At 41.7% G+C, this 64,174-nt stretch overlaps 2 protein-coding genes across 4 annotated transcripts; one reads left to right on the forward strand and one right to left on the reverse strand.

Moving 5' to 3' along the window:
- Positions 1-208: 208 nt before the first annotated feature.
- On the reverse strand, positions 209-18,747 carry LOC115173568 (major histocompatibility complex class I-related gene protein-like). The gene is made up of 8 exons (XM_029731795.1): positions 18,477-18,747; positions 3,025-3,297; positions 2,602-2,895; positions 2,216-2,500; positions 1,899-2,018; positions 1,719-1,742; positions 1,295-1,341; positions 209-602 (listed from the first exon to the last, which is right to left on the reverse strand). Exons 1-7 carry the CDS (start codon positions 18,538-18,540, stop codon positions 1,310-1,312), a joined length of 1,092 nt encoding a protein of 363 aa, XP_029587655.1. The 5' UTR covers positions 18,541-18,747; the 3' UTR covers positions 209-602; positions 1,295-1,309.
- A 12,780-nt stretch (positions 18,748-31,527) lies between these two features.
- Positions 31,528-46,229, forward strand: atf6b (activating transcription factor 6 beta). Of its 3 annotated transcripts, none has more exons than XM_029731782.1 (17): positions 31,529-31,854; positions 33,249-33,328; positions 38,542-38,623; positions 38,862-38,921; positions 39,022-39,104; positions 39,291-39,471; positions 39,639-39,803; positions 40,079-40,269; positions 40,393-40,572; positions 41,173-41,255; positions 41,399-41,593; positions 42,489-42,596; positions 42,846-42,945; positions 43,110-43,177; positions 43,370-43,472; positions 43,596-43,680; positions 44,068-46,229. In XM_029731782.1, exons 1-17 carry the CDS (start codon positions 31,782-31,784, stop codon positions 44,340-44,342), a joined length of 2,112 nt encoding a protein of 703 aa, XP_029587642.1. In that variant the 5' UTR covers positions 31,529-31,781; the 3' UTR covers positions 44,343-46,229. The 3 variants fall into 3 exon arrangements, with proteins under 3 accessions (XP_029587641.1, XP_029587642.1, XP_029587643.1); XM_029731783.1 differs by having other exon boundaries at positions 40,079-40,236; XM_029731781.1 differs by lacking the exon at positions 38,862-38,921 and having other exon boundaries at positions 31,528-31,854; positions 40,079-40,572.
- Positions 46,230-64,174: the final 17,945 nt, after the last annotated feature.

Here is a 64,174-nt window from a genome sequence, read left to right on the forward strand (position 1 = left end):
TTATTTTTTGGTTACTACATGATTCCATATGTGTAATTTCATAGTTTTTTACAATGTAGAAAATTGTAAAAATAAAGAAAAAACCTTGAACGAGTCTGTGTGTCCAAACTTTGGACTGGTACTGTACCACTCTAGGCTTATATAACCCTGATCTAGTACAGGCCTAGTTATAATCCCTGAAGAACGATATAAATACCTTAAAGATGCCTCTCCATACAGTAACATCCACTGTAACAGTAAAACAATTAAATATACGACAGAATACTTTCATTGAAGAGAATGAGCTACATCAACCCCAATGGTACCTAACTCCCCCACCCCTTAAAAAAAAACGGACCCAGTACAGGTCTAGTTTAAACCCTCCCCCCCACACACACACACTTGGAAGTTCCAAACCTTACACAAGAACAGCAAACACTATGAAATGCAGAAGTTTTTAGCATATTGCAACAAAGTAACTATCATTTCCATCACTAGCTTATGAGAATGAATCTGTGTAACTGAATAGTGTTATCAATAGCCATCCTATAAAATTATGAAATTAATTGAGGTTCCTTTGTGGTCCGGTCAGGAAGTTTGGCCACCAATGGTCATCTATCCACCTGCACATAATTAGATAACATGGAAAATATGGGAATTATTAGATTGAACACGAGTTACAGTCCAAAATGTAGTTACACTGATTACTTATTATTACTGAGAAGGAAAAACAACTCAATCAACAATTTCAGACAAAGCAGTCATCTAAAGTACTGCAAAATCTATTTCATCTAAATGAATTATGGGTTACCTGTACCACATAGCTTTTCATTTTAATTACCCATAAAATAATACATTTGAATAATAATTGTCCTTAAGGATTATATAATAATTCTATATAGCCCTGTCTAGCCCCCCAAAAGGATTGAAATATCATAAAACCCTTTTGTTAATGAAACATATACTGATTGTGTGGTAAGCAAACAATATGCTATTTTCTTCTCATTGCTTTTTTAGTGTATATGTGATTGATAATAGTGCCTTGTTCTGTTCTCTGGCATATTGTGACTCAGATTTCCCTGCATGTTTATTATCATACTAACATTGCTTGTCTTATAGAGTAACCAAGGAAACCTTTGGACTATGGTGAAGACCACACACAAAATCTCTCATATTAGGGTCAGCCATTTTCTCAGTCTTTTGAAAACGGCAAAACCAAAATCATTAGGCTAGTATTTACACATACTTGTATTCTGAAGCAACACCTAACCTAACTGATTTAGTTTATTTGTGTGATTGAAGACTGTTGTCTTACCTTGCTATTTCCTTTTCACACCATTACAGCCGCTCCATTGCCATTAGCTGAAGAAAAACACAGGAAGATGTCAGTAGATGTTTGAATGTATGGCTACAATACAATTCTACAGTGTCCCGCGTGGATCAGTTGGTAAAGCGTGGCACTTGCAACGCCAGGGATGTGGGTTAGATTCACACAGGGGACCAGTACTAGAAATGGTATACCCTTACTACTGAAAGTCGCTCTGGATAAGAGCGCTTGCTAAATTACTAAAATGTTAAATTATAAAACTCAGCCTTTGCTTAGTTTTGTAAATATTGTATGTCCATCACAGAAAAGCAACTCACCTTGAGGCAACACTTAACTTCATGTATTGTATTTTGTTTAGTTGTGGCATTACAGACTTTGACATGTATACAGAGGGAGCGGCTGTGATACTAACCTCTAGTTCTCAAGCCAGGAATCCCTTTAATGTGTAAAGAGAAAAATAAATAGAAATGTTACAATTCATATAGATTTTGGCCGTAGTGCCCACCTTTCATAGTAGTACCTTAGATAAAACTTTTCTTAACATTTAACAACAAAAATATGTAATTGTTAATTGATATAAATCAAGACCTACCAATTGTCCCTCTTCTGTGCAGAACAAAGAGGACCACCAAGATCAGAACTACAATAAAGGCGATGACTACAGCCCCAATGACTACAGCACCGACACTACTGCAATCACAACATTTTCCATCTGCAAAACAAAAGGCATAGTATATATAAAAAGCAACAATATGTAACCAGAAGCTAACATCAGTTTTGTTCCTGCTTCACTTGCAAAGCTGTTGCTAGTATGCTGTTCTGTTCAAATTAAAATTGTTTCCTGTGTTAATAACACAAAACCATATTAACCATCAATAACAACACTAAACCGAATTAACCATACTTTACCCCATTTTACCACAATTGGCTCCTTCAAAGCTCTATGGTGGACATAACATTCATACGTTTCCTTGTCTGCCTCTGGGATCTGCACACTCATCCTGATCTGGAAGGTCTCATCATCATTGGGTAGAACTCCTGCAGACTGCACTCCATCATGTTTGGTCAATAGAACCTCATTCTTCTTAATATGCATAACCACATCTTTGGGATAGAAACCTGTGGCCATGCAGGTCAGTTGGACATGTCCTGCAGTTTTGGCTTTTTTAGCAAATGCATAGACCTTTGGAGGGGCTAAAGAGGGAATAAACAGAGAACATTATTATTTCTGATCTCACATGTACAAATGGTCGTTTTGTTAACCATTCGTTAGGCTATACTATTTAAGTACTCACAATCAGCCCAACTGAATTCCTTGTCCTCATATTCCATGAATTTGGACAGCCAGTCTACACACTCCTTCTCCAGGTAGCCCTTGGTGTACTGGTTGAGGATCTGCACCCCGTCCCACTTCCTCTTAGTCGGCAGAGCTTGATCAACTGGGGCCACCCACTGCATAGTGACATCATCAAAGGCCAGGAAGTCGTCACCATCATAGCTGTATTGGTCGATGCCCTTTATGAATTTCAATGTGCCGTCACTCTGTTGGTCAATCTCACAACCAACCTTCCACTGAAGGACATGGACATCTGAGAGGAAAACCAATATTGAAAAAGAAGGTGAATGATGCCTCTATGACAATATACACGGATAACTAATGACCTACAATTTTAAAAGATTACCGGTGAGCATAGGACAAATTCCAGGTGTTCCCTCACCAGTGTTGTTGTGCCTCATGCGCTTCATCAAGATATCGACATTAACTTTGAACCACTGCTCCTTGCTCTTGCGTGACTGAGTGCCTTTTTCCCAGTAGTCTGCTGGCAGCTTCTCCCTAATCCAGTCCTGTTTGGGAATCTTCTTCTTTGACACACTGTCATAGTAGTCAATCTGTTTGTTGTTCATCAGACCCATGGCAGTGAACTCATGGATACCAGGCAAGTCTACTGGCTTTGACAGGGCAGTGTAGATGTAGCTCAGGGAGTAGGTGTCTGTAGGGAAAAACATTTAAACATTGACATCATTTGTCTGAATTTGCCTTCTCTCCATGTTACTCAGACAATGCTGTAAAACATGAATAGGAAATTACTTTAGGTCAAATATTTATCTATATCATAGGTCTGTAACGACCAACAAAATTATGTATTCAATTAATAGTGTCAGGGAGGCCTTGCATGATGTTGTCTAAATGGTAAGTGACATATCAATAATGAATAAGCCCACACTAGTGCATTAGTGAGAAGTGGGGCACATTTAGCAACTTAAAAATCAACCTATTTCATATTAATATATTAAAGGGATAATTCAAGATTTTGAGTCAGTTGAACTCATGGATACCATTTTTATCTCTGTGTCCAGTATGAAGGAAGTTAGAGGTAGTTTCACAAGCCAATGATAACTAGCGTTAATCCTAACGTATCCCTTTAACTAACACTATTGAAGTCAAAGATAACTATTTTAGCACATGTTGATTAGGCCAGTTGTAAACATATTCTAGCAACATTACAGGGATAGTCTGGGATTTTGGCAATGAAGCCCTGGATAACATTTTTATGTTTCTGCGTGCATTTTGAAGTTGCGACCCGTTTCGAGCTCCACATTTTTTGCCCAAATAAATAAATACATACAAAAGATTGGGGGGCTTGCCTGTTTTGCATGTAATTTTGGCATTAATATGAATCACATATCAGTTTGCAAATCATGATTTTATATAAATATATATATAATTGAGTTAATAAAGCTCAAATGCAGGTGTTTCAGTCTAGCTCAGTGCTCTCTGTGGTGGTGGTGGGCCAAGACAGCAGAAAATACGGAGCATTGCGCTGTGATTGGCTCAGTGTTCTGTCACTCATGGGGACACTACATCACCGCCAAGTCTAAGGTTAGACATTGGGTGCTACCATAGTTACATTAGAAGTGCCCATCCAAGAAGGCTCAAGGTTATTGGCCACAGATAAAATGATGTCAAATCATGTTATATCTTCAGTAACTTTGATTGGACTGAACATGTCAACATCATACTTTCAAAATCTTAGCTAGCAGTCATCATCATGAATCAAGTCGACAATCTACTAGCAAATCCTTTTTAATCCTTGTCATATGAAGAGAAATATGAAGATAAATTATAGATAAAACGTATCGGTGCTCATCGGCCATTGGACATAAACATTACACAACAAGTTGGAAATCGCAAATTCAACAATGAGTGGTTTGGTAGGAATCAGTGCCTAAATGCAAGCATTGCAAAGCAATCATTAGTCTGTGTCACGTCCTGACCAGCAGAGGGAGCAATTGTATTAGTTTTGGTCAGGACGTGGCAGGTTTTTGTGTGTTAAGTGTTGTGTTGGTGATTAGGACTCCCAATTGAAGGCAGGTGTGTTGAGTTGCCTTTGATTGGGAGTCCTATATAGTAGTGTGTGTTTTTCTTTGGGGTTGTGGGTAGTTGTTTTTGCACTGCGTGTTGTGTGCCTGCAAAACTGTTCCTGTCGTCGTGAGTAGAGTTTATTGTTTTCCCTGTGGATGCTTTACTTGTGTTTATTAAAAAAACTATGAGTATCCACATTGCCGCTGCGCCTTGGTCCTCCCTTCAACAAAACGACAACAGTTGTTACAGAACTACCCACCACAAAAGGACCAAGCAGCGCAAGAGGAAGGAGCATCGGGTGGATGAATGGACATGGGAGGACATCCTGGATGGCAAGGGATCCTACACCTGGGAAGAGATCCTGTCTGGAAGGGATCGCCTTCCATGGGAACAGGTGGAGGCACTGAGAAGAGCGGAGGCAGCAGGAGAAGGGTGCGAACGTTATGCTGGAACACGGCTGGCGAGGAAGCCGGAGAGGCACCCCCAATAATTTTTTTTGGGGGGGGCACACGGGTAGTTTGGCCAGGCCAAGGAAGAGCCGTAAGCCAGCTACCCGTGACTACAGGGAGGTGCGTATGAGGTGGAGGGCGCCATGTTTCGCTGAGGTACGCACCATCTCATCTATACGTACGCACAGCCCAGTCCGCCCTGTACCGGCGCCCCGCATGTGCCAGGGCGAGGTGAGCATCGAGCCGGAAGGGGTGATGCCAACCCTGCGCTCAAGACCGCCAGTGCGCCTCTACGGTCCGGTGTTGCCCGCTATACGCACTAGCATGGAGGTGCGTGTCTCCAGGCTGGCACGTCCTGTACCAGCCCCACGCATCAGGCGTCTAGTGCGTCAGCCCAGCCTCACCAGTCAGGAGTCGCCAGAGCTGCCCGCCAGTCAAGAGTCGCCAGAGCTGCCCGCCAGTCAAGAGTCGCCAGAGCTGCCCGCCAGTTGGGAGCCGCCAGAGCTGCCCGGAGCCGCCAGAGCGGCCCGACTGCCCGGATCAGTTAAAACGGCCTGACTGCCCGGATCAGTTAGAGCGGCTCGACTGCCCGGAGCTGCCAGAGTGGCCCGCCTGTCCTCCGGCCCAGCCCGAGTGGCCCGCCTGTCCTCCGGCCCAGCCCGAGTGGCCCGCCTGTCCTCCGGCCCGAGTGGCCCGCCTGTCCTCCGGCCCAGCCCGAGTGGCCCGCCTGTCCTCCGGCCCAGCCCGAGTGGCCCGCCTGTCCTCCGGGCCAGCCCGAGTGGCCCGCCTGTCCTCCGGTCCAGCCCGAGTGGCCCGCCTGTCCTCCGGTCCAGCCAGAGTGGTCCGTCTGCCAGGTTCAGCCCGAGTGGCCCGTCTGCCCGGCGCAGCTATCGGCGCCACCGAATTGGGCGACGCCGAAGGTGGAGCGAGGTCCACGTCCCGCACCTGAGCCACCTCCAGGATAGGTGGGTTGGGGAGGGAGGGTGTAGCACAGTGCCGTCGTTGACGGCAGCCACCCTCCCTTCCCTCCCTTATTGTGTAGGGGTTATTGTTTATGGGTTTTGTTGGGGTATTGGGGATCTTTTTGTGTTTTTTTTTGTAAGGTGCATTCCGGGGTCTGTACCTTGAGGGGGGGGGGGGGGTACTGTCACGTCCTGACCAGCAGAGGGAGCAATTGTATTAGTTTTGGTCAGGACGTGGCAGGTTTTTGTGTGTTAAGTGTTGTGTTGGTGATTAGGACTCCCAATTGAAGGCAGGTGTGTTGAGTTGCCTTTGATTGGGAGTCCTATATAGTAGTGTGTGTTTTTCTTTGGGGTTGTGGGTAGTTGTTTTTGCACTGCGTGTTGTGTGCCTGCAAAACTGTTCCTGTCGTCGTGAGTAGAGTTTATTGTTTTTCCCTGTGGATGCTTTACTTGTGTTTATTAAAAAACTATGAGTATCCACATTCCCGCTGCACCTTGGTCCTCCCTTCAACAAAACGACAACAGTTGTTACAGTCTGCTATTCAATGGAGTGGATGTGGGGTCCCAAGTCTAAGATTAAGGGTCTCTTTTCCTAATTTAAAATGAGAAACATTCAATATTGGCCATGCTGTCAATGAAGCATGATTTGTGCCTCGCTCAAAACAACTTTCAACTCGGAACTAAATCTGACTTTAGTGAGTTCAAGACAACTGGGAACTCGGGGGAAAAAAATACTTTTGAACTTTCATCCAACTCGGAATTGTAAATCGGGAACTCCAGCCTCTTTCTTGAGCTACGACCTGAAGATCAATGACGTCGCCATGATTCAACCTTTTTTCCTGAGTTCCCAGTTGTCTTTAAAGCACAATAAATCCAGAGAATGCCAGAATTTGATGACAAAGTTTGATGCCACCTTCCTGTTCCAAGTGAGCACAGCACAAGGGGAGTCCAAAAATGTATTGTATGCTGCTGCATAAAGGATATAATACTAACTGTATGTTGTGTAGTAAGCTTTTAGTAGCCCATGTGCCTCACCCTAATAATTTGGTCTATTTTCACCTTTTAATTTCGACTACTGTTCTGACATGGCGGTGTACATGTAGTCTATAACCTGTTTTTGAGAAATGTAATCATCGAATATTGTAAGAGCTTTCATTGTCTGCTTATATACCCCCTTTATTTATCCTACGGTTCTGACTTGGTGTACAGGGTGAATACCGTAAGGATGGCCCATGTTCTGAATTCTGTCACTGTACATTTCAAAAGTGCTGAACAAATAGTAATATTGACTATGTCCATCCTAGCTCACTCATTAACGTCTTAATCGAAATTATGGATGGCCTCTTATCCACTTCTTGTCTTCTTATGCCATAGTTTGTACATCTCAATTGTCAGTAGAAACCACATTTGTTTAAGCAAGTCAGCCAAATCAGGCAGTAAATGAGGCTGAATTAACTGTTTCGCTGCCAGACTAGGCTCCGCTGATAGCCAGCTGTAGCAGTGGTATAGTGCAATTAATGTATTGTTTAGTCTTGTGTAGTGGCCTTGCTGGCATGCATCCCACTTGTATGTATTTTTTGACATACCAAGATTTACATGTTAAAATTACCACTGACTAGTGTTAGCGCAATGACTAAAAGTCTATGTGTCCAGCTAGTTAGCATTGGCTCTCAAAAGTACCACTAACTGCCTTCATACTGGACGCAGATACCTAAAGAATGGTATCCACGAGTTCATCTGACTCTGGGGAAGTAGATAATGGGGCTTTATTGACAAAATCCTGAACTATCCCTTTAACCCAACACCTAGCGAACTCATCAAGAGCTTCGGACCGGTGAGTGCCGAAAAGGTGACACTTTCTTTTGCACCGAAACATGCACAAAATTCTGATTTTTAACTAATTAAACAACAAAGAATATGATCTACATGATCAGTCTCTGTGTAAAATAAAAAGTTGTTAATGTGAACCTAACTCACAGCAAAAAAATTTAAAGAAAGCAATCGAATGTTATTTGGTGCTTAGACTTTACTGCAAATGACACTCAAGTCTTGAGAAAAAACAATACACTAATATTGCAGTTAGCCATGACAGCCTTTATAATAGAACGCTTGCGACCACACACATCTAAATATTGCACTTGGGGAAAAAACATCTTAAAGTAGAAATAGAATGAAACAGGCATTCTATTTTTGTGCTATTATAGTGGCCACTATAGTAGACATCGATCAAGTGCACAAGGCTACATGTGTGCAAAAATAACATTCACTGAGTAAAACATGTAATAATCCCCCTCACTCGCACATAAGTGTTACTGTCAAGATCAACACAACAAACATCTTTGGGCTACACTGCACATTATTACATTGTACACTTTCTGCCTGTGGACACCTGTTCTACAATGTGCCAGCAGAGCATGAGGCCCTTTGTTGGCATGATTGATCTCTTTCAGGCAGAGAGTACACCTGGCATACCCCTTTTAATCCACGGTATTGAAAAGGTGAGTGGTGTTCATTTCACCTCTATAGTGGCATCCAGCTTAAGCTAGGCCCGGCTCCAGCTACACTTGATCCCTGAATCCACTTGTTTAACAAGCAACGCCTCATTTTCCACCTAATTCTCTCATTCTGAAAACGAACCACATACTAGAGGGAAAATATGAGTTTACAGATAACTAGCTACTAACTAGTTAACATTTCACACAGATTGTCATGGTCCAGTAAGCAACTAACGCGTTATAACTTGACGAATGGCAAGGAAAAGTATACCAGTAATTAGGGATGCACGATATATCGGTGAACATATCAAAATCGGCCGATATTAGCTAAAAAATGGTAACATCGGTATCGGCCGATGCCCGATGTGCAAAACCAATGTCGAAGCTGACGTGCATAGCTATATAACGTAGGTATGTGACATAATGACGCCATGTAAAATTTTGCGCTATACATGCAACACACCATTCCTAAACTAGCCCAATGTCTGCTGTGTGGATCTAGCAGTCATTTGAAAGAGTAACAAAATTTCAGCTAGACAACTCAAAGGCGAAATCCATTAAAGCCAAGATACAGGAATTCATTGCCCTTGACAATCAACTGTTCTCTGTCGTGGGTGATGTTGGCTTTCGCCAACTGGTCGAGCACTGGTACACACAACCAAGTGCACTATTTTTCAGCTGTTACCCTACCAAAGTTATACAGTTATAGCGTCACTGCTATTAGCATCACGATATACATACTATAGAACGCTGTTTGGGTCTTTGCGTGTCAAAAAATATATAGTAGCACTGTCAAAGCTGTACAAAAAAGTCTGCAAACACTGGCCACGAACGATGTGTTTACATTACTGCGTTGGTAATAAAGCATAATTTGTTCGGCCGCAACTTCTGGGGTAGCTAGCTTTAGCTTGGAACCTCGTTAGCACCTGTGGTGGATGAATCAGAATTAGTTCAGTAACACAGATAATTAAGGTGTCTTATCTGCATAATATGCTTATGTGATATACTTGTTATTAGAATGTATCCCTTCGGACTCTGGTGTTGGCAATTGCACTTCTTCCCTCAGCTGGGGCTCAATCACTTGGGGCCCAGAGAGGGGAGAGGTCAGGCTTGTCTTTTACATGTCTCTGGTGCTATGCAGAATATCAGAAAGGGAAGAGGACAGGATGGAACATTGTCTTCATATGTGAATGTGTCTTTACCTATTCTTAAACCATGTGAAGGGATGGCGGGATTAATGGGGAACCAATTACTTGTCTCCACAATGTCTGTGCGCAAGTTACTCCCTCCTTTGGTATTGGGGAGGTGTATGGCAGTGTCTGGAACCATTGTATGTCCTCTCTGACGTTACACTTATCCTGGGATAGTGTATGACCTAGAGGCTCACTCCCCTCAGTGAGCTTGTCCAGGAGTGGGGTCAAGAAGGGGTTTTACTTAAGATGGGAGTATCTACAGTTGACAATTGAGTGATGCCATTGGATGAGTTGGTGTTTTTGTGCTATGAAGTACCAGGAATGAGATTAGAACCTCGTCTTAGGGACCAAACTGAACAATAATTTATAGCGAATGCTATCTGGCTACGGGATACTCCTTTCTCATTATAAAGTCTTCCTTTGTGAACTGTTCCTAATATCTGTGGTTTGCTATGTCAACTAGGGGGTGGATCTTTGCTATAAACGATCTCAAGGGAATCGTTGAAAGTCATTGCTATTGCAAAAAGCTCTTATTATTAAAGATGTAGTTTAAGTATAACTCTGACTGGTGTGTGAAGTTTGCCTCTCCTCATTTGGTAAAACAGAAATTAACCACCTCACACCAATACAACCAGCCTGAAAACTGACCAGTAGAACCTGCAGTCATTTTCATTATTCTTAGCAATGATTTAGAAATCCTTGTGAGTAAGTATTAGCTAGGTTGCCACTTGTTGTTCACCTATTGAAATTGAACTTCAGTTCATGAAAATAAATAGCTAGTCAGCAACTTAACCCTGTTCCCCAAAGCTAAGGTTATAAGCAGCCAGCTAGCTTCATCTGGCTAGTGAGGCTCGACCACACCGGGTTATGTGTTGTGAAGCTAGCCACAATAAGGATTAGGCACAATAGTGGAATTTGCGGTTTGCCTTCAAAATAAAAGTATGTAACTGACAGTAATGCAAATTAATACAAATAGTAGAAATATGTCATACTTTTATTTTGAAGGCTAACCGCAAAGTCCACTATTGTGGCTAGCTTCACATAGATGGGTCCGACCACCATTAATCAAATAAGAACTGTCTTATAAATTAGGGCTATTTTAGATGACACCTGTTAGCTAGCTAACTATATAGCTACTGAAACAGATGTTGTGTTATTTCACACATCAAATAGTGTTATTTGACATGTATCTTTTTTGACACGCAAAGACCCAAACGGCGTTCCATAGAAAACCTGGTTGAGAATGAAACGACTGAACAAATGAACAACGAAACAGCACAGCAAGTAAGTGAAAGAAATGTTGATTATGTTTTACTGGTAATGGGGACATACGTAAATGCCAACAAAATAATGTTTTGGTCACTGTGGTGTGTGTGTGTAACATTTATTTAACTAGGCAAGTCTGTTAATAACAAATTCTTATTTACAATGACGCTGGGCCAATTGTGCGCCGCACTATGGGACTCCCAATCACAGCCGGATGTGATACAGCCTGGATTTGAACCAGGGACTGTAGTGACACCTCTTGCACTGAGATGCAGTGCCTTAGACTGCGTCTGTGTGTTAACTATAACTGTACTAGAATGCTTAAAAGGCCGCTAAAATTGTAAATATCGGTTATCGGAATCTGGTTTTTTTGGCAAGGAAAATATCGGCTATCGGTATCGGCCAAAAAAGTAATATTGGTGCATCACTACCAGTAACGTTAGCGCATCTGATGTTGTAACATTAGCTAGGTAACGTTAGCTGTCTGACTTTATTAGCCAGCAAATTTTCACACCATAAACTCAATTACTTGATCAGTTAAGTTGGCTAATGTTGCTCAACATTTCTCTGGCTAGCTAATGGAAATAACGGTGACTAACCCCATTCCGTACAAATTTGCACAACCGCAACATTCAAACGAGGCTGCAATGAAAACTAATGGGACTGTAGCGACCGTGTTGGCTTCACAATCTGGGGTGTGAACTACGTTTCTATTCCAGCGTTGATTGACATGGTAATGGCGCGATAGTATTGGAGAAAAATTGTGACGTGCCATGACGTAACGTACAACACGCATGAAGCAACTCATTCTGTGTCTTACAGCCTCTCTCCACCAGGTGTATTGTTTCTCTCGCCGTTTAACCAGGAACAGGGTAACACCGTATGCAAACCGGCCGTGCGCCATCGTGCACAAATTGATTTTGCCCCCCCACACCAAACGCAATCACGCCACGCAGGTTAAAATGCCAAAACAAACTCTGAACCAATTCTATTAATTTGGGGACAGGTCGAAAAGCATTAAACATTTATGGCAATTTTGCTAGCAAGCTTGCAGTTGCAATTCACATTGCAATAAGAGTATTCTTCCACTTACTTAGCTATGTCAACTGCAGTTATTCAATTCCCAGTTTCTCTCCCTTTAATTTCTACTTCTCAGGTGAGGCTGCTGTCCAGGTAAGGGTGTGATGTCTGTACAAAAACAAAACAGGCTATTTTAAATTACCCATATTGAAAAAATGTTGAACAATTAGACACCCTATAACCCACACCTACACACTCATGTATCAATCTGATTGATGGATTGTGTTGTGCAGTAAGCGGGCTCAGGTGTATAACTGTGGCTCCTTCCACCTTCAAAGAATAGGCAAGAAGGCCAACCATGGAGAATAGTAAGACACTTCATTATTTCTATAACTACGCTATATTGTTTGTCCGTTCATGTTTTTGAGCATAAAGAACTCTGCAGCCACTTACTGTGGTGTGGGCACCGGGTGAGGCCACACACACAAATTCCTGTTGAACACTGTCTCTTTAATTACCTTATTTTCTCAAGTCTCTCCTTCACTTCATCCCTCTCTCCTCTTCTCCCTAAATTCTCTAGGTTATATCAGCTGTGTCGGTGAACCCCTCCCGCAACTGAACTGGCAACATAGAGGGCACAGCATGATCAGAGGTGAGAGGTCACTTGGTCAGGTCAACAGGAAGTATTATTAAAGAGATGCTTTACATAGAAATACAGATAGAGATGCAGTAGTCCCAGAGTTAATGATTCAAGGTCAGTTTTGCATTTCACCTCCTGATTATTATGATGACTAACAATGTTTTTATTTTTTATTCTAACAAGGCTTAAACATGCTCTCTCTCTCTCATCTGCAGATTTGTTTTGATGTGAGAGAAGATGCCAACCCCAGTCCCATCATCGCCACCTCACCCGCTTTTAAGATAACCTTCGGGCCGACTAGAAACACTTACGTAATTTTGATGAACTGAGAGAATATTTGGGTTGCACTGCAATTCATTAATCATATGCTGCCTTCCCTACTCCTATGTTCTTACCGCTTTCCCTTTCTGTCTTTTACACCTCTCTTGGCCACCTCTTTCTTCCTCTGTTTTTATAATGCACAACAGATGTGCATTGAAATACAGATTGAACTTCTATTTATAACACTTGGATAATGAACTTCTTTCAATAAAGCGTTTCACATTCTCTACTGGTTGAAATTAAGTCTCTCACACCCATCCTGTTTCAGAACAATGCAGATGAAGGACATTAGATATTGAGATGACCTGGTTTTAGAGTATTTATATGATATTAGAGTATTTATATGATACATATGAAGTGTAGTGTACTGTTTTTTAAAATTATATTTATGTATATATGAATTACAAATCAGCCTTTAACTAGTTAAATCCTGTTTCTAGTCTATTAGTTACAATGTGTAACCATTGATGTCCCAGGACCAAGATTGGTAAACACTGTTGAAGTGTATAATTGTAATACATACATTCAGACACAGCATCATTCAAAGACTGGAATTTGATACTCCTGGTATTGGATATGACTGAAAAATAATCTCAAAGACATTCATACCTGAGCTGCACCTTTATTTGCCAAGGTAGAGTACATGATCAGTGAATATCTTAAATGTACAGGCTACAATGTGGGGATCTCATGCACAGTAATAACTACATGTATATACGACTTGCATCCTTGGGACAAAGTTATATTTTATTCTACTCAATCCATAGGCTTCATTAATGTCATTCAGACTGTTTTGAAGTTGATACAACTGGCTAGCATAGCTAGGTTCTGAACTAAAATGTATACCAAACCTTTGGGTCCATACACAGATCAGCTAGATAGCTAGCTATACATCAATAGGCATACAGGTAGTTTTATCCTCCACTGCACAATAAGCAATAACATAGCTTGCTATGTTATTTCATCTATCTGCATTGCATGGCAAATATCAGCAAGGCAAGTGTACAAAATTGTACATTCAATTTGCAGTAAATGCTTTAGCTAGCTAGATTATTTACATCCACTGTTACACAAGACGACAGCCTGGTTTGCTGGTTGTCAACTGAACATTTTTTGCATGATTCGTTATAATCACTTACATTTGCTTCCATCCTAGTATTTTTGTCAGCCATCTTCCCTGAAGAAAGTCTCTAGCCCTGGGTTGCATAGCGTCATATTCGTCATGGGAACCACTCGATATCACTCAGCGATCACTGCCTAATTGCCTGCATCCGTAATGGGTCTGCGGTCAACCCCTCATCACTGTCAAACGCTCCCTAAAACACTTCAGAGAGCAGGCCTTTCTAATCGACCTGGCCCGGGTATCCTGGAAGGATATTGACCTCATCCCGTCAGTAAAGGATGCCTGGTTATTCTTTAAAAGTGCCTTCCTCACCATCTTAAATAAGCATGCCCCATTCAAAAAATGTGGAACCAGGAACAGACATAGCCCTTGGTTCACTCCAGACCTGACAGCCCTTGACCAGCACAAAAACATCCTGTGGCGTACTGCATTAGCATTGAATAGCCCCCGTGACATGCAACTTTTCAGGGAAGTTAGGAACCAATATACACAGGCAGTTAGGAAAGCTAAGGCTAGCTTTTTCAAGCAGAAATGTTCATCCTGTAGCACAAACTCAAAATAGTTATTGGACACTGTAAAGTCCATGGAGAATAAGAGCACCTCCTCCCAGCTGCCCACTGCACTGAGGCTAGGAAACACTGTCACCACCGATAAATCCACTATAATCGAGAATTTCAATAAGCAATTTTCTACGGCTGGCAATGCTTTCCACCTGGCTACCCCTACCCCGGTCAACAGCCCTGCACCCCCTACAGCAACTCGCCCAAGCCTCCCCTATTTCTCCTTCACCCAAATCCAGATAGCTGATGTTCTGAAAGAGCTGCAAAATCTGGACCACTACAAATCAGCCGGGCTAGCAAATCTGGACCCTCTCTTTCTAAAAGTATCTGCCGAAATTGTTGCAACCCCTATTACTAGCCTGTTCAACCTCTTTCGTATTGTCTGAGATTCCCAAAGATTGGAAAGCTGCCGCAGTCATACCCCTCTTCAAAGGGGGAGACACTCCAGACCCAAACTGTTACAGACCTATATCTATCCTACCCTGCCTTTCTAAGGTCTTCGAAAGCCAAGTTAACAAACAGATTACCGACCATTTCGAATCCCACCGTACCTTCTCTGCTATGCAATCTGGTTTCAGAGCTGGTCATGGGTGCACCTCAGCCACGTTCAAGGTCCTAAACGATATCATAACCGCCATCGATAAAAGACATTACTGTGCAGCCGTATTCATCGACCTGGCCAAGGCTTTCGACTGTCAATCATCACATTCTTATCGGTAGACTCAACAGCCTTGGTTTCTCAAATGATTTCCTCACCTGGTTTACCAACTACTTCTCTGATAGAGTTCAGTGTGTCAAATCGGAGGGCCTGTTGTCCGGATCTCTGGCAGTCTCCATGGGGGTGCCACAGGGTTCAATTCTCGGGCTGACTCTCTTCTCTGTATACATCAATGATGTCACTCTCGCTGCTGGTGATTCTCTGATCCACCTCTACGTAAACGACACCATTCTGTATACCTCTGGCCCTTCTTTGGACACTGTCTTAACTAACCTCCAGACGAGCTTCAATGCAAGTAAAACTAAATGCATGCTATTCAACCAATTGCTGCCCACACCTGCCCGCCCGTCCAGCATCACTACTCTGGACGGTTCTGACTTAGAATATGTGGACAACTACAAATACCTAAGTGTCTGGTTAGACTGTAAACTCTCCTTCCAGACTCACATTAAGTATCTCCAATCCAAAATTAAATCTAGAATCGGCTTCCTATTTCGCAACAAAGCATCCTTCACTCATGCTGCCAAACATACCCTCGTAAAACTGACCATCCTACCGATCCTCGACTTTGGCGATGTCATTTACAAAACAACCTCCAACACTCTACTCAACAAATTGGATGCAGTCTATCACAGTGCCATCCGTTTTGTCACCAATGCCCCATATACTACCCACCACTGCGACCTGTACGCTCTCGTTGGCTGGCCCTCGCTTCATACTCGTTGCCAAACCCACTGGCTCCAGGTCATCTACAAGTCTCTGCTAGGTAAAGCCCCGCCTTATCTCAGCTCACTGGTCACCATAGCAGCACCCACCCGTTGCATGCGCTCCAGCAGGTATATCTCACTGGTCTCCCCCAAAGCCAATTCTTCCTTTGGCTGCCTCTCCTTCCAGTTCTCTGCTGCCAATGACTGGAACAAACTGCAAAAATCACTAAAGCTGGAGACTCATATCTCCCTCACTAGCTTTAAGCACCAGCTGTAAGAGCAGCTCACAGATCACTGCACCTGTACATAGCTCATCTGTAAATATCCCATCCAATCTACCTCATCCCTATACTGTATTTATTTATTTTGCTCTTTTGCACCCCAGTATCTCTACTTGCACATTCATCTTCTGCACATCTACCATTCCAGTGTTTAATTGCTATATTGTAATTACTTCACCACCATGGCCTATTTATTGCCTTACCTCATTTGCAAACACTGTATATTTGCACACACTGTATACTGTTGTTGTATGTGTCGAACTGCTTTGCTTTATCTTGGCCAGATCGCAGTTGTAAATGCGAACTTGTTCTCAACTAGCCTACCTGGTTAAATAAAGGTGAAGTAAAAAAAATTAAAACAATATGATTGGTCATCGCCCAGCGGTCGCCGCTGGCGATTTGCATAAAGTTGAGAAAAGTTTATATTTTTCACCGCCTCCCACGCCACCTTTTGGGTCCACTTCTCACCGCTTTCCTGCCATTGAAATGAATGGGAAGCGGTGTTGCACCGCGCAGCAACCTGTGCTAGTGTATCATGCCCGTTGGGGGCAGCGATGCTAACTTAGCAATTTTGTTGCTAGATTTCGCAACTTTTCAGACTACCCTGGCAACTTGTTTTTCAAACAGCACCTTGCAACAAATGTAGCTAATTTTAACAATTTATTTGGAATTTTTAGCAACTTTTGAAAAGTGACTCAAAAGCTCATTTCAGCAAATTGCAAATCATTGTTGGTTGACTGCAGTAGCAGTAGTACGGGTGAATATAGTTGTCACAACTGTTTGATCTCGAACAAAACTTACAACATCAATCAACATGTCTCAATCAAAATTGTACAGCCAGAAGTACAGAAAAGAGTGGGAGTCTGTACCTGAACAAATGTCAAATCATATTTTTTGCCGAGATGGCCAGTCAATTTGAGTAACGTTATTGTGCATTCTACGTAATGACGCAGATTTACGTTATCACGCAATGACATCACAACGTCATTTAGCAACTTTTAGCAACAAATCAACCTGACTCTAGCAAATTACCCTGAAAATTAGTTGGCAACACTGGTTGGGGGATACCTAGCCATTTTTTGCGTCATCATGACTCTCAAAAACCGAGACAGCTGCTGTTTACTTCTGAAGATAACTTTAGCGTCGCCCTAAAAATCCGATTCAAATTCGACAAAAACCTTCAAATAGGTATGTAATGACACATTATATAAACTCTTTATAGTGTTTTATTTACATTTTAGAGGTGATAAGTTGCACTATCATGTAATAGGTTTCGCTTCCCCACCCGCCATTTGTAGTAAGACCCGAGGGAGCTCATTGCTTTCTTGAATCTTGCAGAGATAGGCATCATGAAGGTCTTGTCATTGATTTTTGTTGGAATGGGGAGAAATTGTGCTTTACAATGGTATTGATATTATATTTGATCTGGAAGTATTACGTTTTTTGGGAGCTAAAATAATGTCAATTGTATGGACCAGCGCGATGTACAAAAGTGAGTTAGTTAACATGTGTGTAACATTGCAAAATCATTATTAGTATATTGGCTCATGTAAAATTGCAAACACATTACAAACATCAAAACTGCTTTGCACATGTTTTACTTTGTGATCCAAAAAAAAGTAGAATGCGTTACTTGTTTTAATTACTTTGTAGCCGACCTTTATGCGCGTTCCTCCATCCATTGTATCGTTCACTGGAAATGTATTGCAATAAGAACACAAACATGTGTAAGGAACCGATCAAATATATTAATGAGCTTTTTTACTTTGCATGGTTGTTCTAAGCAAAGTAAAAAAGCTCATTAATATATTTGATCGGTTCCTTACACATGTTTGTGTTCTTATTGCAATACATTTCTAGTGAACTATACAATGGATGGAGGAACGCGCATAAAGGTCGGCTACAAAGCAATTAAAACAAGTAACGTTAGACTATTAAGCTAATAGACCGCAGCAGTATAACGTTAAGTTTTATGGTAAGAGATTTTAAAAGTATTATTTTGTATTATTCTTTTGCCACGCCTGGCTCCAATCTTTTACTTTAACATTTTATATTCGAGTGCACAACTTACCGCTCTGGCAAATACATTCTAGTGAAAAACATAAAACAAAAACCGTCAAATGAGATATATTCATCTTATTAATTAAACTACAGCCGTTTTCTTAAGCTACATCCCTATTTTAAAACGTATATGTCGATGGAACGCTCCTTCACAAATGTATGTTGCGTTGCGTTCCTTGCCCTTTGAAGAGTATTTCTATCCAAATATTTTTTTTTCTTCCAATGATTTGAGGGCTGAAATAAACCCAGCTGTTGTCAGGTAAAATAGAGCATTGGAGGTTTACGTGCCTGTGGCGAAAGAAGAAAAATATAGCCAAGGCTATGAAAATATAACACATTTTTACTTGAAATCAATGATTTTATAAAATCTCGAGAATAAGTCAAGAACAATAAATAAATAAAAATTCTTACAACTCTATCATAGGTTTACACAATTGTAACCTCTGACCTTATTCTCTTTATTTTATTTGAGGTACCTTTGAAACTTTTGAAATTGTTGTCACTGACAATTCAGGTGTAGTGATTTTTCTTTTGTTTATTTTCTTTACTTTAATGTTATTTTGTTTCTTTAGAGAAAATGTAATTGTAGTGATGTCCTATGTTCATTTGTTATTGTATTGCAATTTGACATTTTATTTAAAATAAAAAGGCTATCAAAATATTGTGACTTTTCACTATAGGTAAGATTGGATAACTTAAATCATGGACAACATAAATAAACATTCACATACCCTCAATAATTGTATTATGTAACAATTATGATACTTTATATTTTACATTGACATACATTTCCTGTTTATTGGTTTGTCAGTCTTTTTCCCTGATGATGCATATCTCATCATAATGTAATGATTGATTGCTCTGACATACAGTACAGGTCAAAAGTTTGGACACACCTACTCATTCAAGGGTTTTTCTTTATTTTCAATATTTTCTCAATTGTAGAATAATAGTGAAGATGTCAAAACTATGACTTTTAGTAACCAAAAAAAGTGTTAAACAAATCAAAATATATTTCAGATTCTTCAATGTAGCCACCCTTTGCCTTGATGACAGCTTTGCACACTCTGGGCATTCTCTCAACCAGCTTCATGAGGTAGTCACCTGGAATGCATTTCAATTAACAGGCTTGCCTTGTTAAAAGTTAATTTGTGGAATTTCTTTCCTTCTAAATGTGTTTGAGCCAATCAGTTGTTGTGACAAGGTAGGGGGGTATACAGAAGATAGCCCTATTTGGTAAAAGACCAAGTCCATATTATTGTAAGAACAGCTCAAATAAGCAAAGAGAAACGACAGTCCATCATTACTTTAAGTCAAGAAGGTCAGTCAATCCGGAACATTTCAATAACTTTGAAAGTTTCTACAAGTGCAGTCGCAAAAACCATCTAGCGCTATGATGAAACTGGCTCTCATGAGGACCACCACAGGAAAGGAAGACCCAGAGTTACCTCTGCTGCAGAGGATAAGTTCATTAGAGTTACCAGCCTCAGATATTGCAGCCCAAATAAATGTTTCAAATTCAAGTAACAGACACATCTCAAATCAATTGTTCAGAGGAGACTGTGAATCAGGCCTTCATGGTTAAATTGCTGCAAAGAAACTACTTCTAAAGGACACCAATAATAATAAGATAATTGCTTGGGCCAAGAACACGAGCAATGGACATTAGACCGGTGGAAATCTTATATTTCGAGTTTATTCTCAGAATATTGCCACTTTATACACACAATAAAATGTTACTTTATTCTCATGTATTTCAACTTTCTTCTCGATTTTTTTACATTTTTTTTCCTCAAAGTCTTTAATGTTTTAAAAGTACTATCGTGCCCAAAAAAAGTACCACCACCCATCACCGTTTATTTAGTTTTTCTTGAGTTAGCCCTAATACTCTTCCGAACGTTCTCTGACCAAAATAATATATTTTCCCAATTTTTGGAGCATACAATATAGCTCAGTATTATTTATTTTACAGTCTTTTTTGCTCATCTTTGTCAAGGGTGCCAATAATTATGGACCGGACAGTATGTACAGTATATCAGATCAACATTTATTTGTCACATGCAACAGGCAATTCACCTTACCGTGAATTGCTTACTTACAAGCCCATAACCAACAATGCAGTTAAGAAAATATTCACTAAATAAACTAAAGTAAACATTTTTAATAAATAAATAAAGTAACACAATAAAATAACAATAATGAGGCTATATACAGGGGGTACCGGTACCGAGTCAATGTGCGGGGTACAGGTTACGCACTACCCTCTGAAGCGCCTTACGGTCGGAATTCCGAGCAGTTAACATACCAGGCGGTGATGCAACCGGTCAGGATGCTCTCAATGGTGCAGCTGTAAAGTAGAACTTTTTGAGGATCTGGGGACCCATGCCAAATCTTTTCAGTCTCCTGATGGGGAAAAAGCGTTGTCGTGTCCTCTTAACAACTTTCTTTGTGTGTTTGGACCATGATTTGTTTGTTGTTTGTTGTTGACGTAGACACCAAGGAACTTGAAACTCTCGACCCGGTCTACTACAGCCCCGTCGATGTGAATGGGGGAGTGTTCAGCCCGCCTTTACCTGTAGACCACGATCATCTCCTTTGTCTTGGTCATGTTGAGGGAGAGCTTGTTGTCCTGGCACCACACTGTCAGGTCTCTGACCTCCTCTCGTTGTCTGTGATCAGGCCTACCACTTTTGTCTCATCAGCAAACTTAATGATGGTGTTGGAGTCGTGCCTGGCCGTGCAGTCATGAGTGAACAGGGAGTACAGGAGGGGACTGAGCACGCACCCCTGAGGGGCCCCCGTGTTGAGAATCAGCGTGGCGGATGTGTTGTTACCTACCCTTACCACCTGGGGGCGGCCCGTCAGTAAGTCCAGGATCCAGTTGCAGAGGGAGGTGTTTAGTCCCAGGGTCCTTAGCTTAGTGATGAGCTTTGTGGGCACTATGGTGTTGAACACTGAGCTGTAGTCAATGAAAGCATTCTCACATAGGTGTTCCTTTTGTCCAGGTGTGAAAGGGCCGTGTAGAGTGCAATAGAGATCGCATCATCTGTGGATCTGTTGGTGCGGTATGTGAATTGGAGTGGTTCTAGGGTTTCTGAGATAATGGTGTTGATGTGAGCCATGACTAGCCTTTCAAAGCACTTCATGGCTTCCAACGTAGCCATAGGGCGGTAGTCATTTAGGCAGGATACCTTCGCTTTCTTGGGCAAAGGGACTATGCTGGTCTGCTTGAAACATATTGGTTTTACAGACTCAGACAGGGACAGGTTGAAAATGTCAGTAAAGACACTTGCCAGTTGGTCAGCGCATGCTCGGAGTACATGTCCTGGTAATCCATCTGGCCCTGTGGCCTTCTGAATGTTGACCTGTTTGAAGGTCTTACTCACATCGACTGCGGAGAGCGTGATCACCAGAGTCGCCCAGAACAGTTGATGCTCTTATGCATGTTTCAGTTTTACTACGTGAGCATAGAAAGTATTTAGCTCGTCTGGTAGGCTCGTGTCACTGAGCAGCTCTCAGCTGTGCTTCCCTTTGTAGTCTGTAATAGTTTGCAAGCCCTGCCACATCTGATGAGCGTTGGAGCCGGTGTAGTACGATTCGATCTTTGTCCTGTATTGACTCTTTGCCTGTTTGATGGTTCGGTCGGAGGGCATAGAGGGATTTCTTATAAGCTTCCCGGTTAGAGACCTGCTCCTTGAAATCACCTCTGTCCTTTATCTCAGTGCGAATGTTGCCTGTAATCCATGGCTTCTGGTTGGAGTATGTATGTACAGTCACTGTGGGGACGATGTTCTCGATGCACTTATTGATGAAGCCAGTGACTGATGTGGTGTACTCCTCAATGCCATCGGAAGAATCCCGGAATATATTCCAGTTTGTGCTAGCAAAACAGTCCTGTAGTTTAGCATCTGCTTCATCTGACCACTTTTTTATAGACCGAGTCACTGGTGATTCCTGCTTTAATTTTAGCTTGTAAGCAATAATCAGGAGGATAGAATTATGGTCAGATTTGCGAAATGGATGGCGAGGGAGAGCTTTGTACGCGTCTGTGTGTGGAGTAAAGGTGGTCTAGATTTTTTTTTCCTCTGTACATTTAACATGCTGATAGAAATGAGGTAAAACTGATTTAAGTTTCCCTGCATTAAAGTCCCTGGCCACTAGGAGCGCCGCCTCTGGATGAGCATTTTCCTGTTTGCTTATGGCGGTATACAGCTCATTGAGTGCGGTCTTGGTGCCAGAATCAGTCTGTGGTAGTATGTATACAGCTTTAAAAAATCCAGATAAACTCTAGGTAGATAGTGTGGTCTACAGCTTATCATGAGATACTCTACCTCAGGTGAGCAAAACCTCAAGACTTCCTTAGATATCGTGCACCAGCTGTTGTTCACATACACTACCATTCAAAGTTTGGTGTCACTTAGAAATGTCCTTGTTTTTGAAAGAAAAGCATTTTTTTTTGTCCTTTTAAAATAACATCAAATTGATCAGAAATACAGTGTAGACATTGTTAATGTTGTAAATGAGTATTGTAGCTGAAAACGGCAGATTTGTTATGAAATATCTACATAGGCGTACAGAGGCCCATTATTAGCAACCATCACACGTGTTCCAATGGCACGTTGTGTTAGCTAATCCAAGTTTAACATTTTAAAAGGCTAATTGATCATTAGAAAACCCTTTTGCAATTATGTTAGCTCAGCTGGAAACTGTTGTCCTGATTAAAAAAGCAATACAACTGGCCTTCTTTAGACTAGTTGCGTATCTGGAGCATTAGCATTTGAGGATTCGATTACATTCTCAAAATGGCCAGAATCAAATAACTTTCTTCTGAAACTCGTCAGTCTATTCTTGTTCTGAGTAATGAAGGCTATTCCATGCGAGAAATTGCCAATAAACTGAACATCTGGTACAACGCTGTGTACTACTCCCTTCACAGAACAGCGCAAACTGGCTCTAACCAGAATAGAAAGAGTGGGAAGCCCCGGTGCACAACTGAGCAAGAGGACAAGTACATTAAGTGTCTAGTTTGAGAAACAGACGCCTCACACATCACAAGATGATGTGATGCTGGTCTCCCTGTACCCTCGATCTTTCCCTCCAGTTCTGCCGACCCAGAGATGCCAACTGAACCTCAGTGTCTTCCACATGAGAAGGGCCCTGAGACACAAACATTCATTTCAGCAATGCTTTCAGTTTGCAGTGAGATGTATTCATTTGTACTCACTTCTTCCCCATCACCCTGTGTGATCTCAGACCCTGTAAGACAAAATATGAAACAATCATTTGTTTACAATGAGAGCAATACTTGTTGGGAGAATGCACACATTTCACACAAACCCTGGTAGCAAACAATTAGACAGTGTTCTTTACCTAGATTTGACAAGCACCTAGTCTGGAGCTCCTTCCTGCTTGTGTCCTGTCACGACAGGAAATCCCGAAATCATGTCATATGTTTGTAAAAATGTTGTTGCATGACGCATAGGCCAATGTAATAGCTTAATATGGACCTAAAAGCTTGTACAAACAAAATCAGAGGCATATAATGTAATAGAGTTTAGACATTTTTACCTGTACTGCAATTCTTTCTTTCTGTTCAGTCTGTCTATCAGCAAAAGGCCCAGCATTCCAGCCAAAAGCACCACGACACATAGTCCAACGACAGCTATCATCACCACAACTGAAAGACAAAAGCACAGTTCAACATGTGAAAATGTCACCTGTAATAAAGATATCAGGACGAAAGTTCATGCTCTCTGTAGTGAGTACAGCATGGAGGGTTGCTAACGGCAAACATAAAGCTGGATGGCACTTATGTTCTGTTTTTCAAGACCCTCAATTTTGAGCAACACACACTGCCATTTTAGTTTCACCACAAAGAGCAAAAACAGAGATTTGAACTACTTTTCATTCAGTCTAATTTGTGTCTGAATGTCCGTGGACAACGTACCATTTGTAGGTCCTGTCTCTTTGTTCTCTCTACCAACAACATCTGAAAATAGGTGAAGAATATAGGTCATGGAATTTACTTTCACAGCACAAAGTTAAAACCCTAGATTTGTGTTATTTTCATACTTGTAAAAATAATTGCATAATGTTGCTGTGTGTTACCTGTTTTCATAACATCAGTGAACCTCTGGATTTTGAGGTGATCTGAGTTTGCAAAAATAAATAAATAATCAAGTCAGGCATAAACATGGTATTTTAAATGAAAAGGGGAATGGCATTAGAGGGGTCTCTACAGTGTGGTTCCCCCAACGCTTTCTCTCACTGCTTTTCCTAGGAAGTGATTAAGTTGATTGTTGAGCCTGATCTTTTAATTAAATGAAAATGTCACTGTTAAAATAAAACATGGACAATTAAATAGATAAAATACCATTTGGAAAGCTCTACCTGTCAACACTGTTACTTTAGCTGCCGTTTCCCCATTACACAGGTACTTTCCAGAGTCCCCTGGCTGCAGATTGAGGTTCTGCAGGGCTCCATCTTCATCAAAGGAAAACCTGTTCTGTGGGTCCTCCCTCTCCCTTTTCACAGTTCCATTTTAACTTCCTGACTGATGTCTTGAGATGTTGCTTCAATATATACACATTTTTCTTCCTCATGACGCCATCTATTTTGTGAAGTGCACCAGGCCCTCCTGCAGCAAAGCACCCCCACAACATGATACTGCCACCTCCGTGCTTCACGGTTGGGATGGGGTTCTTCGGCTTGCAAGCCTCCCCCTTTTTCCTCCAAACATAATAATGGTCATTATGGCCAAACAGACATATTTGTGTTTCATCAGACCAGAGGACATTTCTCCAAAAAGTACGATCGTTGTCCCCATGTGCAGTTGCAAACTGTAGTCTGGCTTTTTTTATGGCGGTTTTGGAGCAGTGGCTTCTTCCTTGCTGAGCGGCCTTTCAGGTTATGTCGATATAGGACTCATTTTACTGGGGATATAGATACTTTTGTACCCGTTTCCTCCAGCATCTTCACAAGGTCCTTTGCTGTTGTTCTGGGATTGATTTGCACTTTTTGCACCAAAGTACGTTCATCTCTAGGAGACCGAAAGCATCTCCTTCCTAAGCGCTATGACAGCTGCGTGGTCCCATGGTGTTTATACTTGCGTACTATTGTTTGTAAAGATGAACGTGGTACCTTCAGGCGTTTGGAAATTGCTCCCAAGGATGAACCAGACTAGTGGAGGTCTACAATTTTTTTTCTGAGGTCTTGGCTGATTTCTTTTGATTTTCCCATGATGTCAAGCAAAGAGGCACTGAGTTTGAAGGTAGGCCTTGAAATACATCCACAGGTACACCTCCAATATTTTCTGGAATTTTCCAAGCTGTTTAAAAGCACAGTCAACTTAGTGTATGTAAACTTCTGACCCACTGGAATTGTGATACAGTGAATTATAAATGAAATAATCTGTCTGTAAACATTTGTTGGAAAAATGACTTGTCATGCACAAAGTAGATGTCCGAACTGACTTGCCAAAACTATAGTTTGTTAACAAGAAATGTGTGGAGTGGTTGAAAAACGAGTTTTAATGACTCCAACCTAAGTGTATGTAAACTTCTGACTTCAACTGGATCTACCTGAATTACCTCGTACCCCTGCACATCGACTCAGTACCGATACCCCTGTATATAGTCAAGTTATCACTCATTGTGTATTTATTATAACTTGTATTATTATGTGTAATTACCTTTTATATTTTCTCTATGTCTACATTGTTGGGAAGGGCCCGTATGAAAGCATTTCACTGTTAGTCTACACCTGTTGCTAACGAAGCATGTGATGAATAAAATTAGATTTGATACTTGTTAAAAGCCATTCATCATTTGAATGTAATTTCTTTCAAGGACAGTTGCGTTGCGTGGGTAAAATAACTGGGGAAGCCAAGCCAGAAAAAAAGCCATGTTACAACCTGTGTTGTGATAGTTGCGTCGTTTGCTCTATAACCTTTTAGTTCATATGCCTTGCGACCTTGATATATACAGTGCATACAGTATTCAGACCCCTTGACTTTTTCCACATTTTGTTACGGTACAGCCTTATCCTAAAATTGATGAAATATTTATTTTCTCTCTTTAATCTACATACAATACCCAATAATGACAAAGCGAAAACAGGTTGACATTTTTGCAAATGTATTAAAAATAAAGAACTGAAATACCTTATTTACATAAGTATTCAGACCCATTGCTATGAGACTCGAAATTGAGCTCAGGTGCATCCTGTTCCCATTCATCGTCCGTAAGATGTTTCTACAACTTAATTGGAGTCCACCTGTGGTAAATTCAATTGATTGGACATGATTTGGAAAGGCACACACCTGTCTATATAAGATCCCACAGTTTCAGAGAAAGGAGAGAGTAGCTCTTTGTTGGAGCGGGAGACTTAGACATTGGTTGTAGACGGAAGATGGCAGAAACTGAGGTTTTGATTGAAACTGAGTCGAGTGAGGCTAATAGTACAGGAAGTAAGAATTAGTGGGTTACAGTGGCAAAGGGAGAAGTAAAGCTATGTTGGAAAATAAGAAACCACCAGTCAAGGTTTAGGATCAATGCTTCTTGGGAAATCTGTTTAATTTATCCAGGAATATCTGGGATGTGAGTCGGTGAGCGTCACAGGAAGAGGTTTTCGATTTGTGCGTCTGCGGATGTAAATAGTTCGATGTAAATAGTCTGGTGGCCATTTGATTAATTGTTCAGCAGTCTTATGGCTTGGGGGTAGAAGCTGTTAAGGAGACTTTTGGTCCTAGACTTGGCGCTCTGGTACCGCTTGCCGTGCGGTAGCAGAGAAAACAGTCTGACTTGGGTGACTGGAGTCTCTGACAATTGTATGGTCTTTCCACTGACACCGCCTATTATATAGGTCCTGGATGGCAGGAAGCTTGGCCCCAGTGATGTACTGGGCCGTATGCACTACCCTCTGTAGCACTTTACGGTCAGATCCCGAGCAGTTGCCATACCAGGCGGTGATGCAACCGGTCAGGATGCTCTCGATGGTGCAGCTGTATAACTTTTTTAGGATCTGGGGACCCATGCCAAATCTTTTCAGAGAGGCCCCCGTGTTGTGGATCAGAGTGGCGGATGTGTTGTTACTTACCCTTACCAGCTGGGGGCGGCCCGTCAGGAAGTCCAGGATCCAGTTGCAGAGGGAGGTGTTTAGTTCCAGGGTCCTTAGCTTAATGATGAGCTTCGTGGGAACTATGGTGTTGAACACTGAGCTGTAGTCAATGAACAGCATTCTCACATAGGTGTTCCTTTTGTCCAGGTGGGAAAGGGCAGTGTGGAGTGCGATTGAGATTGCGTCATCTGTGGATCTGTTGGGGCGGTATGCGAATTGGAGTGGGTGTAGGGTTTCCGGGTTGATGGTGTTGATGTGAGCCATGACCAGCCTTTCAAAGCACTTCATGGCTACCGACGTGAGTGCTACGGGGTGTTAATCATTAGGAAGGTTACCTTCGCTTCCTTGGGCACAGGGACTATGATGGTCAGCTTGAAACATGTAAGTATTAAAGACTTGGTCAGGGAGAGGTTGAAAATGTGAGTGAAGAGACTTGCCAGTTGGTCCGCGCATGCTTTGAGTACACATCCTGGTAATCTCTCTGGCCCCGCGGCTTTGTGAACGTTGACCAGTTTAAAGGTCTTGCTGTCATCGGCTACCGAGAGCGTTATCACACAGTCATCCAGAACAGCTGGTGCTCTTGTGCATGCTTCAGTGTTGTTTGCCTCGAAGCGAGCATAAAAGGTATTTAGCTCGTCTGGTAGTCCGTAATAGTTTTTAACCCCTGCCACATCCGGTGTTGTGGGATTCAATCTTAATCCTGTATTGACGCTTTGCTTGTTTGATGGTTATTCTGAGGGTGTACTGGGATTTCTTCTAAGTGTCCGGATTAGTGTCCCGCTCCTTGAAAGAGGCAGTTCTAGCCTTTAGCTCGATGCGGATGTTGCCTGTAATCCATGGCTTCTGTTTGGGATATGTACGTACGGTCACTGTGGGGACGACGTCGTCGATGTACTTATTGATGAAGCCAATGACTGAGGTGGTATACTCCTCAATGCCATTGAATGAATCCCGGAACATAATCCAGTCTGTGCTAGCACAAACTAAATGGGCTCCCGAGTGGCGCAGCGGTCTAAGGCACTGCATCTCAGTGCAAGAGGCGTCCCTGGTTCGAATCCAGGCTGTATTACATATGGCCGTGATTGGGATTACCATAGGGTGGCGCACAATTGGCCCACCGTCTTCCAGGTTTGGCCGGGGTAGGATGTCATTGTAAATAAGAATTTGTTCTTAAATAAAAATAAATTAATGCTGCACAAATGTTTTGGTACCCTTCCCCAGATCTGTGCCGCGGCACAATCCAGTCTTGGAGCTCTACGGACCATTCCTTCAACCTCATGGCTTGGTTTTAGCTCTGACATACACTTCTTCTTTGATGTGGTTTATCGGCGGTTGGCAGCCAATATTAATGGTGCATTACCGCCACCAGCTGGACGGTGTATAGCATAATAAAAACATATATTTTTAAAACATTCCGAGAAAGGGGGAAAACAACATCATACAGAATAAAACATCAACTAAAAATATTTTTAAAATGAAAACCTCACTTATTCAATCACAGTCCACTCCAAAATACATCCCTGTGATGGAGCTGCATTCACGACAGGATTTCTTGCACCACCTCAACTGCTAAATCGCAAAGACCCCAAAAAAGTTCAGCCGCATTCACAATGATTCCAATTTTCTTAGACTTATTGTCCGCCTGTGCTGTACAGTTTATGACCATTGCAATAAATAATACAAAGTCCACCTTTTTAACATGTAGCATTTCACTATCCCTCGGTTGATAAGAAACCGTCACTAGTCGTGGTGGCTCTACTACCATTGCTTCTTCCCCGCCACTCGTTCCTTCCAATCTTCTCACTGCCTCCAGATAAGAGACACGCTGGACACTCCTTACCCTTGCCACCTCCTTCACCTTCATCATAACAGAGAGACTCTTCATCAAAGAACAGTAGCATGGATGAAGTGAACTTCTTTTCTCTGTCCAACATACAGGTCAATCGATGTGCACCAACCCCCCCCTCCATTTGTTTTGTACACTGCTGGTACTTGCTGTTTATTATCTATGCATAGTCACTTCACCCCTACCTACATGTACAAATTACCTCGACTAACCTGTACCCCCGCACACTGACTCGGTACCGGTACCCCCTGTATATACCCTTGTTATTGTTATTTTATTGTGTTACATTTTATTATTTTTTACTTTAGTTTATTTGGTCAATATTTTCTTAACCAACAGTGCAGTTTAAGAAGAGTTAAGGGCTTGTAAGTAAGCATTTCACAGTAAGGTCTACAGTTGTATTCGGTGCATGTGACAAATAAAGTTTGAATTGATTTTTTTGATTTGAAGAACACAGTGGCCTCCATCATTCTTAAATAGTTTGGAACCACCAAGACTCTTCCTATTGCTGGACGGCAGGGACTGGGAGACGAGTCAGGATTGAGGGGAAAGATGAACAGAGCAAAGTACAGAGAGATCCTTGATGAAAACCTGCTCCAGAGCCCCAAATACCTGACTGGGGCAGAGGTTCACCTTCCAACAGGACACCAACCCTAAGCACACAGCCAAGACAACACAGAGATGGCTACGAGACAAGTCTCTGAATGTCCTTGAGTGGCCCAGCCAGAGCCTGGACTTGAGCCAAATCAAACATCTCTGGAGAGACCTGAAAATAGCTGTGCAGCACTCCCCATGCAACCTGACAGAGCTTGAGAGGATCTGCAGAGAAGAATGGGGAAAAACTCCTAAAACACAGGTGTGCCAAGCTTGTAGCGTCATAGCCAAGAAGACTCTAGGCTATTATCGCTGCCAAAGGTGTTTCAACAAAGTACTGAGTAAAGGGTCTGAATACTTATGTTAAATGTAATAATATATATATATACATTTTCTAAATAATTTAAACCTGTTTTTGCTTTGTCATTATGGGGTATTGTGTGTAGTTGAGGGAGAGGGGGGGGACGACGACGACGACGACAATTGAATCCATTTTAGAATAAGGGTAACGTAACAAAATGTGGAAAAAGTCAAGAGGTCTGCATACTTTCCAAATGCACTGTAGGCCTAAGGCAGAGACAATGAAAAGACAGTGCTGCATAATAAATTCAACCACACCGGTGAAGTCCACAAAGCATATTGCATGTAACAGACAGTTACATGACCTACAGCATGGTCAATCAAGTTAATGTTTCTGACATTTTCGGACCACTAAACAACTATTGATTTAGAACCATGGAGTTACAAAAACAGTTGCTGCCTCCACTATTCCAGCACCAAATCACCTATGCTTAGTCTAATACAGTGACAACTAAAATATACCAAAAACTAGTCCAATCAATGTAAGCTAAATATTATGTGGTTGTCCATAGTTCTGATTTGTTTGTGCATACAAGTAGAAAAAACATGACGACTCACTCAAGCCAATGCCATGATCCTCCCACTGTCATACATTACACGCTTTAAGTTGGTTGTCTTGCTACCTGGCAAAAAAACGTCATTTCATGGGTAACGTTAGCTAGTTAATACTAGCTTACTACATCTAGATACATATTGAACTTCCATCCTCTCAGGCAAGGGGCACAATGTAGGAATGTATGGTTGGATCAGATTCCCCGTCATTGACCAGTACGGAGAATCAAGTAAAACCACAAGTCCAAAACCATATCTCCATCCATGGCTAATTTAGGAAAGAGACAACTTTAGCTAGATATCAACCATGTGTTCAAATGAAAGGTTTCTTATTGTTGAACACGTGATTGATTTTTAGAGCCTGTCCTTTAAAGGAATGCCTAATTACATGTCTACCATTGAAGATTTTCAACGTCACTCAAAAATTCTGAAGTGCGATTGGGCCGAATCACCTTATAAACCTTACTTTTGTCCATCTACGACGGTCTACTCTGCCTGAATAGTAATAATATTATTGGATAGGGCGACTGAAGAATCAATCTAACAAATCCTTGCTTTGATTGGATCTTGCATTGAAAATGGGCGGGCTTTTTGCGGAAATTCCGTTTCTTGTCTGGATGTCGTCATATGCGAGATGGTTCTGTTGACTGAGTGGATATTATGAAACAAAATAAATACCAAATCTAATGTTTCGCGTAAGAAATTATAATTATCTTTTGTACGTCGATGGACCCAATCGCCAACTGAACATCATTCGCTGTAAATCGATTTCGCGGATTTATCTTTTTTAATATAATTGATCGGTGATTGTCTACACTCCCTCTAATTAACAAACGCCTTGTGGCTATGACTACGGATTTACTATCTGATTTGGATACTCGTTTCTTCGCTGATAACCTTCTGACAAGCGAGGATTGGGGTAAGTGAGAGAGATAATAAATGGTACTGTAATGCATGTTTACCACCTGGGCAGCATGGATGCGTTAGCTAGCTAAAATGATCAGCTAGCTTGTAGCTAGCTAACGCGACTTTAGCTGATAACGAACGCGTGAAATTGACTATGCATCTTTCATTTCCTAAACTTACCAGGTTGACTGACAACAAATTACGAAAAATCATAATAAAGTTGGTGGTAGTTTGGTGTCTTGCGTGGGTGTGTGCGCCAATGACTAGCTATATGTGCACTGGGGCAGCAAACCGGATATGTCACTGTATTAGTACATATAGGAGTGTTAACTGTTCTTATAAAAAGCCTTTGGTATTGGTGTGAGAAAAACTTGTGCTCTGTAAGCTTTCATTTTCCATAAGATAAAGGCTATCTGAAAAGACCATCGATCCCAAATACCTGAATTACAAACGTATGCAATATGTGGAATAAAACCATAGGCCTTAGCCTATCTAAAGACTGAAAACCAAGCTGGCTTTTTGCGACATCTGGGTATCTCGGGCCCTTTCTTAAATCAATAGCGTTTGCATCTGACAGATTGGCTTGCTTTCATTGTAGGGCACTGTATTTTAGATACTGACCTTTCCCTTTTACTGACTCCCTGATCATTGCTTTTGTATGCTGAAGTTTGCGTGAGACAACCAGACTTAAATCTGTAAACTGTAAGCACTTTAACTTCCTGTGATCACTGAACTTGATAAAATGTTACATTTACTATTTATGATAGACAGCATTTAACTAGTTAGGCCTGCAGTATGAATCAAAACTAGTTGTGGAAAACGAAAAGCATTCTTTCAAGAAAAAACCATCCCACGATAATGTAGGCTATAATTAATTTCAGCCCGTAAATTGTCCCTCTAGTTAATGGGGTCTACTATTGGGAACAATTCTCAGCACAGAGCAGGTTCGTTACTGATCCCTCTGCTATTGAAGATGGGTCTCCTCAGGGCAGAAAACCTCCCATCTCATGTATTTTAAGCCAGCTTCCCCTCCATTGCTTAGATTTCCCTCAATTTGTAAAGCCGGAAAAACCAAACTGGACTCCTGTGAATTGAAGCTGCTTTGAATTGAAAATGGGTGTAGAAAAGCATCAAACCTTGAGCTCATTTTAGGTGTTTTTATGATCACGACCATCATTTACTAGTAGATCCTGCTTCTTGTTTTTAGCTCAAAGGTCAGAGTTGTGTTTCAAGCCCTTGTCAAACCAAATAAGGCACGGGAAACCATGGCGACAAGGGGTCACTGTGGTATAGTGATAAGGCTTTACTTAGAACCGCTATAGCAACTGATACTCAAGCAACTTGCGTGTCTGCCCATGTGCATAATTATGTTCCTACAGTACTAACTAATTGCTCTGTCTGTCTCAGATGCCTGTCTGTACCAGTGTGAGAGCATGGAGGAGGGAGAGGACGGAGAGTACACGAGAGGACCGAAATATGAAACATCGGTACGGACAAAGATTTTCTGCTCACAGACCCTGACTGTATTATCTGACCACTGTACTGCACATGTTGTATCACCACAACAAAGTAAATTCAAAGCTATCAATGATTTAGACCTAATTCCCTGTCTACTCAACCTGAGGCCTATTATTTTTGTTGAGTACTCTAACGGGGGGGGTCTATTTTAGAACACAAGGCCCACACTGGAATTAAATATGTGTGCGTTTATCTATATATAAAAACAAGTGCCATTTAAGATTCATTTATTGACATCGTTATATTATATTGTGGAACACAATTTTCAAAAAGGTAGTAACCTTAGCAGTGGCACTTGCTTGTCGAAGCCTATGGCTGTGTAATGGTATAGCCTTGTTTTGTTAATTTAGCAGACAAGACACTTTTTATTTCCCAAGCCCTATCACATTCAAGACGCATAATTTCTAGGGAAAAAATGATGTCATATAACTGAATATTTTTCTAAATGAAATAAGTTGCCGATGCGCATATTGCGTCTGGAGTAGTTATTCTCAGAGTAATCATTTGAAACGGGGCTCAATTTGGCGAGTTGAAACACAATTTTCTGAGGGTTACAAACAAAAATCTGTCATCGATATACAGATGTTTATTTTGCCTTTGGAATTTTTCTAAATTAATTAACCTCTCTGGGGTAGGTGGGACGATAGCGTCCACCCGCGGGACACACTATTCAACAGCCAGTGAAATAGCAGGGCGGCAAATTCAAAACAACAAAAATCTCATAATTCAAATTTCTCAAACATACAACTATTATATCCCATTTTAAAGATACACTTCTCGTTAATCCAACCACATTGTCCGATTTCAAAAAGGCTTTACGGCGAAAGCATAACATTAGATTGTTAGGACAGCGCTGAGACAAAAAAAAACAGCCATTTTCCAAGCAAGGAGAGGCGTCACAAAAACCAGAAATACAGCTAAAATTAATCACTAACCTTTGACGATCTTCATCAGATGACACTCCCAGGACTCGATGTTACACAATACATGTATGTTTTGTTCGATAAAGTTCATATTTATATCCAAAACCCCCATTTTACATTGGCGCGTGATGTTCAGAAAATGTTTTGCCTCCAAAACCCTCGGTGAATGAGCACATCAATTTACAAAAATGCTCATCATAAACGTTGATAGAATTTACAACAGTTATTGAAAGAATTATAGATACACTTCTCCTTAATGCAACAGCTGTGTCAGATTTCAAAATAGCTTTACGGCGAAAGCACATTGTTCAATATTCTGAGTACAGAGCTCAGCCATCAAAGCAAGCTATACAGTTACCAAGTTCTGGAGTCAACAAAACTCAGAAATAGTATTATAAATCTTCACTTACCTTTGCTGATCTTTGTTGGAATGCAGTCCCAGGACTCCCACTTCCACAAGAAATGTTTGTTTTGTTCGATAATCTCCATATTTATGTCCAAATACCTCCGTTTTGTTCGCGCTCTCAGATCACTATTCCAAAGGCACAATGCGCGAGCGCAAAACCCTAGACGAAAAGTCAAAGTTCCATTACCGTTTGTAGAAACACGTCAAACGTTGTTTACAATCAATCCTTATAGGGTCTTTTTATAAATATTTGATAATATTCCAACCGGACAATAGCGTATTCATTAGAGGAAAAAGAAGGAACGGTGCGCCTGTGTGACCGCGCAGTAAACAACTCATTTGCCTCAGGCAGTCCACTTGTTGAGTCAGCTCTTATTCTCTCCCCAGTAATAGTAGAAGCATGAAACAACGTTCTAAAGACTGTTGACATCTAGTGGAAGCCTTAGGAAGTGTAAAATGAACCCTAAGTCACTGTGTACTATATAGGCAATCACTTGAAAAACTACAAACCTCAGATTTCCACACTTCCTGGTTGAATTTTTCTCAGGTTTTTGCCGGCCATATGAGTTCTGTTATTCTCACAGACATCATTCAAACAGTTTTAGAAACTTCAGTGTTTTCTATCCAAATCTACTAATAATATGAATATCCTACCTTCTGAGCCTGAGTAACAGGCAGTTTACTATGGGCACGCCTTTCATCCTGACATCAAAATACTGCCCCCTACCCTAGAGAAGTAATTCTACGTTGAAAACTGCATGGAGATGAATTTCGACCACAACATCTGTTTTAGTGAGTAGGCCTGTTCTTAATGATTCTGAAAATACGCTCTTTGTCTTTATCAAACAAATGTTTTGGCATATTTTCAGTGTGGAACTTATCTATGTTTAGGGGGAGGTTATAGCCTAGGCTAACCAATTCTAAATGGCACTATCAGTTCGCAAAGTAGCCTAAGCAGAAAATAGACGGGACGCAATTATTCCAAAACTGCAGCTCGTCGTTGGAACACCCATTTCCCTACGTCAATCAACTCACGGACGGAACACAATTTGTTATTAAACTGTTGTCATTTGGCAAGGAATGTAGCTTGTGTATCCCATCATTTAGATACGATTTTTTGGGGGGGGATTTATTTAGGTCTAACGGGAGCTTGTGTGCGCACTTAGCACGCGTGTGTAGAGGGAGTGGATGGAACACAAATGCACATGTAGAAATGGAACAGTAGAGTCAAAGCAAATTAACGTTGTCTTCAAGACAACAAAAAAATATGTGAAATCGGGACAACCGTTTTCTTGCCCATTCAGGCAGCCACAAAGCACATTCCACAAAATAGTTTGACAGTCAAAAAATGTGATCTTTAGTCGGATTAAAGATAGTTTTGACATCCGTTTGAGGACTCGATTACTTATGTCCATCCCTATTCCAATCTACATCACCTACAGGTAGCCTAGTGGTTAGAGCGTTGGGCCAGTCACTGAAAGGTTGCTGGATCGAATCCCCGAGCTGACAAGGTAAAAAATCTGTTGTTCTGCCCCTGAGCAAGGCAGTTAAGACACTGTTCCCTGATCTGTTCCCCAGTAGGCCGTCATTGTAAAATAAGAATTTGTTCTTAACTGACTTGCCTAGTAAAATAAAGTTTAAATAAAATACAGTGTGCAATAGTGCGGCAATCTGCTCATTCTTCCTTTATCAAAATAAAATAACATTTTATTGGTCACATACACATATTTAGCGGGTGTAGCAAAATTCTTGTGTTCCGAGCTCCAACAGTGCTGTAGTGTCCAACAATTCACAACAATACACACATCTAAAAGTAAAGAGTGTAATTAAGAATGTATAAATATTAGGACGAGCAATGTCGGGAGTGGCATTGACTAAAATACAGTAGAATACAATACAGTATATACAGTTGGAGTTGGAAGTTTACATACACTTAGGTTGGAGTCATTAAAACTCATTTTTCAACCACTCCACAAATGTTTTGTTAACAAACTATAGTTTTGGCAAGTTGGTTAGGTCATCTACTTTGTTCATGACACAAGTAATTTTCCCAACAATTGTTTACAGACAGATTATTCCACTTATAATTCACTGTATCACAATTCCAGTGGGTCAGAAGTTTACATACACTAAGTTGACTGTGCCTTTAAACAGCTCGGAAAATTCCAGAAAATGATGCTTCTGATAGGCTAATTGACATCATTTGAGTCAATTGGAGGTGTACCTGTGGATGTATTTCAAGGCCTACCTTCAAACTCAGTGCCTCTTTGCTTGACATCATGGGAAAATCAAAAGAAATCAGCCAAGACCTCAGAAAAAAAATGGTAGACCTCCACAAGTCTGGTTCATCCTTGGGAGCAATTTCCAAATGCCTGAAGGTACCACGTTCATCTGTACAAACAATAGTCCGCAAGTATAAACACCATGGGACCACGCAGCCATCATACAGCTGAGGAAGGAGACGTGTTCTGTCTCCTAGAGATGAACGTACTTTGGTGCGAAAAGTGCAAATCAATCCCAAAACAACAGCAAAAGACCTTGTGAAGATGCTGGAGGAAACCGGTTCAAAACTATCTATATCCATAGTAAAACGAGTCCTATAGCAATATAACCTGAAAGGCCGCTCAGCAAGGAAGAAGCCACTATGCCAAAACCGCCATAAAAAAGCCAGACTGCGGTTTGCAACTGCACATGTGGACAAATATCGTACTTTGGAGAAATGTCCTTTGGTCTGATGAAACAAAAATAGAACTGTTTGGCCATAATGACAATCGTTATGTTTGGAGGAAAAAGAGGGATGCTTGCAAGCCGAAGAACACCATCCCAACCGTGAAGCACGGGGGTGGCAGCATCATGTTGTGAGGGTGCTTTGCTGCAGGAGGGACTGGTGCACTTCACAAAATAGATGGCTCCATGAGGAAGGAAAATTATGTTGACATATTGAAGCAACATCTCAAGACATCAGTCAGGAAGTTAAAGCTTGGTTGCAAGTGGGTCTTCCAAATGGACAATGACCCCAAGCATACTTCCAAAGTTGTGGAAAATGGCTTAAGGACAACAAAGTCAAGGTATTGGAGTGACCTCAATCCTATGGAAAATTTGTGGGCAAAACTGAAAAAGCGTGAGCGAGCAAGGAGGCCTACAAACCTGACTCAGTTGCACCAGCTCTGTCAGGAGGAATGGGCCAAAATTCGCCCAACTTATTGTGGGAAGCTTGTGGAAGGCTACCCAAAACGTTTGACCCAAGTTACACAATTTCAAGGCAATGCTACCAAATGCTAATTGAGTGTATGTTAACCTCTGACCCTCTGGGAATGTGATGAAAGGAATAAAATCTGAAATAAATCATTCTCTCTACTATTATTCTGACATTTCATTCTTAAAATAAAGTGGTGTTCCTAACTGACCTAAGACAGGGAATTTTTACAAGGATTAAATGTCAGGAATTGTGAAACTGAGTTTAAATGTATTTGGCTAAGGTGTATGAACTTCCGACTTCAACTGTACATATGAAATGAGTAAATCGTTATGTAAACATTATTAAAGTGACCAGTGATTCTATGTATATGGGGCAGCAGCCTCTAAGGTGCAGGGTTGTGTAAACTGGTGGTAGTCGGCTAGTGCTGGCAGTATCAGTATAAACCAGGCAGTGTTACACACTACCTAGCAGTAGTGAGAGTTCAGTGTGTGATGCCAAAGTTAAGGTAACTTGAGTGAGCCTGAGACGGGCTGGCCGACAATGGGGCTGATTTCCCTGTTGGGGCAACCAATGGCGCACCCCCTGCCGACCTACTGACTAATCCAGACGATGGCCTAATTCTGCCCTCCGCTTCCTCTCGCTCTCTCCTCGCAGTTTGACAACGATCTCGTGCTGACCCTTGATCCCGACAATCCCACGTCGCCATGGAGACACCTGGACGACAACCTTCTCACAGGTGCAGAGATGAATAAAGCGTGGCAGGAAGCATAAGGAGAAGTTTTCCTTTCTAAAAGTGTTAGTTGTGGTAGTAGACATGTTATTACTACTATAGAAGGCCAATGAAGTAAAATGGCAACGTCACTTCGGTTTATCAGTAAAGTGTCGTTGTAGCGCAGCATCGGTTGTGGTGTACTTTTAAAACCTTTTTCCCCTGCCGCTCTCTCTCTGCTCTGCCTTCCTCGCACTCTCTTAAGGGGACATTCCCGTATTGAAAGATGAAATGACGATAACGCAGCCTTTGCCAGTGGACATGTGTAAGTCCCTCATTGGCTATTGTGTATGTGTTTTGTCTTATGGTTGAATGTGAATTATTCACTGTGTCCTTTTTCGTGTAATTTGTGTGTGCTGTTCCAGTGTTCCGGGTGAAGGCGGAGCCTCCCTCCCCTGCCTCCTCGCTGGCCTCTGACTGCTCCCTGACCTCACTCCCAGACTCACAGGTCAGTCCAGACAGGTCAAAGGCACCCTATGCGATATTGATGCATCACCGTTTAGAGACTCTGAGATGCAGCGTACACAAAGTGCACATTTTCAGTGACACAGAGCCGAGTCAGAGTATTTCAGAAGTAACCGAAGTGAAGTGTGTTTTTTTTAATGTCTTGCACATCTCTCTTTCTACCATTCAGATCACAGTGAAAGGAGAGAACCCGCCCACGCCTCCTTATATGTTTGGAGATGTGCTGTCGCCACCACTTGGCACATGTGAAGTCACGGTGGCCTCTGCACAACTGTCCCGGCCACAGTCCAAACTGCCTCCTCAGCAACACCAAACGGCAACCCACAACGGCATGGACGCACAGGCCACAGGTACGCGTTTCTACAGTGACGTCAGCTATTGATGAGCTGCACAGGAAAGACTTCAGCCACGAGAGCACGCTTCGTGTTTAATATGATGTACTTTCGGTGCAAATGCTCTTGACATCGTTCTTGGCAGACATTTTATAGTGCATGTCATGTTCTCTCTCTCCCTCCAGTCCACCCCACTGCGGCCACGATCAAAGCCAGTACCATCCTGAGCAGTAAGCCTCTCATCCAGCCCAGGCCTGTGTGTGTAGCGGCTCTCCCCGTCCCCCACGCTCCCAGTCCAGCCAAGGCCCTCATACTGCACAGCCTGCCTAGCAGGGACCAGAGCAGGCCTGGTGAGTCCTGGGACCAGACTGACCATTTTTCACACATGACCTTATTCCAGGCTTACCGTTTGGTGAATGCATGAGGTTAATTAAAGGGGAGCGTTGAATTCCAAGTTATTTTATGTATCTCTGTGTGCGTGCATGCTCAAATCGCCACAATACCTATTCATGTCTATTTTGTTGATTAGAAATGTATTTTATTACTGGTATTTGGGTGTCTAAGAGACCATGACATAATGCGTTATGTAATAGCTGAGTGATATCACCTTCTTTTCCTCTCTTAGTGGTGCTTTCCCAGTCAGTCTGTCTGGGGTCCGCGCCAGCCATCGTCAAAATGGAGCCCGGCTCCCCCACCATGCCTCACTGCCATAGCCCCACGGCCCCATTCCCCAGCAAACCCATAGTCCCGGCGTCCTCTCTGCCAGGGAGCAACGGCATGGATGTGAGTGTCTGTCAGTCGCATGTCAGTCAGTCAGTGAGTAGTTCTCTTTCACGCTCTTGTTCAACCGCCGCCTTACCCATGGCTTCACTGTCAGATCACACGGCCAGTTCTGCCATGATTAACTGTCATGCGTTCTCCCCTCCGACCGGGTCTCAGATGAAGGTGATGAAGAGGCAGCAGCGGATGATCAAGAACCGGGAGTCGGCGTGCCAGTCACGCAAGAAGAAGAAGGAGTACCTGCAGAACCTGGAGGGCCAGCTGAGGGAGGTGCAGCAGGAGAACGAGCGCCTCCGCAAGGAGAACCAGGCCCTGAGGGAGAGGCTTGCCGGGAAAGAGGTACAGGAGGGGTGGAGAGAGGAGTGGGAGGGAAGAAGGTACAGGGGAAGGGAGAACGGAGAGGTAGTGGCGGAGGTACAGGAGGAGAATGAAGGAGGGGTAGGAGAGAGAGGAGGGAGGGTGGCAGGGGACCTGGAAAGCCAGGAAACCTCCCTTAAGCAAATGTGTTCGGTGATTACATTACCGAGGCAGAGATGGATTTCCCTAATGAACCGGATGGACTGCTTTCAATTTAATCTTTCTAAATGAAAGTCTTAAGAATGTGGTTAAGATTTGACTGTTAAAGCAACAACTGGGAATACATTCAAAGAGGACTTGTTGGTACTTGCGTGTTTACTAGGGCCGGAACGATTCCAGTATCGCAGTAGGTAAAATAAAGCACAAAGCAGACCAAAGTCTTTTGGTTCTTTAAAAACCTGCTGTATGTAAAATATTGTGTTCTATAGTTTGGAAAAGAAATACATTTGACTCTGGATGACAACATTAATTAGGTCTCTTTTCCTAAAGTTAAATCCGCTTCGTGTTTTGTTTCCTTGCCACAATACTGGTATCGTCCCGGCCCCAGTGTTTACACTGCTCTAAATCCTCTCTCTGTTCCAGGGCAGTGAATCTGGTAACAACAAGAGGGCCGTCTGCGTCATGGCAGTGCTACTGTTCATGACCTTCAGTTTGGGCCCTGTCAGGTAAAAGTCACTGTTCGTAGTCACTGCCATTCAATGAAGTGTTATCAATTGGCAAATTGGGGCCCCCCCCAAAAATCATGTTTTTAAAAAGTAATGTACATAACGGCATGATTAGTTGATTTTGACTAAATGTTTTCCTCCAGTATCACAGACAGGAAGCTGGAGACGGGGTTACAGGAAGAGGTGGTCCCTCACACAGGAAGACATCTCCTGGAGTTTGAGACGGCTCGGGAACACAGCAGAGTGGAGGAAAGGATAGATCCTGAAGAGGAGGGAGGAGAGGATGGGTGGAAGGGAGGAGAGGTGGAGAGGGAATCCACCGATTCTTACCAGTTTAGGTTGGTAGTAGAGTCCAATTCATAGTTAACTCTGCATATCCACGATGGTGAGCCTGTTCATTATGACCTTGTCACAGCCATCTGCGGCTGCTGCCCATGTGGTTCTAATCGATGAGGCTTTGCAAACAGGGTTCAGTCAAGTAGAACGTCATTAGAGAACAAAACCGTGTTTGAGCTTTGCAGAAGATATGCATGCAGTCTAATCATTGAGAATGCAGTCACACTGGTCTGAACTTGGAAATATGTAACAGGCAGTGGTGGAAAATGTATTAAATTGTCATACTTGAGTAAAAGTAAATTTACCTTTTAATAGAAAATGACTCAAGTAAAAGTGAGTCACACAGTAAAATACTACTTGAGTAAAAGTCTAATTGTATTTGTTTTTAAATATACTTAAGTATCAAAAGTAAAAGTATAAATCATTTCCAATTCCTTATGTTAAGCAAACCAGATGGCACCATTTTATTAATTTTTTTACGGATAGCCAGGGGCCACTCAGACATCATTTACAAACAAAGCATTTGTGTTTAGTGAGTCTGCCAGATCAGAGGCAATAGAGATGACCAGGGATGTTCTCTTGATAAGTGCTTGAATTGGACCATTTTCCTGTCAAAATTTAACGAGTACTTTTGGGTGCGAGGTAAAGTGTACGGAGTAAAAAAGTACATTATTTTGTTTAGGAATGTGGTGAAGTAACTAACTGCTAACAGACTGTCATAAAATGAATGATGTCTACATATTACTTGCCTGTAAGATGTTTACTTCAAGTTTACAGCTCTTTTAAGGACTTTTGCCCTTTAAAGTCACTATGGTTTTCCATATAAAATTATTTCTATAATTGTTAGGCTTTCAGAAGGATGTTTCGATCTGTATTACATGGTTTGGCTGTTTTCAGGAACCTGAGTGACGTGTTCAGCGACGTGAAGGACCTGGTCCTGCAGGACATCGACCGCTATTTTACCTCCAATGACTGCAGGCAGTTCAACCGCTCTGAGTCCCTCAGGTCAGCAGCGCTGCCATGGTCCTACCTCAGGCATCCAGGAGTCTCTCTGTCATCCTGTCTCTCACCACATTATGCAAATATGATATTGAGTTACACCATCTACAGTGCACCTGGGCTCTCACAGGCCTGTCACTGTATCCATGTTCAAATCTCTCTCTATCCTACTGTATTTTGTATTCTACTGAGTTAGTGACGTTTCTGTGTACTCCCCTTGACTTCTACGACTGACTGCTTCACTTTCTCGCTCAGGCTGGCGGATGAGCTGAGAGGATGGGTCCACAGGCACCAGATCGACAGGAAGAAGTCTGGAGGGAAGCCAAAGATAGTGAAAAAAGCTAAAATAGCGCAGGTGCTGTTTCATCTAGTTTCTTAGTATTTCTGTACCGGATCATATTTCTGTAGTATTTCACATTTCCCACGTGAGTACATATGATACCTCTGGTCTGTTAAACGACCTAGTTGATGTGTATTGTTTTGGTGTACATCAGTTGTTTCCCCTTCCCTTTTCTCCAGAAAGCGCAGCTTAGGAAGACAAACATCTCCAGATATCTTCCCATTCAGACCCATCGTTCCATTGACAGGTAACTGTTGTCGACCACATTTCCCAGTAATCAACAGCGGTGTTCATCCTTCAAAGTGATTTGTTGACTTGCATGTTCACTTGTACAATACTAAACCAACTATGGTATTTGTATCAACTGAGGGAGGGGGAAAAAACTGCTGCTATTGGTATTTGTAGTCTTGGTCTAACCCAAACTATTTGTCTCTCACAGTCAGATACAAGTGTTCCCTGCTGGTCCAGAGATCAGCTACAGTGACTTCATGGACGCCATCGACCGGCGTGAGGACACCTTCTACGTGGTCTCCTTCAGACGGGTAAGACGGAACAGCAACGTGAAACCGAGTGTGAATGAAACGGACAGTGGGTGTCATTCACATAATGCAAGACGCATGTCTGACATTCATGAGCCTACGTTCTCTCTCTCTCTCTCTCTTTAGGATCACCTGCTGTTGCCAGCCATCAGCCACAACAAGACCACACGGCCCAAAATGTCTCTGGTGATGCCGGCTATGTCTGTCAACGGTGAGTTTGACTTTTCTTGATATCTAGATGGAACTATCAGCGGTTTAGAGTTATGCCAAGTTATAGCCCCATTGCACTGCTGGACACTGTTGTACAAATAATGTCAGAACTTTTTGAAATGCCCTCCTAATCTTTGAAGAACGGAGATCTTGAATGTTGAATACATTTTTGGGGTGAATGAAGAGGCATATTACGTGAAATTGTCACCATGGCTGACCCTGTAAAACAACACATTTCACTGCACCTAGCCGGTGTATGGGACAAAAAAAAATGATGTTGGGGGGTTGTTGTTAGCCTCTGTATCTGTCTATTGTACACTTTTCTCTCCCTGTCAGTATGTCTTTTTTTTTTTACATTGCACTCTTTCATTCTCTCTCCCTCCCACAGAGAGTTTATATAACAAATCCCAGGGCTATGAGATGATGATGCAGGTGGATTGTGAGGTCATGGACACCCGGATCATCCCCATCAAAGCCTCCGCTGTTCCCCCGTCCCTCCGCGACCCCCCTCCCGCTCCCCCCGCCCACCATCACCACAGCAACCACACCTCCCTCCGAGGCCGCCACCATCCCCACACCGGCGGAGCGGCGTCTCCACGGCAACCCTTACCTGCCAGAAGACAGGAGGCCGAGTATTACATCAGCCAGGGGGGCGGGGTCTGAGGTTAGTGAAGGTGAACAAATGAGAGGGGGATTGGAGGAGAAAGGAGAGGGTAGTGGAAAACAGGAAGGAGAGGGTAATGGGAGATTGAAGAAGTGAAATGGAGAGGAGGACTTAATAAGGGAGAGTAGGAGGGTTGTAGGAGGCAAATCTGTCAGGGAATTATGGAGGACATCTGTACTAATTGAAACAAATGATGAACAATTACGTTACGGTGCCACAATGTTGAAACGTTGTCCCAGCAACTCAAAACAAATGTGTTTATTCTACTGAAGACTCAATATATTAATAGTCCAATGAGTAATACCCACTTCACAAACCTGATCTGTTCAATATAGGAAAAAGTAAAGGCTCCTAACTAAATTTCTTAATATATACTTTTTGAAAACCTGCCCAAACATAGACCTAGCAGTTCACTGCACTTAGACAGCGCAGAATTAATCACTGAAATATATACAGCTAATGGTAGTGGACTGCTCACGGTTTAATTTGAGGACCATTTTTTGTGGAGGTTCCGTTTTGTATATTTTGTGTTTTATCGCTCTCCATTGAAATTCCATTCAGAGGGCTCCTGCAGAAAATTCAGGTCAGATGCTAGTCAGCTTAGATTGTGTTTTTTGTTTGTTTCTTTTATTATGTCAAATGTGTTTGGATTTGAATGAGGATTATTTAACTTGTGCTTATTGTTTGTAAATATCAATAGTAGCTTTTGAGATATTGTTTTTTTTTTTTCAAATTCATAGCTATATTTTGCTCTGTCCTCTAAACCTCATCTTATGGGCACAAACCTTCCGTTCCTATACTCCAGAAGTTAACACGTTAAGTATATGGATCGGCCTAAATATATTTGCTTTGAATGCAGACGACCACCTTGATCATACAGTGTGTTGTGTGTTTGTATATACTTGTCATTTTTTTATCACTTGCACAAAGTCTTGCAACATCAAGCTTGATCCACTGTATCTCCATGTAATTATGGAGAATAGCAACAGATTTGTTAGTACGGGAAAAAAATATAGGCTGTGTTAACATCTGAATACATTCTCAATGTCATCAGCAATATAGCGATGTTAAATTACTGACACATCATCCAGGTACTCTGAAATTCTAGAATTGATTGTGTTTCTTATACACGGTATATGTACCGGTAATGTAATTCTGTAAGCATCGTTTTCAGTTGTATTTGGGGGTTTTACCCCCCCAAATGCAGTCAGCTTGAGTCTTCTGACCAAAAGTGGTTTCTAAGTCTACAATCAGATTGTCATTTTCATTTGTTGCAAACTGTCTGTGAACTCTCGCTATGTTTTGTCTGTCATGCTCTGCCTGAAGAACTGCACACACTTCTTCAGCAAGTGTATATGTTTGAGATAATGCCGTTTTATGGGAATACCACCCATTGTTTTTCATTTTTATATAAAAAGTATAATTATTCTTATCAAAAGAAGTGAAATATTAAAAAATACAATTTTATATGAAGCTGTACAAGTTATGTTAGGGGGTGTTGGTCTCTTTTTAGTTGTATTTCCATTTCAGAACCCACTTTAGCCAATGGGAATACAGGAACACAATGCTACTAGTGATATGGTGGGGTGTTGGCTCCAAGACATTCCCTTTTGCATGTACATGTCAATTCACTCTCTCACACAAACACACTCGCCACACACATGCTCATTATATGTACACACACACACAGCAAAATGTAAGCATGAAAATTGGTGGTTGTAATGGTAGCAATGTACATATGGTCAATGCCTCCTTTTTTTTTCCTTAAATGAATTTCTAACTTTAAAAATGATCTTTCTCTGATTATACGAGAAGTTTGAACTGCTGCCTTTGTGTTTGTAGAAAATGAACATGGAATTTTATAAATAAAGTGATTTTTAAAGTCAGTTTCATTTCTCTTGAACACAACTAGGGCTCTGAACGTGGCTGTCATCCAACTTTTGTTTTTGTCAGTTTTGCTTACACTGCTATCCGCAAGGAGAATTCTATCACAATTTTTCTTTAACCTTGATTTGATTATCTCAAACTGAAGGTCTCGTTCCAGCATCCTTTTGTCAGTTGATACAAAGAACATCCTTGGTTTAGTCTGGTCCAAATAATCTGAAAATAAGCAGATAATGTCCTCTACTGAATGATTCTGCTTCATCTCACTGCTGCATGTAGCCTGACAAATGCTAGTGATTAACAAGTCAAATTTGTCTTTGCAGCAGGAGGAGAAATTTGCATTGGGGGGGAAATGCATGCAAAAGGACAACTTCAAAGTAAAGGAAAACTGGTCTGGTGACCAAGTCAACAGCGTCATATAGACTGGCAGCAATGCTTTTCAGTACGAGAACCCATCATTATTCAGGGCCAAGCTGAAGTAGCTGACCGTTCAGTATGTTTGAATTCCCAGAGGACAGGGCACTACTTTGACAGAGAACCAAGGGCCAAATTGCTGAAGTAAATGCCCAGTTGTAAAGCAGAAGGCAGATGGAGGGCAAATAAGAGAGAGAGGTTATCTGTCGTAAATGCAGGATGAGGCCTCCTACGCACTGACAAAAGTTTGAAGCTCAGCTCACACTCACAGAACCTGTTCCTGAGGTATTTTCTGAGAAACGAGTCAAGAACAGTCACAAAATAAGAATCCGCCTGACTGATGTCTTTGACATTAACTTTTGGGAATGTCAATGTAATCAGTCAGGTTATTTTTCAGTGGCTTTTCTTGCTCATCAGGCTGTACGGATATCAAAGAACGCAACGGTTAATACAACTGAGAGACTCAACGCATGTTTGTCTTCATTAGGCATCTTTCACAGCTAGGGGGCACATGGGTTCTGTGCATTGTGGCTTCTGGGTAAATCAGATCCCAGTCTAATGGTGATATTGTGTGATCAAAGAAAGAAATCTCCCATGTTAGACCCCTACAGGATCTCACAATGGTCCATAACATTTGGAGATATTTCGGTCTGGTCACTTGAACGGTCTGCAGGGAAATACTGCTTTTGTTTGGAAACACTTGCTCCTATTTTGGAGGTAATAAAATATACTTTTGGCTCAGAAAACATGGGAAAAGAGGGATGACTACAACCAATTTTGATCAAGTTAAAAAGATTCAAAAAGAGAGTGTTTTGGCTTTGAGAAAGTATGGATGGGGGGTGACACCCTAACCCTTGGGGGTGATACTGTAAACATGACAATTCTGCCTTCTGGACATTTCAATGTATTATTATTTTTTTAACCTTTATTTAACTAGGCAAGTCAGTTCAGAACAAATTCTTATTTACAATGACGGCCTACTCCGGCCAAACCCGGATGACGCTGGGCCAATTGTGCGCCGCCCTATGGGACTCCCAATCACAGCCGGTTGTGATACAGCCTGTAATTCTCTTTAGATCACACTTCAGTATAGCTGCACAGAACGTAGTAATTTACACTGATTTACAAGATGACTTGATTAGAAGTTCATGTTTTTTTTAACGGTAGGTAGTATGTCTTAGATTTTAAATTCAGTAGGAAACATCCTCTCGCTCTCACACATACACTCAGCTGATTCGGGAGTATTGTAAGGCTGTTTGGCCCTCAGGTAAGGGTTTACAGTCAGCTTCTACATTTACCCCTAGAGTTACAGACATGAGAGGATGTCCCAGTAAGGAAAATTACATTAAAAAATATGTCTAAAATACGACTTTTCCATTTTGGGTTCTGAATGAAAGGTGAAAATATGTATTTTCCAGACATTTAGAAGACGTCTTTTCAGGATGTTGAAATGACATATTTTCTGGGTGTTAGTGATGTTACGTTTAATACTGGAGCCCCGAGGCATTCGTCTAAATCGCTAAGCAGCTAACTTCAAAGCAGTGGGCCACCGCGTGTATGACTTTTATCAGAAATACGTCATCAATGATGTCCGAAGCTTCATTTGTTCACGTGCAAACCATGTGTCACAAAATGCGAGATCCCACTGATCTCACTGTGGTTCCGGTGCTTTCTTCGATTAAGCTGCTTTCAAACCCCGACCGCTACTGGATACCTATCTACTTGCGATCCTGAGTGGTGCAGCGGTCTAAGGCATCGCAGCGCTAGAGGCGTCACTATAGACCCGGGTACGATCTCGGGCTGTATCACAACCGGCCGTGATCGGGAGTCCCATAGGGCGGCACACAATTGGCCCAGCGTCGTCCGGGTTTGGCCAGGGTAGGCCGTCATTGTAAATAAGAATTTGTTCTTAACTGACTTGCCTAGTTAAATACAAAAATACTGTACTTAATAAGTTAGGATTTTGTACATGTCTTTTCCCCTGATCGGTAGCTTAGCAGATACAGTATGAACTATGGAACATTCAGAGACGTGAGGGTATGAGGTCAAATCCTGTTGAAGGCACACTATTTTGAAAATAATTTTATGTGAAAGCAAACTTTCTGCAATGTTGTTCAATTAATTTGTTTTATTTAATATAGTATAAGCTTCTGTCTTAAGCATCCTAAATAATGAAAAAAATTGAATCATGATGTGAACATGGTAATCCAACTGTTTGTAGGCTATTAAAGCCAATGACTTACCTCTGCGCCACAGAATTTTGATACAATCACTTGAAAAAACCTCTGATAAACACGCGTTGCTATCAATCCCACCGTACCTTCTCCGCTATGCAATCTGGTTTCAGAGCTGGTCATGGGTGCACCTCAGCTACGCTCAAGGTCCTAAACGATATCATAACCGCCATCGATAAGAGACATTACTGTGCAGCCGTATTCATCGACCTGGCCAAGGCTTTCGACTCTGTCAATCACAACATTCTTATTGGCAGACTCAACAGCCTTGGTTTCTCAAATGATTGCCTCGCCTGGTTCACCAACTACTCCTCTGATAGAGTTCAGTGTGTCAAATCGGAGGGCCTGTTGTCCAGACCTCTGGCAGTCTCCATGGGGTGCCACAGGGTTCAATTCTCAGGCCGACTCTCTTCTCTGTATACATCAATGATGTCGCTGCTGGTGATTCTTTGATCCACCTCTACGCAGACGACACCATTCTGTATACCTCTGGCCCTTCTTTGGACACTGTGTTAACTAACCTCCAGACAAGCTTCAATGCCATACAACTCTCCTTCCGTGGCCTCCAACTGCAAGTAAAACTAAATGCATTCTCTTCAACCGATCTCTGCCTGCACCTGCCCGCCCGTCCAGCATCACTACTCTGGACGGTTCTGACATAGAATATGTGGACAACTACAAATACCTAGGTGTCTGGTTAGATTGTAAACTCTCCTTCCAGACTCACATTAAACATCTCCAATCCAAAATTAAATCTAGAATCAGCTTCCTATTTCGCAACAAAGCATCCTTCACTCATGCTGCCAAACATACCCTCGTAAAACTGACCATCCTACCGATCCTCGACTTCGGCGATGTCATTTACAAAATAGCCTCCAGCACTCTACTCAACATATTGGATGCAGTCTATCACAGTGCCATCCGTTTTGTCACCAAAGCCCCATATACTACCCACCACTGTGACCTGTACGCTCTCGTTGCCTGGCCCTTGCTTCATACTCGTCACCAAACCCACTGGCTCCAGGTCATCTACAAGTCTCTGCTAGGTAAAGCCCCGCCTTATCTCAGTTTACTGGTCACCATAGCAGCACCCACCGGTAGCACGCGCTCCAGCAGGTATATCTCACTGGTCACCCCCAAAGCCAATTCTTCCTTTGGCTGCCTCTCCTTCCAGTTCTCTGCTGCCAATGACTGGAACGAACTGCAAAAATCACTAAAGCTGGAGACTCACATTCTCCCTCACTAGCTTTAAGCACCAACTGTCAGAGCAGCTCACAGGTCACTGCACCTGTACATAGCTCATCTGTAAATAGCCCATCCAATCTACCTCAACCCTATACTGTATTTATTTATTTATTTATCTTGCTCTTTTGCACCCCGGTATCTCTACTTGCACATTCATTTTCTGCACATCTACCATTCCAGTGTTTTAATTGCTATATTGTAATTACTTCGCCACCATGGCCTATTTATTGCCTTACCTCCCTTACCTCACCTCATTTGCACATGCTGTGTATAGATTTTTCTACTGTATTATTGATTGTATGTTTGTTTACTCCATGTGTAACTCTGTGTTGTTGTATGTGTCGAACTGCTTTGCTTTATCTTGGCCAGGTCGCAGTTGCAAATGAGAACTTGTTCTCAACTAGCCTACCTGGTTAAATAAAGGTGAAATAAAAATAAAAATTGCTGACCAGCAGATGTCACTAATCTGCATTGTGAACGGATAATGAAGCTGTTTGACACAATTGTCTGGAAAGCCTCAATGCTTCAGGAAGCTTCGTTTCCCTATCACTACTGGATTTGAAAATACGGATGAAAATACAGATGTGGAAATCAGGTTTATTTCAGGTTCTACAATAACATTCTCAGTAATGGTTACAGATTTTTTTATTTTCTTGCTATGACTAATGTGTTGTTGTTTATCTACGTTTGAACAGGACAGTATAGTATGGCCCAGTTCAGTACAGAAGAGCACAGTAGAGTACTATTGAGTACAGTACGGTACAGGACAGTAGAGTTTAATTCAGTACAGTACAGTTGAGTTTATTTTAATAGAGTACAGAACAGTTTAGTTCAGTAGAGTAGAGTACATTAGAGTAAAGGAGGGTGCAATACAGCAAATTACACTATACTTTACTGTGCTGTACTCTACCGAAATATATTTTATTTTTATTTTCTGTACTCTGCTGTGCTCTACTGTACTGTGCTGTACTGTTCTGTCCAAACTTGTGAAACATAGATCCAAATCTGAACCAATCATAGAAGTCTATGTTTGGGGAAAATATAGGCCGATCTGGACCAAAGATCAATGTCCGTGGACGTTGAAATCATGTCCGGTCCGGGAAACAAAATCTTAAAAAGTGACGAGACCAAAAAAAGACGTCCAAAAGACATTGGTGTCGGGCGGTGCTTAGTGGGGTCTATCTGTTCCATCCTCCCTTCCCGTCTGTCCACACAGTGTTCCTTTTCATTCAATCACTGATTGATGACAATGTGGGTGACAAAAGTCACAGTTCAGCGATCCAGCAATCATTTATTGTCATATTATGTGAAGCACTGCAAGTGAAATATGCTTCGTTTGAAGGTGTGATCAAACTGACTACTAGGCCAATCCCATTTCTATCCACTTATGCACTTCCACTGCAGAGAACACTACACTAAATTCCTGGGTTTTAGATTTTAAAGAGGATTTGCATTTATTGTTTGCAAACATCACTATAGATATTGATTTACATAATATTAATGACATTGGTCTGTAAACATGTATTATGACAGTATTTCACGCTTCAGGTCATTCTGTGTGCCTCTGCCTTCTGGTGCCCATACTTTACATTGAAACAGGTCAATCTAGTGAGCAATTCATCACTAACAGAGAGCCCTTTGGATCCAAGGCAAGGTTTTTCTAAATGGGGTGATGGTCATTGATTCTTGAAACCACATTTAAGTTCATGCATCAACAAGTCTGCAGTCTCAATAGAAAGTTAGGGACATTAAGTTACTGACCACTTCCAGAACAAACTCTCTGCAGAGAGAAGGGAGAGAAAATGTACACCCCATCCCTCAGTACTTTGGCAGGAGTGACACAAGCAGTGTCGTGCCAGCACAGCCATCTTAATGAGAAAGAGAGCGAGAGAGAGAGAGAGAGAGAGAGAGAATGAGAGAGAGAGAGAGAGAAACAAGGGAAATGGGGTTCAAGAGTAGAGTAAAAATTGTAATGATAATGTCATGGATGGAAAATCATTAGTAAGTTTGCTTAACACAATTAAAAAGTCCCCATGACATCATTTCCTTATTTTGTGGCCCTGTCAGATGATGTCATTTCAAATATATTACTGTCCTGATTTTTATAATACAGTAATGGGGGTTATTTTTCTGTACTTTTTCTGAATTTCTTTCCTTTTTCTACTATTATTCTTTCTGGCACACAGGGAGAAAGAGTAGTTTTGAAACCAATTGCTGATGACAGACTAGTGTGTGTGTACGGGAACGTCTCTCCTTCTCTCCCACTGTGTTTTACGACAGTGTCCAGTTATTGTCTTATTGCTGCTGAAACAATGTCAGAGTGCTCTTCTAACTGTGTTGCTCTTCTAATTCACACACGAACATAACCTGCATATATACACATACAAACCTGCAAAGAGATTCTCTCTCACACACACACGCACACACACACAGTTTTGTACAACTAACATTGTGTGGACACACAATTCAATCCCATTCAAAATCCTATTTTCCCTAACCCCTAAACCTAACCCGTGCCCTAACCCTAACCCAAAAACCTAACCTTAACCCTAAACCTAACCCTAAAACTAATCCTAGTTCCTAACCTTAATTCTAACCCTAACACTAATTCCAACACTAATTCTAACCTTCACCCTAAACCCATAGAAATAGCATTTGACCTTGTGGGGTCTAACAAAATGTCCCCCAGTTGGTCAAATGTTGGTTTGTTTACTATTGTTGTGGGGACTTCTGGTCCCCAACAGTATTGTTAAACACGTCCACACACACACATCCACACACACACGTCCACACATGTCCACACGTCCACACAGACATAATCCTTAATGCAAACCATTCATACTATGACCAAGAATGGGCTAAAGATGTCCATTCAAATACATGCCTATTAAAATGTCAACAAAGGTCCAACTAGAGCTGCTGCAATGTGGGTGAGGGAAAGATAGACTCATAATAATAACAATGGGCCCGGAGCACAAATAGCTTTTATGTCAAGACGGCGATAAAGTCCAACCACCCGGAACAGCCTCGACTTGTAAACACTCTACCACGGGCTGGCTGAACGTGTGTGAGTATGCGTGTATGTGTGAGTGTGTGTGTGTGTGTGTCTACTGTCCAGGCATGGACATCTGTTTGCTTGTGTTTACATTGTCTCCAGGTGATGTTGAGGAAGTGTCAGGGAATGGACATTGGTTTATGTTTGTGTGCTGTGCTGTGCATCTACCTGCGTCTCTCCACCTTTCTGAGCGAAGACGAGTTTGTAAATCTGTTATTACACTTAGTGTGGGGGTTATGTCGTTCTGTGTTCACACCATTTGACGTGTTTTTGCAATGTTCTGTGCTGTCTTTAGTTGTTGTGAAATTTTTAGATGACTTGGAACTAGAAGCACAAGCATTTCGCTACACTCGCATTAACATCTGCTAACCTTGTGTATGTGACCAATAACATTAGATTTGATTTGATTGGATTTGATTTATAAACGCAGACAGAAAAGACTAAGTAAGGTATACTAAGCACTGTGCTCATTTAGCTTGCTTACCTAGTGGTTAGAGCGTTGAGCCAGTAACCGGAAGGTTGCTGGAAAGGTAAAAATCTGCCATTCTGCCCCTGAGCAAGGCATGTAACCCACCATTCCCCAGGCGCCGAAGACATGGATGTCGATTAAGGCAGCCCCCCCGCACCTCTCTGATTCAGAGGGGTTGGGTTAAACACGGAAGACACATTTCAGTTGGACAACTGGCTAGGTATCCCCCTTTCCCTTTAACATGTAGCATGTTTAGGTCTCTCTAAGTTGCCCCCCTATTAAATTGAGCTTCATTTCACTTTTATTTGACTGGGTCTGGTTGGCTTGGGCTACAGCAGTGGAAACTCTCCATTATATAAAACTGGCTTCCTGATTTACAACTGGCGGTCCAACTAGGCTTGTGTGCGCTGACAGACAGTATGTGAGATGGGCAAGGTCAGTGTGTGTGTGTGTGTGTGTGTGTACAGTAGGGTCTGAAATGATTGACACCCTTGATAAAGATGAGCAGTAATGTCTGAATAAAATAATTCAAATACTGAGCTATATTGTATGCTCAAAATAATGGCCAAATTATATTAATACCACTGCTTAGTGAAAGAGATTTTGTTTAACAAGTCATTTTTTTTTCATTAAAAAAATCTAGGGGTCAAAATTATTGACACCCCTAAAGATTCTTAGAAATAACGTAGTCAGAAGTTTAGTATCTGGTCCCATTTTCCTAGCATGTAATGACTACATCAAGCTTGTAACTCTACAAACTTGTTGGATGCATTTGTAGTTTGTTTTGGTTGTGTTTCAGTTTATTTAGTGCCCAATAGAAATGAATGGTGAATAATGTATTGTGTCATTTTGGAGTCACTTTGATTGTAAATAAGAATCTAATATGTTTCTCACCATTTTCAATAACAGGGGAGGTTAGCATGTCTTGGGGGTATGATCTTTGACCCTCTGTAACTTTCTCGCTCATCATTATTCATGACTCATTCAGGATTATCTGTAATCATGGTAGCATCCACATGAATGTAGATGTCACGCCCTGACCTGAGAGATCCCTTTTATTCTCTATTTGGTTAGGTCAGGGTGTGACTAGGGTGCAAAATCTATGTTGTATATTTCTTTGTTGGCCTAGTATGGTTCCCAATCAGAGGCAGCTGTTGGTCGTTATCTCTGATTGGGGATCATACTTAGGCAGCCCTTTTTCCCCACCTTAGATTGTGGGATCTTGTTTGTGTGTAGTTGCTTTCTGCACTGCATATAGCGTTACGTTAGTTTTTGTATTTTGTTGTTTTTTCTGGTGTCATTTTGAATAAAAGTAAAATGTACGCCTACCACGCTGCACCTTGGTCTCATTCCAACAACGAGCGTAACAGTAGAAGTGTTTAGAAACATATTCTATTCTCCAAAATGACACGATACATTATTTACCATTCATTTCTATTGGGCACAAAATATTCTGAAACACAACCGAAACGACCTGCAAATGGATCCAACACGTTTGTAGAGTCACAAGCTTGATGTGGTAATTGCGTGCTAGGAATATGGGACCAAACACTTTGACTACTTTATTTATGAAAATCTTTAGGGGCTTCAATCATTTTGATAACTACCTTTTTGAGAAAAAATTATATATTACTTGTTAAATATCTTTGTCTGAGCAATTGTACTAGTATAAATTAATATAATTTCCATTTTTTTTGCATACAATATAGCTCAGTATTTGAATTCTTTATTTTATACAGTCATAATTGCTCATCTCTATCAAGGGTGTCAGTAATTTCACCCTGGTCTCAGAGCATTTCCTATTATTCTGTACATAAAGCCGAGACACTCCATTTATTATGTTATGTTTCGTATGGTATGTATTCATTTGTGGATGTCCATCGCTCATTTCATATGATTAGTTACGAATTACAGTTCATATTATATGTCACGAATTTGCTAAATGTATGCTATGATAAGAATTCTAGCTAGGTGGCTAACGTTAGCCAGGCTAGGGGTTAGAGGTTAGAGGTTAAGGTTATTTACCCACCCACCCATACATCCCAACCAACCACCCTACATTTGTTTTTGCCTTAAGTAACCATATGTCTTATGTAACCATACCAAACATAACATAGCATACTAATTTGAGTGTCCCGGATTTACATTTACTATTTGATGTCTAGTCTATGAGACCAGACTGATAATTACAGACCACACTGTATATGTAGATGTGCGTGTGTGTACAGGGCCCACGTCTGAGGGGGACACACAAATCACTTGAAAGAGAGAGTCTAGATTTATGCCACCTTGTCCGAGCTGGCGAGTGTGATTTACACGGAGCGCGCGTGAGCCAGTACTATGAGCACTGAAACAGCACATGTTCTCACTGTTTATATATGCAGGGAAATATGTCCTTGCTTTGTTTTTTAAGTGTTGAGCACATGCCCTGGGCATATGTCTGCCTTGGGCATATGTCTGCTCTGTGTGAGCCTATACTTTGTGGGAATGAACATATTCGACACAATAACAGATTGAGATCTGATGAACATGCAGAGCATAAAGGGTGGCCAAGCCTTCTCCCGCTGGACTTATAATTCTCCACTAATCCCGGTTAAATGCTGTTTATCATTTCTCATTTGAACATGTGGCAATTATAAGCAATTTAAGGACAGCAGCATTTAAGGTAGCTGTTAAATGTCTCCACATGCTCACAGCAACTGTGGAAACAAGGCTCTGGCTTGCTCATTTCAGGGCATTTTCCCTAATAAACACCTTGTGTCAGAGCCAGCCTGCTACACTGGAGTACAATGGCAACAAGCCTGCACAATACCGCCATTAGCACTGTAATCATGTCACCAGCTCCCGGCTAAAAGCCATCAACGATCTCTATAACAATGCGGTTAAATGTACGTCCATAAATGTTTATTTAAAGTGCTTGGTATGTGTTGGGAGATGTTAGGCCAACACAGCTATATGGAGAAATAAAGTTGGTAACTCAGACCAGCTCGTCTTGCAATGGTACGGCTGCATTGGGTTGTATGTACACTCTGTGGCCAATACGCTGCCTTCGCTGAAGCTACCTCACAATCAGCTCTTTGACTGAGGGCCCGGTGCATCAGATGCCCCAGACGGGCGTTGACCCCTAAATCTGTGTATGTGTCCTAACGTCAAGCCACAGGTCTGCGAATAATGAAAGCAGCGTGAAGACCGCTACCTGACTAGGAGGAAATACCTCTGGTCTGAGTGTGTCTGTGTGTGTTCATGCACATGTGTACATGGATGGATGTTATGTATGAGTGCGTCTGCACTGGATGTGGTAAATGTGTTGTTAAACGGGCTTGACTCAGTAACGCTTGTACATGACTGCAGGAGGTAATAAGTATTTTATAGAAGACTTAAGAGTAGCAACGTTACATGTATACTGCTTTGATCGAATACGGCATCTGAATTCACCATTTGCATAAAAGGATATGGGTTACAGTTATACAGGCATTCAAGCGTCAAATGTGTATATTTGTGTGTGGGGAAATGTGCTTTATTGTGTGTGTGTGAAAAATAATGCTAAATATATGTGATGGATTGGGCGTGTTTATGTTTGTTTTCAATGTATTTTACTGTGTACTTCAACCACCTCATGTCTTCTCTCAAACCTCAGATGAAAAAGTCATTAGCCGGCACCAATGTTCCCAAACCCAGAGATTCCGGGTCTACACGAGATACAGTCTTCCTCTCGCTGTATGGGTACTGTCTCTTCGTCTGTCTCTATCTGTCATCAAATTTTACAATCAAGAAACTATTTAACGACAAAGCAATGTGTTAGATATTATAGCAATATTCGAAACAGTCAAATCAAAACATCATGTGGCGTTGATTTACTTTGTTGCCTTTTTATCTGTTGTTGCATGTACTGGACTGTATGGATCTGTCCTCCAACAGCCAGCCATCTCCTTCACTGACTGTCCTTGTCCTGACATTTTTGCCTCTTTCTCTATTTCCTGAATGATTGACACAGTGCGTGCCACCATTTTGGCTCCAGAGTAATAAGAGTCAACTGGGGCTGCTTTAAAAGTGAGACAGAGATAATCTGTGTGCGTGTATGCGATTGTGCCTGTATCCACCTGAGCCTGGAGAGCAGGAAATTAGGCAGAGGCTGCTAGGTCCAGGGACCATGTTGGCTCTATTTCAATGGCTCTGCATGGGGACTATGGCAGTAGGCATGTGTCCATCTTGGCTCTAGCGCTTCATGGGTTATATCTTTCCCTGCAGTGGAAAAAGAGTGAGCAGCGGACACAGAGAGGAAGGGAGAGGCATGTCAGAGGAGGGAGGCTTCCCATAAATGTCAGTTTGGACAATTCGAGCCAAACTTCAGGGGAGATGCCCCCTCAGAATATTCAGCCTTCTTACTGAGAAATATGATGATGGAGAGGCAGGGAGGACTTAAAAAAAAAACATGAAGATTTGCAGAGAAACATAAACAAAATGGTCAAGTAAAATTCAATAAGAGTCCCTAATTGATGGGGAGAGGGACAGAGGCAGGGAAATAAACACCAGACAGAGGCAGGGAAATAAAGAAAGAAAAAGATTGAAAGCTGAGCGAGCTCTTACTGGAACTGTGAATACATGCGTTGGCCTTGATTTATGACCTTTAAGTGTTTTGGCAAAGATGGAATATTGCTGTCATAGCCATAAAGTCACTTTGAATTTTTGAGAGAGAGAGTAGTGGGAGAGAGAAAACGAAGGGAGAGGGTGGAGGGCATACGAGACTGCAAAGAGTCTGCACATGGAGAAAGAGACAGGCAAAATGAAAGAGTGCTAGAGTCAAGATAATAAAGAAACGGTCAATTTAATTTATTCAAAATGTTACACTCCATGAGGGAATTTCATGGAAACATGGTGCTAAAATATTGACGGTTGCTTTTAAACGTTGAAAAGAGCAGAGGCGGAGACACAAGGAAGGAGAAAAGGAAAACAAAAGACAAGACGAGTGAACAGAATATTGGACAAAGCCATTGCGTTAACTTGCGTTCCGCTGGTCAGTCGTTTTTCAAGCTTCAGACAGCGGGTGTCACCAGCTCTGTGGAAACCGTTGGGTGGGAGGAAGGGAGTAGGAATTTGGCTGGTAGGCTACAAAGAGCTATGTCACCATCTGAAACCATGACGTCCAGCCCTTTATTGATTCCATAACTTTGCATTCCGGGTAAAATACAGCCTTCTACTGTATCACGTCATCAAATCAGATTTCCTGATATGTGCAAACCAACCATCCCACAATCCAATTTTCTAGATTTTCGCTACCACGCAGCCAAACTTTCTGGAATGGAGAAAGTGTGAAAGGCAACACCTGCCAGAGATAGGACAAGTACATGAGGAACTGAGAGCGGAGGATGAAAAGGAAATTTCCCTGTTGCACATAAACTGGACTGTCATGGAGTGAAAGCATTGGTGAGCTACATATCTCACTGTTGCTGTCACTGCATTGCTCTGCCATGACCTCAGCGTAATGCAGAAAGGTCAAAGGGTAAAAAAAAGCCATATTTCCCTATGACAATGGCCTGTTCACAAAAGTGTCTAAAACTCCATGATACATCAAATTGACTCAGATTGTTGGCCTTTGTGGGAATTTGAAAAATATTTACGATTGTAAAACAAATGTTTCTCTGTTCGAGCTACTGTTGATTTTGGGCTTATTTTAGGCAAGAAGGATGATCTGTTCAGATATCCAAATCATCAGGATGAAGGGTACCAACGTGTCAGTAACAATTTACATAAAACACAGTATGTGAACTCCAGGTCTGCAACATGGGCACTCTACAGTTTCATTGTGCCATATTACCAGTAATAAAATGTTTGAGCTTTACTGCAATGGGAACATATCCTAAAATGTGTTCATGGAAATTCAGTGACCTGTCGAGTGAAGGTAAAGTACAGTATCTCTGTACCATTTTGCATCATGAGGTGGGATTCATAGCCCAAAGAGAGGCTTTCATTTTATATCATGTTTTTTGGCCAAAATAGTGCTTATACACCAGTGGAAAGTTTGCAACAGATTTTTGCAGAAGAACAACACTTTGAAAACATGAAAGTGTTGTCTGCAGTTACTTTACTGTGTTGTCTTAACATTTATTTGGACATCTTTTTACAGCTTTTTGTTCTTCCACTGCATGTTGAGTTTTCAATACTCAATCTTTCAATACTCAATCCCTTTGTGTTTTTGAAAAGCATCTAACTGAATTGGAATTAAATATTACTATTAAGTATTACATGAATACTTTGCTAAGTTGCTAAAAACTTACATGGATTTGTCCATCGTTATTCATTGTCACTGTCTCTCTTTCCGGGAAGGAATGTTGATGATGTCATTATGATCTCAGACAGTTCGACGAAGACTGACTAAAGCCGTCCTCACTATAAGATGGTAGACTGATTGGAGATTGGAAGTGTTTTCCACAACCTGGGAAGGGACTAGCTGTCGCCTATAAAGAATCATCAGCTGGGACGCTCAACCTTCAAGTGCAGGACTACCTATTCTTACTTCAATTCGTTAGGAGGTAAAAATGCAAATCTTCCCATACATGACAGTGCTAATGTAATGGGTAACTTCAACCTGAACCACCTGACTTGAGGGTTAGTGGGGGGTCTGACTCATAGCTACCTTGCCTCATTGCACCGTCACCCACAGAGCAATGCCCGGCTGAGTGGGTCTGGGATAGAGGAACCTGCCTGGCCCTTGGGTCCACCAGGGTCCATTCACAGCCTGGTAATGTGGAGATAAGATGGCTACACTATGTGACAGATAGTACAGTACAGTTCCGAACAGGTTCCAATGTCAACAAGGCTACCGCCAAGAAGACGCATAGGTAACTGACATGTCAGATGAATGTGGAAATTACGGTGTCATGTCGGACTACAGAGAGAACTGTGGAGTGATGAAATAGCAACTGGCGCACTCGCCAGCAGGGGAGAAGACGAGAAGAAACTGTGTATAAACATACACTGTAGATGCCATCGCCCTTTCTTCAGAAGCTCAGGCTGACCATTATAAACTCACTCGCAGAGAGACGGGAAGCAAAAGAGAGGGAGAAAGAGACACTCACCTGGAAACCATTAACCTGACAGCTGCGTCTCCAAGGGGGAGGGACTTTGGGGGATGCGAGCAGTCACGTGTCCCCAATAAAAGGGTTTCCCCCCCATGGCCAGATGTTTTGCACTGATGGGTTTAACAGCTGCTGTGAAATATTCATAGCTAATGTAACACAGGCCCATACTTTGCAAAAAAAAAGTAGGGGCTCTCACACACAGACAACAAATATTAATTGATATATCTCAAACACTTACTAAAGTGCTGCTTTCTAGGGTCTATGATTAGCTCATAATGAAAATGCAAGAAATAAGAAACTGCTAATCTCGATTTCATCCGATAATTGCAAGTAACTTTGCCATACTTGGTGTTTTACCCATTACAATGTAGAGATCAAGTAAGTACACACACCCATTACAATTTAAAAAACAAATATTCTTAATTATGAACTGGGTGGTTTGAGCACTGAATACTGATTGGCTGACAGCCGTGGTATATCAGACCGTATACCACGGGTATGACAAAACATGTATTTTTACTGCTCTAATTACATTGGTAACCAGTTTATAATAGTAATAAGGCACCTCAGGGGTTTGTGGTATATGGCCAATATACCATGGCTAAGGGCTGTATCCAGTCACTCCGCATTGCGTCGTGCTAAGAACAGCCCTTAGCTGTGGTATATTGGCCATACACCACACCTCGTGCCTTATTGCTTAATTCAATCACCGCTACGGGATAGCTACAGTATGTTGTTTGGCCAAGGGACACTCCTTGGATGGAGATACAATGTCAGCTTTGTTTAGCCTCATTTGGGTTATTTCTCCTGCAGACAGTTGTGTTTGTGTGAAGACCACATAGTCTCAGGAGATGGTCCATGTCACAGTTAAAGGGAGTAAACCAGGAGTGAAATACTTCACCTCTGGTTCAGTGGCATCCAGTCTCCTTTGCTCTCTACTACAGTGACTAACCAGTAATATATGCTAGCTAGGCCACACAGAAACGCAAGTGCCACCAGAAAGTTTTCACACCCCTTGACTTTTTACACATTTTGTTGTGTTTTACCCTAAATGTAAAACTGAGTAAATTTATATTTTTTGTCACTGGCACACAATACCCGATAATGTCAAAGTGGAATTATGTATTTTCATATTCTTTTTTTTTTTTTTTTTTACAAATTAATAAAAAATGAAAAGCTGAAAAGTCTTGAGTCAATAAGTATTCAACCCCTTTGTTATGGCAAGCCTAAATAAGTTCAGGAGTAAAAATGTGATTAACACGTCCCATAACAAGTTGCATGGACTCACTCTATGTGCAATGATAGTGTTTAATATGATTTTTGAATGACTCTGTACCCCACACATACAACTATCTGTAAGGTCCCTCAGTTGAGCATGAATGAATCACAAAGACCAGGGAGGTTTTCCAATGCCTCGCAGAGAAGGGCACCTATTGGTAAATGGGGAATACAATGTAAAAAGCAGACAGTGAATATCCCTTTGAGCATGGTGATGTTATTAATTATACTTTGGATGGTGTATCAATACACCCAGTCACTACAAAGATAGAGGTGTCCTTCTTAACTCAGTTGCCGGAGAGAAAGGAAACCGCTGAGGGATTTCACCATGAGGCCAATCGTGACTTTAAAACAGTTACAGAGATGAATGGCTGTGATAGGAGAAAACTGAGGATGAATCAACAACATTGTAGTTACTCCACAATACTAGCCTAATTGAGAGAATGAAAATAAGGAAGCCTGTACAGAATACAAATATTCCAAAACATGCATCCTGTTTGCAACAAGTCACTAAAGTAATACTGCAAACAATGTGGCAAAGCAATTAACTTTTTGTCCTGAATACAAAGTGTTATGTTTGGGGTAAACCCAATACAACACATTACTGAATAGCACTCTCCATATTTGCATCATGTTATGGTTATGCTTGTAATCGTTAAAGACTGGGGAGTTTTCAGGATAAAAAATACACAGAATGGAGCTAGGCACAGGCAGAATCCTAGAGGAAAACCTGGTTCAATCTGCTTTTCACCAGACACTGGGAGATGAATTCACCTTTCAGCAGGACAATAACCTTAAACACAAGGCCAAATCTACACTGGAACTGCTTACCAAGAAGACAGTGAATGTTCCCGAGTGGCCGAGTTACAGGTTCGACTTAAATCTACTTGAAAATCTATGGCAAAACCTTAAAATTGTTGTCTAGCAATGATCACCAACCAATTTGACAGACCTTGAAGAAGTTTGAAAAGAATAATGGGCAAATGTTTCACACTGCAGGTGTGGAAAGCTCTTAGAAACTTGCCCAAAAAGACAGCTGTAATCGCCGCCAAAGGATCTTCTACAAAGTATTGACTCAGGGGTGTGAAAACTTATGTAAATTATATATTTCTTTATTCATTTTAAATTAATTAGCAAAAAAATTTACTAAACGTTTTCATTTTGTCATTATGGAGTATTGTGTGTAGATGGGTGGGGGAAAAAATGTAATACATTTTGAATTCAGGCTGTAACACATTAAAATGTGGACTAAATCAAGGCGTATGAATACTTTTCTGAAGCTAGAGAACACGTTTACAGTTTGAGCAAAGCTATACGAGCAAAGAACATTCTCAAATGTTCTCTAGCTTGTTCACATAAAATGCTATTAAATGCCTATTAATGGAACACACACACACACACACATTCTGTTATGTATCTTATGAGACTAGACTAATAAAAATGATACCGCTCATAAACATTCTACCCACTTCAGGAGTGTATTTGTTGTTATTTATTTTACACATTTTTGTTGTTTCTTTTTGGCCAGCAGTACTGAAGTACCTTAGGGAACTCTGTGTGCTGTGGACTCATGTGCCCCCTCAGAAGAGGTTGTGGCATCGAGGTCAGCAAGTGTCGAGGTTGACTGTGTTTTGCTAATTAAAATGACCTACAGTAGTCTCAATAGGGGTATTTGTATGGAGCTTGCTGTAACTCACCAGATTTGGTTCAATTCATATGCTTCACATACAATATCCCTAACAATCTGGAACGGAAAACGATTTGTTAAGTGCATTTCTATATACTGTAGCTACTTCAGTGAAATTAGCATGTTCAAGTTCACTGAACAAAGTGGAACCAAAGAGACTGGTGGGACAAATACTAGGTGTAGATACATAATAAATATAGACAGGGTGAGGAATGAAGGTGGGAGAAAAGGTGAATTATATTATTTTAATCCAAGTGGGGGTTGGCGTGGGGGTCCAATACAAGCATGGCAGCACTACAGGCCCAACAGCACACCTTCAATAGCCCCACTGTGCCTAATGTCACGTTAACCCTCTCATTAACTCTGAGTCAACAGCCAGGCAAACAGCCCTCCTTTAAAGCACTGAAGTCAAATATTTCATTCGCAACGCTCCCCCTCTCTTTTTTCATTTTTACTGCCCCAGCTGTGATATTTATTTAATGTTTC

This window comes from Salmo trutta, chromosome 34 (assembly GCF_901001165.1).
Source record: "Salmo trutta chromosome 34, fSalTru1.1, whole genome shotgun sequence".
Classification (NCBI taxonomy): Eukaryota; Metazoa; Chordata; class Actinopteri; order Salmoniformes; family Salmonidae; genus Salmo; species Salmo trutta.

Excerpts from the sequence above, each read along its gene's own strand:
- atf6b (XM_029731781.1), top strand. The coding sequence starts at position 31,782 with ATGACTACGGATTTACTATCTGATTTGGATACTCGTTTCTTCGCTGAT. Across the intron at positions 40,573-41,172 it reads AGAGGCTTGCCGGGAAAGAG|GGCAGTGAATCTGGTAACAA; the intron begins GTACAGGAGGGG and ends TCTCTGTTCCAG. Across the intron at positions 42,946-43,109 it reads AAAAAGCTAAAATAGCGCAG|AAAGCGCAGCTTAGGAAGAC; the intron begins GTGCTGTTTCAT and ends CCTTTTCTCCAG.
- LOC115173568 (XM_029731795.1), bottom strand. The coding sequence starts at position 18,540 with ATGAATATATCTCATTTGACGGTTTTTGTTTTATGTTTTTCACTAGAA. Across the intron at positions 3,298-18,476 it reads AGAATGTATTTGCCAGAGCG|ACACCTACTCCCTGAGCTAC; the intron begins GTAAGTTGTGCA and ends TTTTCCCTACAG. Across the intron at positions 1,743-1,898 it reads GCACAGAAGAGGGACAATTG|GGATTCCTGGCTTGAGAACT; the intron begins GTAGGTCTTGAT and ends TACACATTAAAG.